Raw genomic sequence first — 66182 nt, forward strand, 5'->3', positions numbered from 1 at the left:
AAGATGATAACTGGCGCATTATCCTTCGTTTGAATGGCGAAAAAGTGATTTTCACTTTTAAACAACAAGTCCACAACATGGACAGCAGTACATATATAAAGTAAAGTTCCACACGTGTTTTTCCTCCGTCCACCACAACGTGTGGAAATTTCCGGGTATGGCGTTGCCAAAATAAAAGTCCCGCCGCTTTTTTGTGACTCGAAGGTTATTTAGCGCATATATGTTCTACTGCTAATTATGCGAAGTTGCTTGTTTTCCGAAAGTGTAAATATTCATAATAATTTTTGTTTACACTATAATATGAAATCCCTTGTGTTGAGGAGAAATTTTTGGTTTTATTCTTTACATTTGAATTAAGTCGAATTATTTTTATATAACTTAATTTCAATTATTTAGTGAAGTTTGCTGAGGCCTCTTGCTGCTAAAAATTAAAATATTCGTTGCCAAGTTTTTGAATGTTTCTGAAGAAGTTTCTAATGCTCATCAAGGCTGCATTCATTTGATAAAAATCCAGAAAAAACGGTAATATTGTAAAATAGAATTTTAAAGTAAAATAACTGTTTTCTATGTGAATATTTTTTTAAATGTCATTTACTCCTGTTACAAAAGCTGAATTTTCAGCATCATTACTCCAGTCTTTAGTGTCACATGATCATTCAGAAGTATTTTTATTATGTTGATTTATTATCAATGTTGAAAACAGTTGTGCTGCTTAACATTTTGTCAGAAGCTGTGCTACTTTTTTCAATATTCTTTAATAAATAAAACATTAAAAAGAACAGGATTTATTTCAAATAGAAATATTTTGTAACAAAATAAAATACTTTCAGATAAATCTCAATTTGAACAAAATGACCCTTATAGCTGGTTTGTAGTCCAGGGTCACAAATGTACGGAGCCCCTTACATCACCTGTAGAAGAAAAATAATTAATCCGTGGGGACGGTTTTGCAATTCGTTCCCTCAGTTTATAAACCGTTCTCACGAATTCTTAAACTGTTCCCTCAGTTTAACAATTCGTGCCCACGGATTAACAAACCGTGCCCACGAATTTCCAATCCGTGCGCTCAGATTTTGTAAACCGTACCCTCGGATTTTGAATCCGTACCCACAAATTCATAATCCGTGCGCACGCTTTCGCAATCCGTTCCCACAGTTTGTAAACTGCTCTCACGGATTTGTGGCCCCGCCCCCAAATTCAACCAGGACACCTGTTTATATGCTGGCAGTGGCGCCTCCAGGATTTTTTTCATAGGGTGGCCGAAAGGGGCCAGTAAAAATGTTAGGGTGGCACAATACAATACAAAAAATTGAAAGCCTAAATCTGATTGAAGACAATAATTTTTGGCATTATTTCTGGTAGCATATAAAGTTATAGGCTTCAAAACTTAAGTATTACTATGCTCTGTACAGAGCAAAATAGAAAAAGTCTGCAAATAACCTCGTCTTTATTTGGAGTGCAAATTAATTTAAAATGAGATTAATAATAAACAAGAAAGCATAGATATTTAATCGGCATATTCATCAAAATAGACACAAGCTTAATACAAGTGCAGCCCGAGCCCGATGGGCAGCATCGAGCGTGCCTGCAGCGCAGTTTGAAGAGTTGCGCGATCATGCGCATGCAATAGCCTAAAGCTTGCCACTAAGCACAGGCAGAGGTAATTACCATGAATGTGTCGGGGGAAATAGTAAGGTAATATTAAAAAAAAAAAAAAAAAAATTAAGCTGACGATCCTGACACGCCATTTCCTCATTGGACGCGTCTTTAGAGAGAACTGCATTTTTAAGGATTTCATAGCCTAATAAAAGATTTTGCTTTCGGTTTCGGTTAATTATTGTAAAACGCTTCTGTTCAAGACCAAGACGACAGAATCAAGGCCGTAACCAGGGTTTGAAAATTAGTGAGGTCCGAAGTAAGGTGTTAAGAATTCTGCTATCATAACACCCACAAATGCACTACATATAGTCTATAGTCTAGCGTCAGAAAAAAAAAAGAATTACGTTTGTTGTTTCTTTGACTGCACACTCCGCGACCCACCAGTTGAGAAGCACTGCTTTAATTAATGTTTTTTGATGACTTAAGGTTAACTAAAGAGCACGAGACGTCTTCCTGCTGGCCAGTAGCCTATTTCATTCTGTAGCAAACAGATTTGTATTATGCTATTGTTTTTGATAGTGTTATACATTTCTTTCAGGTAATAACGATGATCACTGCGTTTGTCTTATCGATTGTAGTATCTTCCTGTCAGCAATTAAGTTAGTACGGAGCCCCTTACGTCACCTGTAGAAGAAAAATAATTAATCCGTGGGGACGGTTTTGCAATTCGTTCCCTCAGTTTATAAACCGTACTCACGAATTCTTAAACTGTTCCCTCGGTTTAACAATTCATGCCCACGGATTAACAAACCGTGCCCACGAATTTCCAATCCGTGCGCTCAGATTTTGTAAACCGTAGCCTCGGATTTTGAATCCGTACCCACAAAATCATAATCCGTGCGCACGCTTTCGCAATCCGTTCCCACAGTTTGTAAACTGCTCGCACGGATTTGTGGCCCCGCCCCCAAATTCAACCAGGACACCTGTTTATATGCTGGATGCATTGTTTTGCATTTATTAAACTTTATTTCTCAATAGGCTATATGAGACTATGCAACACTGACAAAACAGAGTTTTTAGCTTTATTTTATATTAATCACCAATAGATTAGCTGCCAAAACATCATGTGTTTTAACCTATTGGTTATTAATGTAAAATAAACGATAAAAAGACGCCTGTTTTGTAAGTGCGGTCATGGTACCAAAATAAAATAATAAGTGAAGAGCGCTGTTCAAACGGCTTTGTTTTATATAATATTTTTCAAAATATAAAATTACCTGAATTAAAAAAAACGAGTTTTGGAGAGGAGAAGGTAAAAAGCAATACAAAACAAATAATGTACAGGTAATGTTGCCATTCCTTTGCTCTCAAACTAAATGCAATGTAATAATAGGCCTTATTTAATAATAACATTAATAGTGCAGCATGCATCTAACTCTGGGTGAAAAGCTTATCATAATCACAAATCCGTGCGAGCAGTTTACAAACTGTGAGAACGGATTGCGAAAGCGTGCGCACGGATTATGAATTTGTGGGTACGGATTCAAAATCCGAGGGTACGGTTTACAAAATCTGAGCGCACGGATTGGAAATTCGTGGGCACGGTTTGTTAATCCGTGGGCTCGAATTGTTAAACTGAGGGAACAGTTTAAGAATTCGTGAGAACGGTTTATAAACTGAGGGAACGAATTGCAAAACCGTCCCCACGGATTAATTATTTTTCTTCTACGGGTGACGTAAGGGGCTCCGTAAATTACAGATAGTCTATAAGCTTTTTTTATGAATGTACAATGTTGCCAGATATTGCTACGAAAAACAAGCAATTACAAAAAAAGAAAAAGAAAAAGATATCCGAAATAAGTTCAAAGCTTGTGTTTTGTAAATATGATTAATATATCACTAACACTAACGTTCAACTTTCCACTTTATAAACGTCCCAAAGTGTCACACTAAATTGGAAAAACGAGTCAAAATACACGTGGATCTGGCAACAAGCAGAGGCTGCACCCGCGCCCTTACTCAACGCGCTCTCAAGCCCCGTTCACTGCGCTGGCTTCTCGCAGCAAGATGAATTGCAAACACTCATGTGATATGAGGTGGCTAAATAATCGGCTAAATTAAACGGCTAAATAATCATTCAGAGAGCTTGACATTTTATTTTTGAATATAAAAAAATGACCGAGGTCCGGACCTCGGTGACCTCATTACTGGCTATGGCCGTGGAGAGAAGCGCATCTTCTATGCAGGGGCGTCGGACAGGGGGTAATAGTGGAACAGAGTAACAGGGGCCCTTGGCGAGTGGGAGCCCATCGCGAACCCCTCCCCTCCCACTGAACGTGGTCTTCTATGTTTTCTTTTTTTATAAAGTCACAAAGTTTAAAGCCCAGAATTAGCTTTCACTTTCCGCATGCACAAACGATTGGATATGGGTCTATCAGCGTACATTTATATAGGTTAAATGTTTAAACTAACATATATAATATGATTGAACAGTTTAATATCCAGAGATTTTATTTTAGGCAAGTCGTGATTATTTGAGAAGGCTAAATTGATCAAACATAGGCTATGATCGACTCGCTGGTCGTTTTGAAAATCAAAAACTAACATTTAACGAACAAAAAAAAATGCTCCAAACGCTTTTCTAAATTAACTTAAAATAATAACGAAACGAAATTATAATATAATCTCTTTGTCATTGCATACAAAACTATTTATGCATGCTTCGCGGTGCGGCTGCGCTTGCGAGACTCCTTGAAGTCGCCGCAACTCAAGAGGTGGAGGGGTTGAGAGCGTATTCTACATTATACATCATAGAAGTTTATTATATTTATTTCTAATATTGTGTTTTGTCAATGTCCGTGTTAATTTATAAAATAAAATTATTATTCTAAAAAACTCCACTCTTGCTGGTTGGGGGGGCCAATGGGGTGGCCAGTGTCATTTTAGGGGTGGCCGCGGCCCCCCCTGGCCCCCCCTTGGAGGCGCCACTGTATGCTGGATGCATTGTTTTGCATTTATTAAACTTTATTTCTCAGTAGGCTATATGAGACTATGCAACACTGACAAAACAGAGTTTTTAGCTTTATTTTATATTAATCACCAATAGATTAGCTGCCAAAACATCATGTGTTTTAACCTATGGTTATTAATGTAAAATAAACGATAAAAAGAAGCCTGTTTTGTAAGTGCGGTCATGGTACCAAAATAAAATAATAAGTGAAGAGCGCTGTTCAAACGGCTTTGTTTTATATAATATTTTTCAAAATATAAAATTACCTGAATTTAAAAAAAAATTTTGGAGAGGAGAAGGTAAAAAGCAATACAAAACAAATAATGTACAGGTTATGTTGCCATTCCTTTGCTCTCAAACTAAATGCAATGTAATAATAGGCCTTATTTAATAATAACATTAATAGTGCAGCATGCATCTAACTCTGGGCGAAAAGCTTATCATAATCACAAATCCGTGAGAGCAGTTTACAAACTGTGGGAACGGATTGCGAAAGCGTGCGCACGGATTATGATTTTGTGGGTACGGATTCAAAATCCGAGGGTACGGTTTACAAAATCTGAGCGCACGGATTGGAAATTCGTGGGTACGGTTTGTTAATCCGTGGGCACAAATTGTTAAACCGAGGGAACAGTTTAAGAATTCGTGAGTACGGTTTATAAACTGAGGGAACGAATTGCAAAACCGTCCCCACGGATTAATTATTTTTCTTCTACAGGTGACGTAAGGGGCTCCGTACTACGGGGTTATAGTGTATACCATTTTATGAGAGCTTTTAAAGAGATAGTCTACCCAAAAATGAAAATTTCGCCATCATTTATTCATGTCATCCCAAACATGTATGATTGACTTTCTGTGGAACACAAATAAAACATTTTGAAGAAATGCTGGTAACCAAACAGTTTTGGGTCCCTTTGACTTCCATTGTATTTTTGTCCATACAATGGAAGTCAACGGGAACCAAAACTGTTTGTTTACCAACATTCTGTATTCTAGAGAATAAAGAAAGTCATAAAGGTTTTGAATGACATGAGGGTGTGCGAATGATGACAGGGTTATCATCTTTAGGTGAACTATCCCTTTAAGCACCTTTTCCCTGCACACTGTACTGTATAAAGCCTAAATATGAATCCTTCTAACATTTTTTCCTACATAGTACAGATTTAAAATAAAACCTTTGTTGAAAATCAGTCTTTGTTCAGAGTATAAACAGATTAGAGTGCTACAGAACCAGGGGGAGCTCAGGGAATACTTCCTCATCCAGACGCATTTCATTTTTGTAGCCTGCTCTCCCTTTGGATATACGCTGGCCCTCGTGTTTACATATTCAGAGGAGATGCATATTCTGGACCTCATCTGCTGTAATTAAGTCAGTGTCTGCCTGTCATAGCACACTATCTGAGGGGAATTTAAAAATCAGCCTGTTAACATGTTCTTCTAACCAGTGTACTTAACTCCTTTCCCCCCAGTGGGAGTCAGCCAGTGACCTCAAAGAAAAGAAGAGAGAAGGAGAGTGAATTTAATAATCAAAGCAGCATCGACTGGTTTCCTTAGCATGAGACCACTGAAGCGGGACTAATACTGCCCAGCACAAAGGGTCCGGCCAGTCTGCTATTTCTCGCTATGTTAATTAAACATACGTTGAATTAGCAGGTGCCATGCACTCCCATGAGTTCACACACGGTCAGATGGCAAGAATGACTACATCGTTGTGTAATGTATTTTTCCCTTGATGAATTTAGAGATGTGGGAGTGTTGATTAAAATGTAAGAGAAATACGACCAAGAAAAGGTTATCAAAGTCAAATTTATAAGCAGTTTATTAAGACTTGTGAACAATGGAGAAAAACAGAGAAATCTAAAATTTAAAATCTAAAATCTAATTTTTTTGTCATGCCATCCCAGATGTGTATGGCTTTCTTTCTTTTGTGAAACAGTCCGTCTCTTTGAGTTATACATATACATATAATGCAAATGGATGGGACCATCAAAGTTGATGCAATTTCCGTGAAACAAACACGTCAAAGTCTTCTGAAGCAAAATGATAGATGTGTGTGAGAAAAACTAAGATTTTACAAACATTAAACTATAAAACATTGCTTCCAGCCAAGTAATCTCATGAATCTGCATTTGACAGTTGTCTAAAGTGGCCAGAAGTGATGGTTTATAGTGTAAAAATTTGAAAATATCAGTATTCTTCTTACACACACCTTTCATTTCAGAAGACATTCAAAGGGTCATATAGGTTACCGTCAAGTTCATTTTGTGTGGTTTTTGAAGCGTCCAATTTTAGGGCCCCATTCACTTGCATTATATGGATTCACGGAACAAAGAAAGCCAAGTGTGGTGGCATTAGAGTAAGGTAAAAGATTAGAGATATTGTTTTTGCATAGAGTATAACAATAAGCCCACATATGTTTCTCAGTTAGACAAGACTTTGGGTAGTTGGCCTACTAGCCTACTCTCCAGTGACTCAAACACGTTGTGTGGGTCCTGGTCAGCGTTGATGTACACGGCCTGTGGGTAGAAGGCCTGCAGATCCGCTACATGCTTCCAGTACTCCTTAAGCCTCTTTAGCAGCTGTGCCTCTGAATGCCGTGGGTTAAATCGAAGCCGAGCCTGCACTTCTGGACCAGGGGCAGGTTTATATATGCTGTGATACCTGCAGAGTTCAAACAACATACAGAATGCAGATATGCGTTAAGTGGAACCTAGAGGAATCAATTCTTTACATATAAATTTACAGTGTGCTAAGCACAATTGTTCTCACCATTCTCCAGTCACAGGATCCACACCCCTAAGTGTTACCCTCTCGATAGCAATGTCATCAGTCATCTCCAAGAAGAAGACCCTAGAGGGGAAAGGGGGAGAAAGGCAGAGATCATGTGGAAGTCTGTTATAATACCTGTGATCCTCACAAATCGCATGAGAAAAAAGCTGATGGTAAAGATATTAAAGAAGACCTATTATGCTTCTTTGTACAATATGTAATATAAGTCTCAGGTGTCCCCAGAATGGGTCTGTGAGGTTTCAGCTCAAAATACCCCACAGATCTTTTATTATATGATTTTGAAAATGCCTATTTTAAGCGTAAGCAGAAACACACTGTTTTCGTGCATGGCTCTTTAAATGCAAATGAGCTGCTGCTCTCCGCCCCCTTTTCCAAAGTAAGGCTGTGCCTTTACAGCTTGTGCCCCAGATACTCAAATGCTGAAATCATGTTTTTTAAAGCCATATCAGTTTAAACTTCTGATATAGGGTTTTCTGAGCGCACACATCCGAAGCATGCGCAAAGAAAGCGGCTGTCACATGGCATGTGAGTACTAAACTAATGTCTCTTTCATGTCTTATTGCGTTTAAACTGTCAAATACACACAAGTTTATGTTAAAAACACAGATGAGTTACAAAAACAGTTGGTTATGTCTGTGAAGGTAATCAGCTGGGAAAGAAATTGCATGTTTATATTAGATCTGTGTGGCAGCAGCGTAATATACAGTAAATAAATCAATAAATTACACACATACAGTAGTCATACATACCACTAGTAAGCTACTAAATATATTGTAGGAACCTAAATTTTCTGTACAGCTGCAGTGCTATACAAATAAACTTGAATTGAATTGAATTGAATAAATTATAGCATGTAAACACTGAAAAGTCAGATTTTCGTGATATTTCCCCTTTAAATGTCAAAGACATAGGACAATAAAATCATCATTTAAAAACAATTACTGTATTTTAGGTCAAATAAATGCAGCCTTGGGGGACATAAGAGGCTTCTTTCAAAAACATGAACAAATCTTACTGACCTAAAACTGAAGTGTACCTTTTGCGAAACCAGAACTGGAACCATTAAATACCTTACAATTCCTACATACAACTGTCAAACAGCCTGCAAAAATCATAACATGTCAAGCGAAAATCAATCCATTATTCCATTATATAAAGACTTCATCTAGCATTCAAAGAGAAATAATCATAATGCGCTGGTATTAGAGCTAAATAAATTATGAATAAAATAATGGAAAACAGGGACACTCTCCTGGGCCACGAGGGGACTTCAACAGAGGAATGTTGGGGTCTCTACCCAGGGGTCATTATGCTTTGACATTGTCCAGACACAAAAGTGGGCCTAATGGTGTGGTCAGGTGGGGGGGTTTACATGTCGGCCTTTTCCCAAATGATTTCACCCAGGCCTCCAGAGGACATGAACCTAACAGCCTCTTGCACACTATTTAATTTTTAGCCACTAAAACATTTTACGTAGGCTGAGATTGTGAAATGCAATTCTGGACCTATAGATAAAGACCGGTAGGAATTGTACAATACATCATGAGGTCTTTTCCACAAAAAAGGGTTGAGAAAAGTAAGGAAAATGGGAGAAAGAGATCTAAGTTGGTGCTTTTGATAAAATATTTAAATGTCTTTGTGTTCCTGGCTCTCAGTACCACTGTGAACCACAGAGCCCTCTGAAATGGACAAAGGAGACATGGTGCTTTAACTGACTATTAGTCTAGAGTGAAAATGCAAGATATTTGATGTGTTTAAAAGGCATGATAATGTGTGTGCGTGCTTGTGTGTGTGTGTAGGTTTAATTATTTCAGAAAAAGGCTTCTCTCAATTTTTAATGAATATTTGTCTTAAAAAAGAAATAATAACTACTCTGCAAAGCTATTAGAATTAATATTTATGCTTCCTCATGAAATATTTATAAACGTGGAGGAGCAAAAGGATTGTGCGTTGTGTCTGAGGCTGGAGGATGGGAGGGTGGGGGCTTGTGTTCGTCTTTCTTCTCATTCCCCCACTTTTTATGTGGGGGGAGCAGTACAAGATGAATTGATTTACATTAGATGTTTCTTACATGACAGCTTGAGATCCTCTAACAAATGACTGACTAAAACAAGGCAGATAACAAGAGCCTGACAGTCCTCAGCTGCTACAAATGATCACGAACCACAGTCTTAGCACATCCTGCCACCAGTATATGTGTGTGTGGGCATTTCTGTTCTTTCACTGGTATACGGTATACATTAAGTAGATGGTAACCTTTGACCCTTTTGTTCTTCAGTTTACTCGCTGAGCTGAAGTGATCCAAGAAGGTCTCGGTCTATCCGATCTCTCGGAGCGCTGCCGCTCCCGTCAGCCCCTTTGCCTCCCTTTCTATCTCTCCAAATTAAGAAATTAATGAGGGAAAGATTCTTTACAGGTGGCCACGGCAATGTTTACCACTGATTAAATTGTAATGCTGCCCCTGCTGTATAATTGATAAGCCAATCAGAGGAAGTGTTGCTTGATTTGATGGGGAGCGGACACATGAAATTCATTTAAGTAATAGAGAGCAAGAGCGCAGTGCAGGTGGAAACAGAGAGGGAGAGAGAGAGAGCAGGTAATTGGGCCAGACTCTTAGATTACATGGCTAATTGCTCTTCTTTATCTACCTGTCACAGGTAGCCATGCATATTTTAAAGCTCCCAAAGACTCTGATTGTTTGCAAGCGTGTCAATGCTGTAAGAGGCTGATGACTAGCCAAACTGGAGAGTAGTTAAAGACTGAGGGGTGGGAGCGAGACCAGCGAAACTGAAGTAGTAAGAATGACCTTCTGTACGATCCGAGAATGATCACGCAAGAGGGATTTGGACATGGGTCTTTACAGAAGCTCTTTTATTTTGTGCCACCTTTCATTTAAAGGTGACATATAATGAAAATCTGACTCTGTGTTTAAGTGGTATAATCGGGTCCCCAGTACATCTACCAACCCAGAAAACATGAAAAAGGACAACCCAGTAACTTAGTTTTGGTAAGCCTTTTTCTGCAAGCATATGAAAAAAGTGCTTATTATAATATTACCGCCCCTTAATCTGCACGTTTTCACCCACAATGCTGTCATTTTGTTTTCGCAGGTTCGCAAAAGTTTGAGCAAAGCATGGTAACTGTTCTGTCTTTGGCTGCACAGACGAGCACAGAGCACTATTTAGAGTCTCAGCCTCAGAGGAGACAAGAGAGCAGTGGATATATTGATTTATTGACTGTATATTATGCTGCTGCCACACATATCTAATATAAACGTGATTTTCTTCCCAGCTGTTTACTTTCACAGACATAACTGACTGTTTTTGTAACTCCTGTGTGTTTTTAACATAAACATGTGTGTATTTGACAGTTTAAGCGCAATAAGACATGAAAGTGAACTTAGGCCCCGTTTACACTGTCAGTTAAATGCGACCCAATTCTGATTTTTTGCTCATTTGTAACACAGATCGGATCTGTTCTATGACAGTGTAAACAGGTAAAAAACGCATGCATTCGGATATTTCGAGATCGGTTTCAGGCCCCATTCATGGCAAAAAAATCAGATATAAATCGGATATGTGCCAATGCGACTGTCATGTAAACAGACAGATCGGATTTTCTGAGGCATTGCATTCTGTACGTCATTAAAATTGCTACAGTTTGTACTCCTCCGCATTTTAAATGGCGTCTTATGTTACGCTTGCTGGCAAAATGAGTGTAAATGTGCACAGGATATTTTTAGGTACAGGCAAAATGGTGAAAAAGTGAAAAATGTCGGTTGAGGTTTTCACAAAAATTTGTTTATTAAGCCCTGTCTAGCAATTTCAAATGCTCCAAATAGTGATTAGACATCTAAAAGTTTCTTTATTTGTACATTTACTGAGAGGATTACCTTTTCTCTGCTCACTTCTCACGCTGACTGTCATCTAAAGTGTGCGCATAACACGCTTTCGATGGTGCGCAAACCCAATAAATACACATATACACAGAATTACAGTATTTCAGTATTCACGCAAACATAATCTGTTTTGTCTTAAGTGAACGCTTGGGGAATTGTTGGGGAAAAACATCTGATGTGTAACATTATATGTGATTCGTGCATTACAGTATATCTGTACAGTAGTCTGTCTCATTAATGTTAACCTAAACATAAAAGAAAAGAGGGAATCACTCGCTGCACTTCTTTAAACTGCTTTTGTAGTTTTAATAATCAATTTACTTCCAATAAACACATTTAAGTATTTGTTTTTCACACATGAATGCTTTTGTTTAATGTAAAATGATAAAGGTAATGCATTATTTCTTTCTTTCTAGGCTATTTGTTATACAGTTTTTTTCGCATCTGTTCTTATTTATAATAGCAAAGATAAAATAAAAAATAGCTGTATTGTGATGTTTAATATAGTAATTATTAATAAGAAAAGAACTGGAGGAAAACTTGAATCTTTCTCATTATCAACTTTGCTGACTCTATCCACTTCAAATGGGTGTAGCGTAGTTCAACAAATCATGCATCATATTTTTTAAAAATTTGTTAATTGTGACTCGTTTGATCAGCACTGTTCACATATTATTCTCAGGAGGAAGCACATGTAAAGGAGGTAAACGACAACGCATGCGCAATGTTTAAGATGGTATGGCAAGTGTAAACGCATGAATCAGATATTGGTCACCACTGAAAGAATGTGTAAATGGACAGCCAAAAAAATCGGATATAGGCAACAAATCAGAATTGGGCATCAAGACCTGCAGTGTAAACGAGGCCTTAGTTTAGTACTCACATGCTGTGTGACAGCCGCTTTCTGTTTGCGTGCTTCGGATTTGTGCACTCAGAAAACTGTAAATCAGACATTAAACTAATATGGTTTAAAATGCATGAGTTTAGTGTGACAGACATGATAATCAAAACCAAACAGATGTTTTTTGGCAGAGTATCTGAGCTACGAGCTGTAAAGGCACAGTCCTATTCTGGAAAAGGGGGTGGGAAGCAGCAGCTCATTTGCATTTAAAGAAACATGCATGAAAACACTGTGTTTCTGCTTTCTTTCAAAATAGGCATTAAAAATGATATAATTAATGATCGGTGGGGTATTGTGAGCTGAAATATTACATATTGTAAAAAGGGGCATAATATTAATTTAAAAAGGATAGTTCACCTGAAAATTAAAATTCTTTAATCATTTGCTCACCATCGTGTTGTTCCAAACCTTCATGACCTTCTGTATTTGGTAGAGCACAACAGATGAATATTTAAAGAATATCATGGCCTTTGTTTTCCATATAATGAAAATGAATGAGAGCTGCCAAACTATAAAACCGAAAAAGCACCATAAATGTTTCATAAAAGTGGTCCATATGACTTGTGATATATATTTCAAGTCTTTTGAAGTCAAACAATAGTTTTATGTAAGAAAACAGACCAAAGAGAATTTGAGAACTGGATCAGTTTGATTTATGAATGAATCGCTGAAACCTGTTCATGAGCCAGGGCAGATGTCAAGATTTAAAAAAGATAATACATTTCTGTTTCACAAATCTATAACACAGCTTCAGTGATTTTGAAATTTAGACCACAAGCTGTAAGGACGACTTTTATAATACTTTCATGGTACCTTCATGTTCATTACATGGAAAAGAGCAGCCAGGATATGTAATGATGACAGAATTCTACTTTTGAGCATTTTTAAGTATTTCTTAAACCAGTGGTTCTCAACCAGAGGGCCTCAACAAAAAAAAAAGAACTCAAGATGACTTAAATGATTTAAAATGAGACATTACAAGCATTAAAATATGCTAAACTTTTAAGAACTAAACTTAAAAGCTAAACTATTAGATATTTCACATAAAATATGTTTACATATAGTCCACAAGAGAAAATAAATGAATTTATTTAAAAAAATGACTCCGTTCAAAAGTTTACATCCACTTGATTCCTAATACTGCGTTCTTACCTGAATAATGCACAGCAGGCAGTTTAACTGTTCAGGACAAACAAGGGACTCATAAACAACTATAACTAAAAATAAAATAAAATAAAAAAACACAGCTGTGGAGCACTCAGGTAAGAACACAGTATTAAGAATCAAGTGTATGTAAACTTTTGAATGAGACACAAAATTCAACTATTATTTTCTCTTGTGGATTACATGTAAACATCTTTTATGTGAAATAGCTAATTCAGGTCAGTACTAAATAACATTTAGCAGATTCTGAAAGGGGGTGTAAACTTTTGACCTCAACTGTAAATTTTATTACTTTAATAATGAATATTAGGGCTGTCCCCGAATAGTCGAAGATTCGATGCATCGATATGCGGAGCCTGATTCGACCACCGATCTCACAGTCGAATCTTCGCGGGTGAAACGAGCATCATACCATTTTGCCAATATGGGGGTGCTCAATGTCTAATTGCACACAGAACTACTGGTTTTGTACGGTTATATTAAGTTATATACAGCCTTTGATTATGATAATGCAGTAAAAACAAAAGTGAAAAGAAAGAAGCGTTCAGTAAATATTTTTAACGTGTTTGTGAATAATTCCAACCTTTATGCGCCCCCGGCTGCTGCGCCTCGCGTTTTGCAGGAGCGCTCTGAGCGCCTGAAGTTGAAAAAAAAAAAAAAATCAACTCTGAGCGGAAAAACACCCAACGTCATTCGCGTTCTTTTCCATTGTCCAATCGAATGAATGGAGATGCGGGTCTTCTGTTGTGATGGCGAAAGTTTACCGTTGCTTAAAAAGTCCGGAGACTGCAAGAAATGGAGGAGAAACCTTTGGTGTCTATCGTGGGTAACCCGGAGCTGTATTATTTAGGGTTTCTGCTAATATGACAGTTTACTTAACAGCAAAAAACTAAGTTAGAGCGCTCGCGCTATAATCCTTTGAATTGACTGACAGGACAGCTGTTTTGGTCGTTGCTTAGCAACATAAAAAAACCGCAGCACACTGCTCTTTCATTAAAAGTCACCAAAAAAGGCAGTGCTGTGCGCCTCGCGTTTTTAGAACTAAAAGACGCGTTCTGTGTTTTTATTTAAACCTAAATAAGTTTGTCTGTCAGTTGGCAGGCAGTTTTGGTCGCTTATAAAATAAAATAAAAATAGTTTTACCCTCCTGCTGACTATAGTGTCGTGCCCCTCCCAACCCATTCACACACGCACATAAGATGATTCGACTATCGGTCGACTATAGAAAGATTCGAAAATTCTGATTCGACTATGAAAATTCATAGTCGGGGACAGCCCTAATGAATATATATTTTTATAGTTATGCAAAGATCTAAAATTACTTATCATTAGAAATCGAGAGTTAAAAAATCCTTTTCTAGTAAATCAGAAATGACTGAAAAAATCATGGGACCTTCAAATATGGTTGTAGTTAATGTGGGGCCTTAAAACCATTGCCTTCCACATTGCTCTGGGGTTCATACTGTACATAATAATAGATAATTACTTTAGATTTCCTTCTAAATGAAAGTGTCACACATCCAGCACTAACTGTGACTGATCAGCGTTTGAAAGAGGATCAGATGATTGCACCATCAGAAACCAGAGCAAAGGCATCTTCATTTATCTGATGAGGGAACTTCATTAGCGAGCGTCCTTTTTCCTTTTCTTCCTCTTTCGTCTTTCATGGATCAGGTAACTTCCTTTACATGACAAAAGATGGAGCGCTAACTGGAACAGACAGCCATTACTTGAATCACCTGCCACTACAAAATCTTCAGCAAGGCAAATAGGTCATGTAGGCATATCTGAACAACACAAAGCCAAAGTACACTCTCAGAAAAAAGGTACAAAAGCTTTTCAAAGTGTCCATATATTAGTACCTAATGTGTACATATATAAGTACCAGCTTTTGTACCTTTTTTCTGAGAATGTACAATAAAAATGTGTCTATTAAAAATTCAAGAATTTAAAAAATGAAGAATGCTATCATCGCTTTTTAAAACAAAGCTCTTAAAATAAGACTAACCACTGGGGTTTTAATCTACATTAGCATAAAATTAACAACACAAAGTAACTAAGTTTGTCAAGCTAAAGACTCTGGTGCCCTGCAAAAAACATCATCTTGGCACTTATCGCAGGCAATGGCTCTCTGTTAATGGAGCGCTTTCAGGAAATGGGTAAAGGGATCCCTCCAATCTAACCATTATGCCAACACTGCTGCACTCTGTCCCTCTCCCTTCTGCCAGTGACACCTATTAAATGCCCATGCCCTGGCATGGCTCCAGGAGGAGCTGACTTATTTATCCTCACTAAAGCCTGGTAACCAGAGAGCTGTTAATTAATAAAGCTGTCAGGTACAGCGCCGCCATCGGGCCATCATCGGCCCATCGGAAACATTATCTCCCCATTGTTTCAGGGCCAGGCTAACCACGGGCCTTCGAATCAATTACGCTAATGCTATGTAAATGAGGTCTCCTGCCATTAGCCCAAACAACATGGGCTGTTAATGGAGGAAATAAGGCCATGCTACACAGAAGCAGCGAGGGAAGTGGACACCATGGCTGCTTGCTGATCTCTGGGATCCAGTCTTAATAGCAGAGAGCACATAAAATGGATAATATGATGAGAAATCATGATGAGTAACAACAGAATACGAAAAGGAGGCCCGACGGTGATCATGTACATTTTTCCTAATGTTATTGCACAGATTTGTGCTCCTGCTCTTGTTTCTGTGTCAAAGGAGACAGAATTGGGACACGGTTATTTTCACTGATGACCTAACCTCAAAGTGAGCTCTCTGATGAGGGGACACACACAGAGGACAGGTTGTATAATCTAAGTGCCATCAGATCCTCCAGGGCAGCTGAGTTAAGGGTAATCTGAGAGGGCAATCTGAGCCCTGCGGTTACACTCACTATTTAGGATAACTGAGGAGACGCAAATCACAAATACTGTAATAACGTGAAAGATTCAGTGCAGTTTATACACTCCTCTGTTTGTTTTTGTTCTCTGAACACCTACTGTATGTTTACATCTCTGTCTGTCACTGTGAAGGTCCTATACAGTGGATAGATAATCCCAGGTTGAAATTGATACAAGACAGAACTGAATGTAAACCAGTGGTTTTCAAAGTGTGGCGAACCCATAGCTCTTATATTTAGTGCACTTTCTTACATGCAAATGCACCATGCTTGCGTAGTTGAAAAAGTTCCTTGTCAAAAACACTTTTTGAAAGAAATTAATATGTTTATTGAGCAAGGATGCATATGTCATGGTTTGCGCAAAAATATTAAGCAGCACAGCGTTTTTTCAACAGTGCTAAACTGAAAACTGATTAATAGCTATTGAAAATTCAGCTTTATCATAAATTCAATAAATTACATTTAAAAAAATATTAAATATTAAAATGAAAAACAATTATATTAAATTATTATAATATTTCACAATATTACTTTTTCTGCTGTATTTCTGATTAAATAAATGCAGCATAAGAGATTTCAAAAACAAAGACATTCTCACATGTGTAATTGATGTGGCAAAAAATTATATTTTTCAAAATATCTTCTTTTAGAACAACATGAGAATTAGTAACTTACTATACAATTAACAGAACTGGGTAAACTATCCCTTTAAAGGATTTTTTTTTTTTTTTCCAGAATAAGATTTTTCTTAGAATATACTTACCCCCATGTCATCCAAAATATTCATGTCTTTCTTTCTTCAGTCGCAAAGAAATTACGTTTTTTTTTTTTTTTTTGAGGTAAACATTCCAGGACTGTTCTCCATATAGTGGACTTCAATGATGCTCAATGGATTGAAGGTTAAAAATGCAGTTTCAGTGCAACTTCAAAGGGCTCAACCTTTGAAGTTGAAGTTAAACAACCCCAGCCGAGGAATAAGGGTCTTATCTAACGAAACGATTGGTCATTTTCTTAAAACAAATTAATATTTATACACTTTTTAACCACAAATGCGGGCCTTGTCTAGCTCTGCAAAGCAGATGTGTACTCTGTGCACTAGACAGTTAGACAGTCTAGACAGTTAGGGTAGGTCGAAAAACTCCCATCTCATTTTCTTCTCCAACTTTAAAATCTCCCGACATACCTTAACTGTCTTGAACCGGATTGCACAGAGTACGCATGCACATCGCAGAGCTAGACAAGACGAGCATTTGTGGTTAAAAAGTATAGAAATTGTCATTTTTTTTATTAGAAAATAACTGATTGTTTTGCTAGATAAAACTCTTGTTCCTCGGCTGGGATTGTGTAGAGCCGTATGAAGCTGCATTGAAACCTTCAATCTATTGAGCACCACTGAAGTCCACTATATGGAGAAAAATCCTGAAATATATTCCTCAAAAAACTGAAGAAAGAAAGACATGAACATCTTGGATGACATGGGGGTGAGTAAATTATCAGAAAATTTTTATTTTGGAAGTGGAGTAATCCTTTAATGTCTTTTCCATGACTTTTCCAACATGATTATGTAATGCGTGGCGTTGCGGACTCACGACGCAGAGCTAGTGTAAGACAAGTATTTGTGGTTAAAATGTATATACATTTAAATTTCTTTTAGAAAATGACAGATTGTTTCGCTAGATAAGATCCTTATTCCTCAGCTGGAACCGTGTAGAGCCCTTTGAAGCTGCATTGAAATGACAATTTCAACTCAGTTTTACAACCCTTTGGGTCCCATTGAAGTCCACTATATGGAGAAAAATCCTTAATTTCTTTCTGACTGAAGGAAGAAAGACATCTAACTTCTTGGATGACATGGGGGTGAGTAAATTATCAGAACATTTTTATTCTGGAAGTGAACTAATCCTTTAAGTGTCAAAAATACTAAAAGTTAATCAAATTGTGGTGGTGTTGGTGTAGATGTTGTTTTCTACATTCAAAGGGAGAAGGGAATGAGAAACAAACTGAGATCCATTGGTACAAATCACTGTGATAACAGTTTAGATCCCTGTACGGTCATTTGCCTTCCACAGTTATGGAATAGCAGTTAACATGCTGAGTTTCAACATTTATAGCCACTTAAATCAGTTTATAGTGACTTGTATACCTGTTTGGTATGAAATTAGACTCTTGGAGTTCTTCTGCCTGTTCCACATCTTGAGGAAAGCCATGGAGCACCCAGCCTCGTGTGGTACAGTCCATCCTACTCAGTCTCTCTGTAAGGATCCGCAGGACTATACTGGATGGCACTGTACATATCAAACCACAAATACAGCAATAATACGATAAGGTTATTGCCTATTTATACCTTCTTCCTAATTACATGACAGAAGCACAACAATACCAAGAGTGGGAGAGAAATCACATTAAGACAAACTTCGAAAACCTCAAAAATGGTGACACAAGAGGTTCAGACTCCTGAGAATCAACTCGCTGTGTCCTTTGAATGACACTAGCCCTATATACTGTAAATATGTTGTTCAGAGGGGGTTTACCCCATGAGATGCACACACAAACACACCTGCTTAGCATTTGTTTGAAATACTGTATACGTTTCTCCCTGTAGGACGTCAGATCACAGTGTTATAGATCTAACGGACGTGAGAAAGGCCTTTCATTTGTTTACTTTCTTCCAGGTACTGGAAGAAGACTTTATAGAACGAAGAAAAAACAGCATGAGAACTTTTAGAAATATGAAAGATGCAGATGTAGGATGGAGTTTTAGGGTGTAAAGTAGCAAATAAACAGTTAATTGAAGCAGATTCAAAAACAAACGGGCACAAGCGGACAGAAAACTAAATGAATGTTTCACTTAAACTGAGGTGCGGGGCATCTAGAGAGCTGGAGTGCCCCATTAAGATGATTAAATTAAGGAGATGGTCTGAGGAAAACTGAAACAACATCATCTCTATGCTAAGCATCAGTGATCTAATCATCAAGTGGTGTTGTCAAGGACGTGGCTTTTGTTTGTATCCCTATCAAATCAAGGCGGTTTATTCAGATGTGAGGTGATAAATAATTAGCAGACACGCTGTCATTTAAATTCATGTATGTACATTTTGTCTTTTGAAGATATTTCACGGGTCCCTCTCAGAGTACAAAAGCCGTCGACGGCCGGCTGACAGGCAACATAAGCGAATTGTTTAAGGGGATGATGGCACCTCTTAAAACTGACGGAAAGCGCAGTAGAGGAGGGTAGCGCTCGTGATGCTGCGGGAAAATTAACAAGAGCGGCGGAGGACAAACAAATAATGAGGGTGAAGAGAAAATAGAACAGCATTCTTTAAGGAACGCAAGCTGGCACCCAGGGGGGTCCCCGCAGCTGGTGAAAAATTAAAGTCGACGGTTTCAAACTGTCCAATTTCCACATCAAACGCGCACAGCCTCTTGCCTATCTCTGCAGCCCTGCTTCAAACATCAGGCAGCCTGGAGAGGCTTCCTCTTCTTTCTTTCTTTCCTCTCCTTCTTCACTTCTGCTAAGACTATTTTTTGGTTTGCTTAATAATCCGGCTTCTCAAATCCCAGAAGCACTGTACTGGTTACACTAGCCACCATCTCTCCATCGCCTAATTATACCCCTGTGAGGCCATTAATCAACTTGTAAATTATTTAGGCAAGCTCCCTGCCTCAAATCCTCACTGTCACAGGAAAAGGGGGGAGAGTGCCAAAAGAGAGAGAGAGAAGGCACAAAAATCCCTCTCTCCCAGGATACCGCAACCCTGTTCAACAAGGCAATGGAATACGAGCTAACAAAACATTTACATAGCATTTCTTATGCACACATTGCTACTTCAACAAACACGCAACATGAATTTATGAACATATGTTGCACGTGACACATACTGCTAGAGCTGAAAAGATACTTAACATGCTCTGACAAATCTGACAGTCATATTTAGTCAACTCTCAAGACTTCTGTAGGAACCACAATATGTTTATTTCTACAGTATTCCATATATATTAAAATAAATATGATCTGGTAGCACTTTATAATAACTTTCATTAATAAATCACAACCTTTGTATCATTCTATCAAACAAAAGAAAATTCTTTGAGTTTTTTCGTACAATAAAAGTTTAATGTTGTTTGGACTTTAAACATCTTCTTTTGTGTTACACAGAAGAAGGAAGGTGAGGTTTGGACTGACATGAGTGCAGAGTGAGTAAATAATGACAGAATGTTCTTTTTTGGTTGAACTATTTGATTTAATGCTAAGAATGTGAATCGTAAAACGATGACGATGACAAGCGATGCAAGTTTGAATCTGGCTTGCGTCATTCCTAGTTCTGTTCTTTCTCTTGTTCTAATTTTTTGTCTTCTCTTTACTATCTTATCAATGAAAGTGTCAAAAAGTAAAGATAAAAAAAAAAACACAGAAATGCAAGCTTACGTTCTGTGCTTTGCATCCCTTAAGAATCTTTATTAAATTAATGAAACTTGCTCAAGGCAAGTGGCTCGGGCCGGAGCTGTGATAAAGGCAATGATTGGCAGTCCCAGCGGCTGAATGCATTCTCTGGGGGGCGGGACTATAGATATATATATTTGCTTATGGTCTCTGAGGGATTTCCAACAGAAAGGTGTTGGACAGACACAGAGGGTGTGAGATGGGAAGGAAATGATGAGGATGAATGAAAGGTCACAGATTATCAAGACATGGTGTGTTCAAAATATAAAAGTAGAAACCTGCAGAGTAAGAAGTCAGCAATTATTGTGATTTTGTTTAAAAGTAGGAAAACATGTCAACTGAATTATATACAGCAAATTATATGATTATCATTTACAATGCATTTACCATAAACTAATGTCATACATGCGAATATAGCACAACATGTTCACCGACCAGACTATTCTGGCTGTAGGGGGTCCAATTATCTGGTCAAAAGCAGGAAACAGAACTCTGCAGCTTACAGACTGGGGTTGCACTTGTTCTGTATGATTGACCCATTTGGCAGTAGGTATAGTGGAGGTGAGGAGGCATACCTTGCTGTTCTGACTCCAGGTAGGGTTTAATGAGCTCCCCCATATGGCTCTCATCAGCTGACACAGCCTTCAGAAGCTCACCACAACAAACTCCAGTGACAGAGACATAAGAGATAAAAGAAGAAAGTTAGTAGAATAATTTGAAATAAACAACATTAAACTATGGACACTGTACAATAGGTTACTCATTAGCAGGGCTGGGTAGATTACTTACAAATTATAATCCATTACTGATTCTAAATTACATGACAAAAATTGTAGCCAGTAATGTATTCCATTACATTATACATTTTAGGTAATATAATCAGACTACTTCTAGATTACTTCTGAACTCGTTGATCACATTGATTTAAACAATATAAATAAAAATATATTCTATTTGTTGTTATTAACAACATGAAGTGTATTCATGCAAAGAAGGTCAAACGCCCTTTACAAAAAAAAAGGTAAAACAGCAATGTAGGATGATTTTGAAGCTGTGGGAAAAAAATGAGCCCTTTGAAGCTGCATTTAAATTGCATTTTGGACGTTCAAACTCACGTGCACCACTAAAGTCCACTAAAGAAAGGCATGAAGAAAGGCATGAACATCTTGGATGACAAGGGGGTAAGTACATTCTCTATATAATTTTTTGCTCAGGAAGTGAGCTAATCCTTTAAATCTGAAATGATTTTTGTAAATCCAGTGGTCAAATACTGTGTCTGACTAATGACTGACCTCTATGTAAAGATCTACAAGACTTTTTGAGTGTATATGAGATGTAGGCTGTTTTAGAAAGGAAAATTTAAGATGACAAGGAGGAATTAGGGAGAATCAATAAATTCTGAATCATTTATTGCTATTGTGTAAATAATGTAATCATGTACTCCATAACAAAGTAACTGTAGTCTAATTACGAGTATTTTAAAATGTAATTTGATCTAATTGCAAGTACTTCATTTTTGGAATCTGATAACGTAAATTAGATTACATGCGTGTAATCTGTTAATATCCAGCTCTGCTCATTGGTCATTATTTACTCTTTCCCATGTTGTTCTGAACCCTTGTGACTTGCCAAATCAATGACCTGAAGTCAAGAGCTGTGTAATGATTCTTTGAAAATTTCTACTTTTGTGTTCCACAGGAAGAAAACAACAGCATAATTGTTTGAAACTACAAGAGGATGAGTAAATAATGACAACATATCACATTTTGACTAAACTACTCTTTTAACAACGTTGAAGCTTGTAGATAAGAAAAAGTACAGATGAAAAGTGACAGCAGAACTTGAGGAGGAGCTTACTGTTGACAACGCCATATTTCCGAGCAATTAGTTTTGCCTGAAGACTCTTTCCTGAACTTGGGGGTCCAAACAGTAGGATTCTGGGAGTGTAGGGTGAGAGAGAGTGACGTGGAGTACAGACGTATTTCAGCACTAAAACATAAATACAAAATAATCAAATGAATGTGACATAATATGTAACAGTGCAAAATGTGTGACCAAAATGTTTAGATAAACACATTTTCAATCAATATCTATTTTTCAAGCTAAAATTTAAATTAGCTCTCAGTGGCACTACAAATGCATTCAAGATACACATCTTGTATCTTGTCTCTTATGCTCATTACAGCTCTTTTCATACAGTGAGCTCTATTAATATTTAAAAAAACAGTAATATTGTGAAATATTATTACAATTTCAAATAGCTGTATTAAAGAATTAGTTCATTTCCAGAACAAAAATGTACAGATAATTTACTCACCCCCTTGTCATCCAAGATGTTCACGTCTTTCTTTCTTCAGTCGTAAAGAAATGATCCTTATAGAGGACTTCTATGGTTCCCACAAGTTTGAACTTCTCAAATGCAGTTTAAATGCAGCTTAAAAGGGCTCTTGATCCCAGTCGAGAAAGAAGGGTCTTATCTACAGAAACGATCGGTTATTTAAAAAATAAAAAAAGCGCCATACATCGCTGCAGAAGTACTGACCCAGTACTTTTCAAAGTGAACATGCAAAAGAGGTCAAATGTCCTTTAAAAAAAGGTAAAACATATGAGCATTTGTGGTTAAAAAGTGTATAAATTGTAAACAATTGTTTCACTAGATAAGACCCTTCTTCCTCAGATGGGATCGTTTAGAGCCCTTTAAAGCTGCATTTAGACTGCATTTTGGAAGTTCAAACTCGTAGGCACTATAGAAGTCCACTATATGGAGAAAATTCCTGAAATGTTTTCCTCAAAAAACATAATTTCTTTATGACTGAAGAAAGAAAGACAAGAACATTTTGGATGACAAGGAGATGAGCAAATTTTCTGTAAATTTTTGTTCTGGAAGTGATTTAATCCTTTAACTATAATATATTTTAAAAATGTAATTTAGTCTTCCATAATCATTCAGAAATAATATGCTGATTTTGCACTCAGGAAACACGTCTTAATACTGAGTATTAAGTAATAGTGCTTAATAGTGCTAAATATTTTAGTGGAAATCTTTTTTCAGGATTAATTTTTCAGTATTTATTTAAAATGACCCCAAACTTTTGAATGACATGCATTACAAAACATTTTGTGCAACCAAACACAGATTAAACAGAATTTTCTCTAACCCTATAGTGATTGTTTAGTACCGTATCGTACTTCAATACAAAACAACACAATGCGGGCACAGATAGATTCTATTGAATGTTTAATGGAGTAAGATAATAGAGCACATTTGTGTGGCTGGTGACAGCCCATTCGCTCAGATCATAAACAGAGATTGCCACTAAACCGAATATAAAGCCACTCGATTAATTAATCATTAGAGTCTTCCTTTCATGTCCACGGGGGCATTTGCTTGTAGTGTGACATCCACGTCGTAGCCATCTGTTTGCAGTTGGGTCTTACTCACAACAATGCTGTTTGTCTGGAACCTGCGCCGAGCCGCCATTCTAATGTGCCATGATTAACAACAGCCTAATCATAACTAATGAGTCCCTCTCATCCAGCCCTTTATGCTGCTAATTGTTATACAACAACATGATAAATGCTTAATATGCAAAACATGTTAATGCGCTAAAAGGCTAAGTCAGGGGGAAACTAGCAACGCTACAATCAAACCGCATGCTGAATTAGCGCTAATCAAGAATTAAGATGACAGCCTTATTGCTGTTTGCTCCTCAGTATGGGTTTATGAATGTTTTATGGCAGAGTTTATCTCAAATATTTATTTAATGCCCTCCATTTAGACGTATCAAGAAAATCAGGTGCAGTTAAGTCAAGATTAAGGCATAATGGCATGCTGTCCTAAATCTACAATTTACAAACCAAGCCCACAGCACAAAACCATTAGGCTGGAGGGCCGCTTCCTTGATAGGTACTCAATGGAGCATTTTGGATTTAATACTAATGTGCCATGAGACTAAATGAGCTTTTATTTCCCCCCAGATACGCCTCACTTCTATGAAAAAGCGAAAGAAACCAATCCAAAATTGGATTTGAATTTCTCCCAGCTCATGTTTATGTAGCTTGAGCTGGCAAAATATTGTAAAAGTGATAGACAGAGGTTGCTTTATGACAAATCTCTCTAAAAATGCTGCCCTTAATATAGAATGACTGGCTATCAGTATTCATGCATACTCATTCGTATGATAAATATGCATCTTTATTATTAAAAAACTGTGGTATGAATTTCACAAAATGCTGCTAACCTGCCTAATGCCACAGTCAAAGTGATGTATGCAAAGAGTGGTTTAAATATTCACCGCCTAGCTCTACCTCACAACTAAAGGAAGGGAAGTGACAAAATTATTTTGTCAAGTTGAGCGATATAATATTTAGACAGGTTGTATTCAGATGGTTTTAATGTAATTGGCGAGGACCGCTCATCCCTGCCCAGGTTCTCATGGGATAGTCTGTGCCTGCAGAGCTGCCTGAGGCAACCTCCTCGACTGGCAGAGTGCCTGACAAGCAGGTCAATCACTGCCTCTGAATGCAGCCGCCGTGCTTCTGACCTCCGACCAATAGGGGCGGTAGATCTTGGCTCATCACAGTTAGGTGATTAGGGCTGTCCCCGACTATGAATTTTCATAGTCGAATCAGAATTTTCGAATCTTTCTATAGTCGACCGATAGTCGAATCATCTTATGTGCGTGTGTGAATGGGTTGGGAGGGGCACGACACTATAGTCAGCAGGAGGGTAAAACTATTTTTATTTTATTTTATAAGCGACCAAAACTGCCTGCCAACTGACAGACAAACTTATTTAGGTTTAAATAAAAACACAGAACGCGTCTTTTAGTTCTAAAAACGCGAGGCGCACAGCACTGCCTTTTTTGGTGACTTTTAATGAAAGAGCAGTGTGCTGCGGTTTTTTTATGTTGCTAAGCAACGACCAAAACAGCTGTCCTGTCAGTCAATTCAAAGGATTATAGCGCGAGCGCTCTAACTTAGTTTTTTGCTGTTAAGTAAACTGTCATATTAGCAGAAACCCTAAATAATACAGCTCCGGGTTACCCACGATAGACACCAAAGGTTTCTCCTCCATTTCTTGCAGTCTCCGGACTTTTTAAGCAACGGTAAACTTTCGCCATCACAACAGAAGACCCGCATCTCCATTCATTCGATTGGACAATGGAAAAGAACGCGAATGACGTTGGGTGTTTTTCCGCTCAGAGTTGATTTTTTTTTTTTTTCAACTTCAGGCGCTCAGAGCGCTCCTGCAAAACGCGAGGCGCAGCAGCCGGGGGCGCATAAAGGTTGGAATTATTCACAAACACGTTAAAAATATTTACTGAACGCTTCTTTCTTTTCACTTTTGTTTTTACTGCATTATCATAATCAAAGGCTGTATATAACTTAATATAACCGTACAAAACCAGTAGTTCTGTGTGCAATTAGACATTGAGCACCCCCATATTGGCAAAATGGTATGATGCTCGTTTCACCCGCGAAGATTCGACTGTGAGATCGGTGGTCGAATCAGGCTCCGCATATCGATGCATCGAATCTTCGACTATTCGGGGACAGCCCTACATTAGGAGAAATGTTTATAAAGCTCTAAATGTAACTCAGTGACCTACCTAAGCCTGATCTGCAGACATTTTTAGAGATACAGTCTATGTTTTGAATTCAAATTGCTTGATTAAATTAGCAACCAATGGAAAATACCACCTAATATCAATTTTTTACCTCAAAGTCAGCGATAGCCAGTAGCTTGACAAGAAGATCTATCTAGGGATAGCAAAAATGCTGCCAAAAATTTAAATTTGATCACCATTTACTCACCTATATATAATTTCCAACCTGTATGACTTTAACTGAAGGGTTGGTTCACCCAAAAATAAAAATTATGTTATTAATTATGACCCTGGACCACAAAACCAGTCTTAAAGGAGTTACAGATAATTTACTCAGCCTCTTGTCATCCAAGATGTTCATGTCTATCTTTTTTCAGTTGTAAAGAAATTCTCTCTCTATAGTGGACTTCTATGGAGCCTGCGAGTTTGAACTTCAAAATGCTGTTTAAATGCAGCTTCAAATGGCTCTAAACGATTCCAGATGAGGAAGGAGAATCTTTTCTAGCAAAACAATCTTATTTTCTAAAAAAAAAATACAATTTGTATGCTTTTTAACCTCAAATGCTCGTCTTGTCTAGCTCTGCGTGTACTCTGTGTATTCCAGTTCAAGACAGTTAGGGTAGGTCAAAAAACTCCCATCTCATTTTCTCCTCCAACTTCAAAACCATCCTGCATCACTGTTTTACCTTTTTTTTGTAATGCGTTTGATCCTCTTTGCACGTTCACCACGTAAAAACTTGGTGAGTGAATTATCTGTAAATTTTTGTTCTGGAAGTGAACTTCTCCTTTAAGTAGCATGGGTATATTTGTAGCAATAGCCAAAAATACACTGTATGGGTCAAAATGATCAATATTTCTTTTATGCCAAAAATCATTAGGATATTAAGTAAAGATCATGTTTCATGAAGATATTTTGTCCTACCATAAATATATCAAAACGTAATTTTTTATTAGTAATATGCATTGCTAAGAACTTCATTTGGACAATTTTAAAGGCGATTTTCTCAGTATTTAGATTTTTTTTTTTTTTTTTATTAATCTCTCAGATTACAGATATTCAAATAGTTGTATCTCAGCCAAATATTGCCCTATCCTAACAAACCATACATCACTGGTAAGCCTATTTATTCAGATTTTCTATTCAGGTTGATGTATAAACCTCAATTTCAAAAAATTGGTCCAGGGCCACAATTACTCATGTCATTACCTCATGTCGTTCTAAACTCGTAAGACCTTTGTTCATCTTCAGAACACAAAATACAATATTTTTTGATGAAATCCGAGAGCTTTTTGATCCTCCACAGACAGCAACTTAACTACCATGTTCAAGGCCCAGAAACGTAGTGAGGACATCGTTAAAATATAAGCTGTGCAACTTCAAATTTATGAAGGTATGAGAATATTTTTTGTGCGTTGTATACTCTCGTGAACACGCTGCGGAGACACGAAAGAGAAGAATTTGTTAAATAAAGTTGTTATTCTTGTTTTCTTTGCACACAAAAAGTATTCTCGTAGCTTCATAACATTACGGTTGAACCACTGATGTCACATGGACTATTTTAACAATTCTTATTAACTTTCTAGGCCTTAGTTTTTATGAAGGGTCAGAAAGCTTTCGGTTTTCATAAAAAAATTCTTAATTTGTGTTCCAAAGAGATTTATTTAAAAAAAGAAGATATTTTTCAGATGGATGTCACTGGTACCAGACCAGGTGAAGGTGGTGATGTTTACCCTGTGAGAAGACGTCTACATGGGGCTGGTCAGCATTGATGGTCTTCAGGCAGCTGTGGTATGTGCGCTTCAGAGCATGAGCTTCTGTGTGGAACTTCTGCAGCTTTTTGGCCATAAGATCAGCTGGCATCAGTGTACTGTGTGTTTCTAAACGCTGTGCAACCTCTTCACTTTCAGGCCACATGAAGGTGATGTGATATACATCTGAAACGTAGACAGAAATCATGTGGCTAAGGTCATGTTTTATACACCATATGTGCTGAGGTGGAATTATTTTGTGTAAAATACAAAAAACTTTAGCATCGCATTTATTTTGACATGAATGTCCTAAAAAAGATTCATAAACAGAGATAATAAATAAACAAAAGGGAAAATGGCAATTATGTAGAAATGGTGCATTCGCACCATCACAAATCTACAGGGAGCTCTGGCTTTTGTTCATTACAGCTGGGCTTTCTGAAACCCTGAGGACACACTGGGCCCGTTTGGGATTTGGCAAACAGGTTGAGCGCTGTCAAGGTCCACAGATAATGAAATGCATTTTAACAAGAGTGCATGTTGGCTGCCTGTCTCGCAGTCCAACTCTCTGAACTAAGAAAAGTGTAATGATCATACAGACATTACCTCCTGTGACAGGGTCTATCCTCTTGCCCGAGCTCCTTTCAATCAGGACGACATCAGGAGCTTCCAGCATCACTGCGAGGAAAGAGTTAAAAGAAAGCGCTAGAGTTTGACACATACTCTGGGGAGTGATAGCGAGTCCGAGAGGGATATTTGGCCGGCCTCATTATCGAGTCCTGATTCAAACCTCTTGTTTTTCAGTTGGGAACAACAAAGTGTTTGGACAACATGCCACTAACCAACATGATCTGGGGTGATGCCTGCTTCTTGTAGACATAGCGCCTCTTCTTGCGTCTTGGGAATGGCTTCCAAAACCCAGCCCTGGAAATACAATGCATGTTATTCACATACTTCTCTTGAGAAGGAACAAACAATCTGCTTTAAACAATAATCCAACTCTCTGGTGACAGAGTCCAACTCTGCTGGTGACACAGACGATGCTGACACTATTCTGCTATTAACACAGCTGAAACCTTGCATTTTGTCTTAAACAAACACACACACACACACACACACACACACACACACACACACACACACACACACACACACACACACACACACACAGCTTTTCTGTTTACATTTCTATAAATGCACTTGCTTTTCCCCAGGGTCAGCTACTGTGCTTAAATTGTTGTTTAAAATTGTTTTCATATAAGCAAAACAATATCCTGCCTGGAAAAATACTTTAAAAAACAGTAATAGGCTTTGAATGAATAATTTTATATGAATAATTCATATAAATTGCTGCCCTGTACCAGTCTAAATAATGAATGTATAAATTGTTGTATGAATAAGGAGTAAAACTGGCCCATATGGGGTCTCATGCAGGGAGGCAAATGGAGGGTTAAATCCATAAAAACCTTGAAAATGCGCCTAATTCTCCAGCTCCTTTCCACACTTCTCACTTAGCAATAAAAATAACATAAGAAGAAAGGAAACCGCATGCATATCATTCATTAGCTACAAATCCATATAAAAAAAATCCTCCTCTCTAATAGTCTCCTAAATCCCAAGGCTTGCTGTGCAATGGTGCGGTAAAATAAAGAACAGTCAAAGAACCATCTCCCAAAAGTGCTTGTTAGGGGCCAACTTATTACTGCAGCGAATAATCTTAAAATAAATAAATATATGCAACAAACATTTATAGATCTAAGTATTATCAGAGGAGCTGTGGGTTTTTGCTGCCGAGTTTCGAGTGTCTGTTTGATATCAGCCTTTGTTTTTTCAGGCTTTGATCTTTAACGGCAAACCTATCCTTTGCTTCACCTGATCTCAGCGCGCAAGTTTCCTCCCACTTACTTTCCCATTAAGCATTTGATTGCCTCTGTGGCTGGGAAGCCCATGAGCAGGGCCTGACTCACAGATTGCTTGAGAGCCTACACAATCTAACTGCCATCAATATAGGAAAAATACAGGGTAGATGTATGTAACTACAGCCTCCTGAATTACAAATGTCAGTACACTCTTAAAAATGAAGGTTCTTTATTGGCATATATGGTTCCATGAGAAACCTTTAAAATCCATGGAAACTTTTTTTTACACAAAAGGTTCTGTGGATTTTTTAAAAAGTCTTCACACTAAGAAAAAATGGTTCAAGGTTCTTTGAGGAACCAAAAATTTTCCCTGTTAAAGGGATAGTTCACCCCAAAATAAAAATTCTGTCAGTAATTACTCACCCTCATGTCATTGCAAACCGTAAGATCTTCAATCATCTTCGGAACACAAATGAAGATATTTCGGATAAAATCCAAGAGCTTTCTGACCCTGCATAGACAGCAACACAACTGACACATTAACGCCCAGAAAGGTAGTAATGACATTGTTGAAACATCAGTGGTTAAACCATAATTTTATGAAGCTATGAGAATCTTCAGACATGTTTATGTACTCATGTGAACGCGCAACACTGACAAGGAAGAGAAGATATTGTTGAATAAAGACATTATTTTTGTTTTCTATGCGCACAGAAAGTATTTCTCGCAACTTCATAACATTATGGTTGAACCACTAATGTCACATGGATTATTTTAACAATGACCTTACCTTTCTGAGCCCTGAAAGTGTTGGTTGTGTTACTGTCTATGCAGGGTTTAGAAAGCTTTCGGATGTTATCAAAAATATTTTAATTTGTGTTCTGAAGATGAACAAAGGTTTTACATGTTTGAAACGACAAAGGGTGAGTAATAAATGATAGGATTTTCATTTTTAGGTGAACTATCTTTTCAAGAATGCAGTGAGTTTTCTGTTTAGTTTATTGACATGTAGCATTTTTAGAAGAGCATGGTAAACTAATATTTATTACAGAAAACACAGACATCAGGTGAAGAGCGGATTATATACAAATATGCAACTGTAAACTTTCAGAGGTTTGACGAGGAGACTGATAGAGTCCAAACTTGCTTCAGTCAAACTTCCGTACACACATACACGCTCTCTGCACACATTAACTCCTGCACACACATACATCCGAACACAGAGCCCCACTGCGACTTGTTTCATTCCGTTTCATCCCCACTTCAAAAGAGGCCGTGGTGCTGTAGCAGTGGGCTCAGACAGAGACCCCAGGACTGGAACATCTGCAGTGAGGCCAGCTATCACAGGAGGGACATGCGTGGAGCAGATGTCACCAGCCAGCCCAACAGCAGGCAAGGCAGGGGAGCAGAAGCGGCGCCCCGACATGTCACTCACAGACCCCGACACGTAGATCCCCCACACAATAGAACGACAACATGGCAGCGTGAACGGCTGCAAAACACTCCACTTGACTTTTGCAATTAGATCTTAATTAGTTGTTCACTTAGGTGTTAACTACAGATTATGTGGTTAATTGATTTTTTTGCTCTATTTTGTAATATAAAAAAAAAACATGCAAAAGAACAGAACAGTCTCATAACATTTTTTAAATACTGAAATTCATTTGATATGGCGTCTTAAAAGCAGTGTTCAGTGCAAAACACTGAAAAAAAAACACGTCAAGTCAAAATCCTCATGGATTTATTTTGTTTGAAGTTAATTAGTTACTCTATGTCTATTATCATTCAAAAGTTTGGGTCAGTAATATTTTTTTTTAAAGAACTTAATAATTATATTCAACAAGAATGCATTAAATGTAATGACAGAGTAAATATACATATGTGACCCTGGACCACAAAACCAGTCGTAAGTAGCACGGGTATATTTGTTGCAATAGCCAACAATTCATTGTATAGGTCAAAATGATCAAATTTTCTTTTATGCCAAAAATCATTAAGATATTAAGTAAAGATCATGTTCCACGAAGATAATTTGTCAATTTCCTACCGTAAATATATCAAATCTTAATTTTTGATTAGTTATATGCTTGCTAAAAACTTGGACATCTTTAAAGGCTTTAAATTTCTCAATATGTTTATTTTTTATTTATTCTTATTTTTTTGCACCCTTAAATTCCAGATTTTCAAATAGTTGTATCTTGGCCAAATATTGTCCTATCCTAACAAACATCAATGGAAAGCTTATTTATTCAGCTTTCAGATTATGTATAAATCTCAATTTTGAAAAATTGACCCTTATGACTGGTTTTGTGGTCCAGGGTCACACATATATTATTATAATAGTAATAATAAGTGTGGTGTTCTTTTCAATGTTCAATTCATAATAGCTTAATTCATTATAGAATCCTGAAAAGAAGGTATTATGCTTTCCATAAAAATATTAGACAACAAAATGGTTTTAAACTTAATAATATTAATGTTTATGCATTATTAGAATGATTTCTGAAGGATCATATGACACTGAAGTCATATGAAAATTCAGCTTTGCATCACAGGAATAAATTGCATTTTAAAATATATTAAAACAGAAAACAGTTCTTTTAAGTTATAATAATATTTTACAACATTACTGTTTCCATTGTGTTTTTAAAATCTTTCCGACCTCAAACTTTCGAAAGGTAGTGATTGCCTTTAGCTGTTCAACTAAATCATATATATGTCAGGTAAAACATTTTCTGCATTGTGTGTTCTCAAAAAGTTTCAATATCATTTCATTTGCAAACTTTCCTTTAGATTCCTCTTTTCTCCCTCAAAATAGAATTACAGACACTATGCAAATTCAAACAGCATAACTTTATTTGGAAGCCTCATTAGGGATCCAGATGACTGTGACACGCGCCCCATGATCTTTCTCTTTCTTTCTTTCTTTCGTTCCTTCCTTCCTTCTTTTTTCTCATTCACGTTAGGGTCCAATTTTTTTTCCAGGACTGAAAGGCACTCATTAAATTGACATTTTACTTTAAATCGCTATTCATTACCTATGCTCCCTCTCTTCATTTTCCACAAGAGCACAAGTCTAAAGTTTTACAAACAGCGGCCTCATGAGAGAACGAGAGAGCGAGGGAGAAAGAATTAAGACAGCTTGAGAAGCAGTGACAGGCGGAGATGAACTAGATGACCTAGATTAGGCATGATTAACATTCATTGTTGCTTAATTTGGAAAAACAGGTAGACAAGCACACACACACACACACACACACATAGGCATCAGTGGCAGAGCAATTAAGCTTAGCTGTCTAGGCTGCAGTGGTGATGTGACATGTCAATCATTCCATTCTTTGGCCCATTTAAACATGTGCGAAGCAAGAAACCATGAGATGAAGGCTCCTCATGGTAAGCCAGAGATGCTTTGTCAGGTGTCTAAATCTACAGAGGAAAAACTCTACCTCAATCCTCCGCTCATATGCAGATCAGTCGGGAAGGAAAATAATTAAATAACCTGATAAATACTATCAGACAGTTTGCCTGAAGGGATAAACATCCATTACTAGATTCAAAGCAGTCGCTAATCACAAACTACTGAGATTAAAAGGTGAAAGTTAAAGGATGCCAAGTGAAAAAAGTTTCGCGATGGGATTCTTGGCTGAGTAAAGCCATTTGCGGAATTTAGCGAGGAATAAAAGGCGATGCTGTTTGGAGTCGGACGATTTACATATTCCTCCGTGCGGCCGCACAGAAGAAACTGACACTTCAGAGAAAGACACGATCAGGGAGACTGTGATTGATTGTGTGATTTGATGGAGAGATGAAAGGAGGAATCAAAAGGGTGCGAGATCTGAGAGTGTACGTGAACGGACACCTCAGCGGTGAGGCTCTTAAGTGGCATTAGTACTGAGATCACATGTAACTGGCAGCCGGTGAGGGGCCTGCTGGTGATGAAAGCTTTTCTCAGAGAACTCTCACCAGCAGTCTTGCATTCCCCGAGACCCATCTCAGCAGTCCTCAAGGGAGGCGGAGAAACACATGTCTAATTATTTATCATAGAAGGTTGAGTGTAAATAAAGAAAAACTACAACAAATTATTTGGGCATCACGCTTGTAAAAATATACGCAGTTCAAAACGCGAAGGTTGCGTGCAAGTTCAAAATCAAAATTTGTTTCTCTCGCTTTCTTTTTTCACATTTTAGACAAGTTGAGTCAAATGCTTAGTGTTAATATTTCTAGATTAAATGCAAAAGAAATGAAAGTAATTGAAAAAACAAGTCCTTACCCGTCGAACACAGTCTGGTTTTGATAGGCGTTGCTGAATCAACTGGCTCCAGAGGTCTTTGGGGATCTTCTATCAGATCAACATTAAAAAACAATTTAAAAAAAAGAGAGAGTAAATGTTTTATTCAAATTGAGTAATTAAGAAAAATGTGTCAACTTATTTAAATCTGATCTCATATATTGATATATTTTAATAATAACATTTTTGAAAACATTTGAAATTGTTATGCACCGATGGCTGACCAATCAAATAAAAATTTGACTCCTTATATTGTGTTGATTAGACTAACATCATATCATAAAATATACAACAAATCACAGAAAGTAAATATTAAAAATTACAACTTAATAATTAATAGTAATTTACTTAAAATAGCAAAATAACTGCTTTCTATTTGAATATTTTTTTAAATCTAATTTCTTCCTGTGATCAAAGCTAAATTTTCATCATTACTCCAGTCTTCTGAGTTACAAGATCCTTCAGAAATATTCTAATATGCTGATTTGCTGTTTAAGAAACATTTACTTTAATATTATTATTATTATCATCAATATTTAAAACAGTTTGAATATTTTTTTCAGGATTCTTTGATGAATAGAAAGATCCAAAGATCAGCATTTTTCTGAAATAAAAAGCTTTTGTAACATTATACACTACCATTTAAAAGCTTGGAGTCAGTATAATTATTTATTATTAAATTTTTTGGAAAGAAATTATAGAAATTAATACTTTTATTATCAAGGATGCTTTAAATTGATCAAAAGTGATGATAAAGACATTTATAATTTTACAAAAGATTTCTATTTCAGATAAATGCTGTTCTTCTGAACTTTCTATTAATCAAAGAAACTTAAAAAAAATCAGCTTCAACATAATAATAATTTTTAATAAAGTTTTTGAGCAGCAAATCTGAATATTAGAATGATTTCTGAAGAATCATGTGAATGGAGTAATTATGCAAAAAAATCAGCTTTGAAATCACAGGAATAAATTACATTTTAAAATATATTCAAATAGAAACTGTTATTTGAAATAGTAAAAATATTTCAAAATTTTACAGTTTTTGCTGTACTTTGGATCAAATAAAAGCTGGCTGGGTGAGCAGAAGAGACTTCTTTAAAAAACATTAAAAATCTTACTGTTCAAAAACTTTTGACTGTTAGTGTACCTGGGATATATCTGTTCTACAGCAAATGATTGTCCACTAAAAACAATCCAATTGTTATTAAACAAATACATTCAAATATGCTGTTGAATCTCTAATTATTTATGACATCCTCAGCTGCTTTCATCTCACTCTCCTTTGTGAATTTTGTGAAAATGATAATAATTGGAATCTTTTGGATCGTTCTATTTTAAACTCAAGGCCACGGCGAGTTTAAGTGAGAGGATAATTAGAATAATTAAACCATTGGGAGGCACTTTTCCTAAGCACATCTCTCTCTTTTCTTCTAATTCTATTCAACTCTCCTGATTTATCGACTAACTAGCCTGCATTGCATTTGCATGATCAGACTTCAGACAAAATCAGTTCTATGTCTTTACAATACCACAGAGACAGCAATTACCGGCATCCAGAGAGTGTAGCAAATGCTGACAACATTACCTTTCCTACTTATACATCTAAAATGAATATCATGATCAAGGCATTCCAGACTACTTTTCCTTGAAGATACTTTGCAATTAAGTAGTAACATGTTGTACACACAAGCTTCCCTATTCCCTCTTTTAGGCCTCCTGAAAAGGCAAAATTATTCATAACAATCTATAGCAAACGTTACAGAAGCATATGTGTTTTCAAAAGAAAGGACAAAGAACGAGAAACCCCACCTGTTTTTTGTCTTGGTACTGCTGTGCAGCTCTGCTTAGGTCACTGTCATCCTTCAAAACATCGCTAAAAGTTACGTGAATAGCCTGCGTGTGCTCACACAACTTTTTAGCCTGCGACAAGACAAAAGAGAAGCAACATGAATGAGAGAAATGAACATACTCTGAAACAGGTAAGGCTGTACAGATGACTGAAGCAGTATTGAGGCTTAACACTGTCACTATGACGAATATATGATTGAAATGTAATTCTGATTGACATGACAGGTGTATTTATAAATAAATGTCAAAAATGTAAAGTACCAAATTAAGGACAAAGAAACAAATACATGCAGTTATTTAGAGGAATCACAACACTAACAATGCTGGATGACATTTTAAAAGTCATAACCAAGATAATATAGACATAAACAAGTTTAAATGACAAAAAGTACTCAGTACTCAGTTTGGCACTTAAAATGATGCACTTACTATGGTTCTTTTCCCAGACGCTGGAGGACCCAACAATATGATTCTTGGCACTGGAATAAATATATTTGTTACTGATGCAAGGCAACATTACAGTTAATTCAGTCTAGTATGTATTTCTAGCTGATATCAAACAGGTTGCAGTTAGTATCATTCTATAAAGATGTTAAACTGCCTTTTATTCTGAACAATGTTAAATAATTTGGATATTTACAGCTCCTCCAACTTCACATTACTATTCTTATTTGATATTATGTACGACTACGCCATCGTGTGGTAAGAAATGTATTATTACAAGAATGTATTACCTTGATACTACCTAATTTAAAAAATCAATAAAACAAAATGAGGATTTATCAATTGTATAAATACAGAAAAAGGGACAAAATTAAATCTTACCATCAACGCTGTCCCTTTTCAGGAAGTTAATCAGGTACTGAATGGGGTCCTCTGGTTTGTCCACCATCAAATTTCTCACTAGTGTCTGCAAATGTATCATTTATTTGATTAAAATTGTCTTAAAAATCATGACCTTTTTAAACAGTGTCTAGTCAACTGTCTATACCTGGACCAGGTGAAATATGTCATGTTTCTCTGCATAAATGCCCATCTCAGGTGGGATTCTAAGGGGCCGGACATTCGCATCCATCATTGCAGTAAACCACACGACAGAGAGCTCACCTAACACTTGGAAATCTGTAAATAACTGTAAAAATGTCAATTAGCTCACAAAAAGAGAACTTCAAATCAATTAAAATAGTCTAAACGTGTACAAAGCGGGAAAAGGCACTTGAACTCGTGTAAACTGAAGGAAGATGTTTCTGAGGCAAGGACAAGACGTGTTTTAGTCAGTACAAAATGCCAGTAAACAAACTAAGTTTTCGGATTTAACGTTACCCTTCAAACAGAACAAATAAAGAAATTAACGTTACATTGGTTTTCAGATGCAGCATTGACTTGCAAGCTGACAGCCTTTTACTCTTTGCTTTAACAAAAGGGAAATTTGAGGAATGTAACGGAAACCACGTAGTTACTTGATTAAAAAGGTTAATATGAAAAAAATATATTTAATGTTACCTTGGCTTGAAACGTTGTTGTTAGTTTGCTGTGCGCATGCGTTTGTTACTGTATGTTGCCATTGGTAACTTGGTCAGCCAGTCATTACAATCACCGCCACCAGAGGGCGCACGAGTATCATACTCTTGTTGCTGAGCAACGCTAATTCAATGAAACAGAAAGAAACAGTAGACTGCAGGAATTTAATATGCCGTTGTAATACGTACTAATACAGGTAAGTTCGAATACAGGTGAATATGCTAATTGTTATCATGTTATGACCTTATGTTACCTTATGTTCATCTTTCTAATCAAATACCATTTTCTTAAGTCGAAATGTACCACAATAAGTTTTTTTCAAGCTGTAGTCTTTAACTTTACATCATATCACTAAACAGTATAACGTTAATTGTTACTCTGCACTTTAACATTGCTCTGTCCATTTTAAACAGGTAAATACTTAAACTGAGATGACTGACGTCAGAGAGCAGCTACTTTCCATTGAGCAGAAGTATAAACGTTTCAAAGAGCAACAGTTTATATTTATAACGGCTCTTGAGCGCTCGAGGGAGCATGCCAGGGACAAAACTGAGCCTGTCTCCACCGTGACACAGGTGATGATTTATTCACAGTTTCCAAAGTAATTACACGTTACAGTATTATGGTGAAAAATTCTTATAATTACACTACCGTTCAAATAGTTATGGCATATATGGCAGGCCGTTTTAGCCTAAAACGTTCCCAGCGTTACTCGTCATCACTGTATTTTTGCTAGCAACAATTCAACTAGAGAGCTTTACAATTAAATTATTAGTAAAAATTACAATTAGAGAGCTCTCTAATTCAATTATTACTAGCAATAATTCCTACAGAGCTTTCTAATTCAGTTCACACTAGTAACATTTTTACTAGTTATATTCCACTGAGTTTCATTAATTTTTACATAGCTCTACAATTGCATTTTACTAGTTACAATTACAATTAGAAGGCTCTCTAGTCAAATTTATAAACTATGATTAAAATATCCAAAAACCACTAGAACAATGTTATATATTTTGCTGACTTGTGTACTTGCGCTGCGTTCACGCTATCTTGTAATTACTCATGGCTTTTCTTGTTGTTGGATTCAGAAGTAGCGCCTATGTAGTGCCAAAATTAACCTGGCAGCGCTTGTGTGGTACAACTGTCACTGGTCCAAGTCATAACTCTCAGAACATTTTGTCTTTACAAGTTGTAATTACAAGTCTAGGAGCATGTGAGGGCTTTGGTGTTGATAGTGTTGCCATAGAAACACATGACTCATAATAGAATGTCCCGTATTGTCATATCAGAATTACAACATGGCGTGAATGCAGCATTACATTATCCCAAATGTTTCCAAGAATGTTGAGAAATGAGCAATTTTAACTAGTGACATGGACCATGTCCTCCTTGCGTTGCCTGCCCATGATGTCATACACCCTCGATTTTCCAGTTTTGTTTTGTACAAAACATGGAAACCCCAAAGACACTTTAATATGTTATGCATTTTATTAGACAGATGGCTAATGCACAGAGTAGCATTATAACATTATATAGCATTACAACTTTCAACACACTCAGATGTATCTAGTATGAAATAACAGCAATGCTTTCTAATTGTTATTTGTAACTAGTAAAAATGTAATTAGAGAGCATTCTAACTGACATTGTTGCTAGTAAGGGTTTATTTGTAGAGCTTTCTAATTAAATTAGAATAAAAATGGCATTACAATGAGTAATGGCTGGGAATATTTTAAGCTAAAATTGCTTGCCATAGTAGGATTTTTTTGGAAAAATGTCTCTTATGCTCAATAGAGCTGCTTTTATTTGATGAAAAATACAGTAAACAGTAATGTAATATTATTAAAATAACTTTTTAATTCATCCCTGGCTGTAAATTCCTGACAAGGCTCTATTTTCAGCAGCCATTTAGTCTTCCACATCACAAGATTCCTAATAAATCATTTTTAAATGCTAATATGGTGCTTAAGAAACATTTTGCATTATTAATGTAGAAGCAGCTATGTAATGTAGCTAAATACAAGCATTATTAAAAATATATGTGTACTTACAATCAGTTTCACATAATATTATTATTAGTTGCACTAAATGCAAACTAATAACCGTAACACTATGATCGTAAGTTAAATGACCTTATCAGTAAATAATGATGTTCCTCTATAGGTCCAACGGTACATGAACCACCACTGCAGCAATTCTACAGACAGACGCATCTTCTCGCTCTTCTTGGAAATTATTTCTGATCTTGACAGTGTTTTAAAACATCTGGAGTCTTTGCTGTCCAGCAGAAACACTTCCAATGAGGGCCTGAATACTTGCAGGGAGCTCCTCAGCCCAAACAACAACATCAGTCAGCTAAGAGCACAGTTAAGTGACAGGGAAAATAAATTGCAATATTTATTTACATTTATATTTAAATTATTCAGCATAAGGATGCTATAGTCTTTTTTGTTCATTGATCGCATGGTAACAATCCTGACTCAAAGAGTCAGAATAGCTTACTTACTATTTTTCCTATTTCACAGCTACCCACACAATGAGATCAACCGGCTGAGCTGTGATGAAGCAAGAAATTTCTATGGTGGGATTGTGAGTGTGATTCCACTGGCTCTAGACCTCCTCACCACCTACAGCAGAGGAGGTGCTGCTCAACGTGTCACTCCAACAGCTATAGAAACCTCACAAAACGTGGAGACGGTTGCAGACCTTGATAAAGACACCAGTAACAACCCGGGTAGATATAAAAAAGGCGCAGGTGGCTGGCATGCTGGAAAACCAGCCTGGAAGCCACCGGGAAATACAAGGAGATAAAACACTTCTTCTTGAGTTGTCACACAAAGTATTAGACAACTGCTATTTGAAAATGGATGACAATGACAAAAAATATGCAAAACATATATATTTTTATTTTTTGTTGATCTTAGCAAGTAGGAGAACACAAATCTGGTTTCTCAAATTCAAAATAGAGTCTCTGGTTACCTGTTACACCCATCACTGTCTGATTGTACCATAGTTCAGATAACTCAACAAACGACTTCAGGTGGCAGACAGGCTTCCTACTTTTTTCAGTAAGGCATTTCGTGAAACAACAAAATGTTTGACAGGGCTTTTGGTATAAAAACAAAGCAAAGTCTGAGCGACAGGGAAACAAAGCACAAGCTGTGAGATCACACTCGTGGTGAACTGTGATAAGAACAGTCAGAACAGAAAGAAAAACAGCAGTGATTTCCATAGATTTCAATTCTCATTGTAAACTCTCCGAGCCATTTCCCCAGCTGGCAGGCCGAAGCCAGAATTTTATTTTCTTCGCAACAGCACTTCACATATTCCAACTATATCCCGCACTGAAAACAAACCCCCGGGGCAAGTTTTTTAGAAAGAGACAAGTATATTGCTCTGCTAAGGTTCAGCAATCTGAATTAAAACGAAAAGTGCTTTTACTTCAGCCAGCTGCAGCCCATTATATGAAGCCTTTTCTCCGCAGATGGGGTCTGACCTGTGTAAGACAGAAATGAAAGAACATAATAGAGGGACATAAGCCTTCTGGCTTATAGCGAGCAGCTTCCTTTCAGAGTTTAGTGTGTCAAAGTATTGCAGTGGCCGCTATTAACACGAGAGCATTCACCCGTCAGACACATCTTAGACCACGAAGATATTCTCGTTTCACAACGGCTCTCAACTGGACAAATGACCTATAGGAGCCTGGCTTGTGTTCTGTAAGGCTCTGACGGTCCTGCAAAGCAGCAATCTAAATCGGTTTATTTTTTCCCATCATCACTCATACCTTCGAGCTGGCATGAAGTGTTAGCTAAGAAGTATTGCACTGGTGACTGGGCGCTACAATCCCAGTGGAGAACTTAATGCATAAAAATAAAATCTATTACTAGAAACACAACACAAGACTTGCTTATTCTATAGGCGAAGCGCACAAACCACTGCTACGGCTCGCCTCAGCAATGAAATGTGATTTCTTTTTCTACTTTCCCCTATTTCACATAGCTTCTTTTTTTGTTTTTCACATTTTTATCAGACTGACTGGTTGGTTGGCAGGATCTATTTACAGTGATCACACTCCGTATTGTGCAATTTCGGAGTCATATCAGCGGAAATGAACAAAGCTCGTTGCAGCGACTCAAGGGGGCATTTTGTGCGGCCAAATTAGGGAGGATTGGAAACCGAACGGTACTATTACAAGAGCAAATACAGTGTTTAAGTCAATACATTTGCTGAAAAGTACAGTGAGGCCCGAATAACATCCAACCACCACGCAATATAATCACCACATTCGCTCACTAAATGGCGACTATAAAAAACGAAACAAAAATATACTGAATTACAATGAATTCGTGTTAGACGTGAAGCTTTTTTGAAGACAAGATATTCTCTTGCCATTGTGGTGACTGCATGGCAACTGCCAAGCAACAACCTTTTTCTTTTTTTGGCGTTTTGTAGTAGAGCTTTTAAAATGAACTAAAACTTTGCAAACCACTCTAACAAAAAGAGCAGTGCATTCTAATACTGGGTCCAAAATGATCTCTTCTAACTGCGGGCAATCATGTCAGCAGTGTACAATCAATGCTCATGGTGGGTCTCATTGTAGTCCATGATCCTCAGATCCTGCTGCCTCCTCCGGTGAATGTTATACGCCCGGGGTCTGTCCATGGGCTGCAGGTCAGCCTGCTCAGTAGCCTCTTCAAACTCCACGGTTTCTGTGGGGTCTGTGATTGGCTCAACCTTAAGATCCTTAGAGAGGCAGGTGAAGGTAGTTGGCTCACCCTCGTAGTGGCTCTCGCTTTTATTTCGGAACATCTCTCTGGCTCTCTTACCCAAAAAGCTTCCTGTACTGGGGTAAGAGCCAACAGCCAGCGGGGAGTTGCAGGGGAGGGCGGGAAATGAACGGGTTAGGGCGGAAAGATCTTCTTCCTGACTGCCATTAATGAGTGCTGTGGGTGTTGGAGGAGACCCGGCAGATATTACACCATTGACACACACGTGCATGCCTTCCTCTTTTTTCATTGGGTCGGCTGATAAAGACTGAGCAGATGGGCCTGTGCTGTTGCCATTTGGCCTGAAACACAAACGGAAATAGAATCTGCTACACTTTCAACAACCCATCATTTTTCGATCTTGTATTTTGCGCTGTAAATTCTAGAATGCATTACAGAACACACTGTTTGTATTTGTGGAGGAGAAACATGTGCATGACAATATGGAACACACCTCTGGTTGGTGGGACTGCTAGGCTCGGAAGTGGGCTCTGCTGGTGATTTAGTGTTTAGGTTTTTGAGCTCTATCTGGCTATAGAGCTCTATCTGGCTATAGAGCTCCAGTAGCTCAGATTGTAATGCCTGAGTGATGTGCTTCTGGGCCAGATACCTGTTCTCTGAAGCCTGCAGCTGCTCCCTACAGGAAACAAACAAACAAAAGAAACTGATTAAATTAGCAAATCTTACAGCAAAATGCTGTTGAAGAGATAAACAGAACTTGATCCATATTCTACAGATCAGTACAGCATCACTTTATGAGATCTATCATTTGCACCACCAGCAAATACAGTTCAGGTCAAAAGTTTACATGCACCTTGCAGAATCTGCAAAATCTTAATTATTTTACCAAAATAGGAGAGATCATACAAAATGCATATTATTTTTTACTTAGTACTGACCTGAATAAGATATTTCACATTAAAGTCCACCAGAAAAACAAGAGTTGAATTTATAAAAATTACCCTGTTTAAAAGTTTACATACGCTTGATTCCTTATACTGTGTTGTTACCTGAATGATACACAGCTGTTTTTTTTGTTTAGTGATATTTGTTCATGAGTCCCTTGTTTGTTCTGAACAGTTAAACTGCCTGCTGTTCTTCAAACAAATCTTTTAGGTCCCACAAATACTTTGGTTTTTCAGCATTTTTGTGTATTTGAACCCTTTTCAACAATGACTGTATTCTTTTAAGACCCATCTTTTCACACTGAGGACAACTGAGGGACTCATATGCAACAATTACAGAAGGTTCAAATGCTCACTAATGCTCCAGAGCGAAAAACAATGCATTAAGAACAGAATGAAGATGTGTACATATTTCTTATTTTGCCTAAATTTTCATTTTTTGTTTTTTATTTAGTACTGTCCTTTAGAAGCTACAGGAGATACATGTTTCCCAGAAGACAAAATAAGTTCAATTTTCCCTGATCTTCAAGCTGAAAAAGTTTTCACCCCTGGCTCTTAATGCATTGTTTTTTGTTTTTTACTTCTGAAGCATTGTGAGCATTTGACCCTTCTGTAATAGTTGCATATGACTCCCTCAGTGCGAAAAAAAATGGTTCAAATACACAAAAATGCTAAAAAAAAAAATAAAAAAAAAATAAAAAAATAAGAATTTGTGGAACCTGAAGTATTTTTCTGAAGGACAGTGAGCAGTTTAACTGTTCACAACAAACAGAGGACTCATTAACAACTATCACTAAACAAGAAAAAACAGATGTTGATCATTCAGGTATTAAGAATTAAGTGTATATAAACTTTTGAACAGGGTAATTTTTATAAAGTCAGCTATTATTTTCTCTTGTGGACTATATGTAAACATATTTTATGTGAAATATCTTATTCAGGTCAGTACTTCATAAATCATGCATTTTGTATGATCCCTCTTATTTTAGTAACAATTAACATTTTTTCAGATTCTGCAAAGTATATGTAAACCTTTGACTTAAACTGTATATAATGCTAAATATATTAAAACAGTTGGGTTATATAAAAAAAATTGGGCTCAAATGGAAAATGCAGGAGGTTCACGAGTTGTTACATAATAATTAAATCATAAAAATGTTAAATTAAAATGAGCATTAATTGATTTAAAAATAAACAAAATCAAACTAAAATAATCTTTTATTTCTTTGCCGGCATTAAACTTTTGTCAGAGACCCATGAACATGCAAATGCATTGAATTATTGAAATATTAAAATAAAATCTCAGGGGGTTCAAGTAAATATTTTAAGTCAAAGGTGTTCAGCTGGCAAAAAGTTCTGAAAAGCCTGTAATATAATATAATATAATATAATACAAAATGTTTGGACAGAGAAATAAGACTCGGGAGCAAACCAGTATCAGAAAATGAATTTAAACTTTCAACAACACAATAAAGAGGTAAGCTCATACGTGGACTGGCTTTTGACATTCTCCAGCAGTTTCTTTTGCTCTCGGATGACTTGCTCTTTCTTAGTGAGTTGGGTCTCCAGATCTGTGATGCGCTGTTGGGCAGCTTCAAGTCTCTGACTCTGCTGAAGAGAGCTCTGCTTCAAACGCTCAGCCTCACGCAGTGAAGATGCCTGCAGCATATTCAGTTCCTAACAGTAACAAAAATGATCCAAGTCAACTATCAACATATTATTCTGGTATAAGATTTATTCACATTAGTCACTATTTCATAGAGTGCTTGGTTTTACACAATGATGCGAGTCATAAGTCATCAGTAGTTAATAATCATTGCCTACCTTGCTAGCCTCTGGCCCCAAGCGGTCGATTTCCTCCACACATAACTTGTTGGCTTCACCCAAAAGTAGCAGCTGCTTGTTGAGGAAAGCCATCTGTTGCTCCATGTTTTCACTATTATTCAGCTGAGGTTGGACAAATCAAAATTAAACAATAATTTGTCCTTCTACAATTTCGGTTTCAAATTATTCGTACAGTGTGATAGTGTTTTATGTAACATGTCTTTGTCATAAGTCTTACCTTGATGGACAGCTGGCTAAGCATGTGTCCCATATTACACACTTTGTTATTGGCTTTCTGGAGCTCCGCCTCCATTTCTCCAACCTTCTTCTGATTCTCTTGCAAATCACTCTGTATATGATGCCACATAAAACATAAGTATTTAACACAGACACCTTCTCTTCTACATTCCAGCAACAGAGTGGCAAATGCTGACCATTTCTGTTACTGTATTGTGAGTGAATAAGAATAACCATTTCATTTTTAATGTTATATAGCCCTATGATCACCTTCAGCTCCTGCATCTTTGAGTAGTAGTCATTCCTCTCCTTCTTTAGCTGCTGGATTTGAGTCTGCAGTTGGTTGACAAGAGCATTTCTGTCTTCTTGTATATGCTTGGAGCGCCGCTGTTCCTCTTTCAGGCTTACCTGCACAGTCTGGATTTCAATGTCCTGAAGCTTGAGTTGGGTTTTCTGCCACACACACAACAACCACACAACAAATCAAGTAACTTACAAAAAACAACAACTTAAATAGTTAAACCTAAAAATGAAAATTAGCCCATGATTTACTCACCCTCAAGGCATGCTAGGTGTATATGGCTTTCTTCTTTCAGTCAAATCCAATCGGGGTTATATTAAAAATTGTCCTGAGCTGAGTTTCCCAAAAGCATTGTAAGTCTAAGTACACTGTAGTCCCATTGAAACCAATGGAGCTATTATCAACTTAGTCTTACAAGGCTTTTGGGAAAGGCAGCACTCTGCCATTACAAAGCTTGGAAGAGCCAGGACAATTTTTTGAGTAAATCATGGGGTTTTATTTGTGGGTGAACTAAAAGAATACCTCTTTGTTAAAAGAAGGCCTTTGTGTTAAAAGGCTCCTTCTTAATAAAGGCCTCCTGAAGTGAATCGTTGTGTTAGAGTAAGAAAAATATTCATATTTAAAACTTATATTAACCATAATCTCTAGCTTCCGCTTACTATCACATGTGCGTTGGACAGAGATGTAAGGTAGGCTATGATAAGAAGTGACGAACACGGAAGCACAAAACACATCCTTAATTTAGAGTACAAAATTTGCCAAGAAACATTTCAGAGAAGTTTAATACAAGCCAAGAGGAGATGGGTTTTCCTTTGCTACACAAAGGAAACTTTGCTTCCTTTGCTCCTGTAAACAAAACATGGTTCTCATGAGACCAGCATATTCTCACCAGAGCTTACACTACACCTATGTCCGACATCATCTGCTGGAATGTCACTCTCTCATGAACATGCGTACGACAGTTAAAGGTTGTATCAGCGATTTTTCGGCACTACCAACCTTTCCACAGATAAACAAACAGTGTTCCAACCAATCAGCGTCAGGGGTTTGGTGTTGTGGACTTTCCTACTGGTGCACCCCTGACGCTGATTGGTTGGAACACTGTTTGTTTATCTGTGGAAAGGTTGGTAGTGCCGATTGTTTTTTTGGCATATCTCGGACCCTAGGCTGACCAGAGAGACGCGGTTTTTTCACAGACAATTTATGGGGCAGGCAGCGAGCGGATCGTGAAGAAAGCTCAGCTGAATTTGACACTTTATGTTTCAGGCTAGAAATCGCTGATACAACCTTTAAAGATTACGGTTTATAGAGTTGTAAATTTTGTCACATTCTTTACTTGCACAATAAAAAAAAGGATATTCTTCTTACACAAATGCATTGATTCGCTTTAGGAGGCTTTATTAAACCCACCTGAGCCATTTATAGCACTTTTTTATGATGGAGGAATCCCCTTTATAGGACTCCAAAATCTCAACAATGTAAAGCTTGGAAAAGCCAAATCATTTTTTAATACAACTATTTGTCTGAAAGAAAATAGTCATATACATCTAGGATTGACAGTTTTGGGTGAACTATCCCTTAAAGCCTGACTTTTGAGGGGTTTTGACAGGTTAATGTCATCAGTCATCCAAGACCTGAACATTTCTTGCACTGACTTTCAAAATTCCTTTAGAATGGATTTGGTCAATGTAATACATGGAGCTGAAAGTACTATTGTTAATTAGGTGGTTAAAGTGTGATCAAACTAAAATATTTAATGATTGTGCAAAGAACGGGACATGCGCAGAACTTAATGACTGACAAGCTTTTCAATTATACGCATAATTTTGGATAATTCTTCTAGTTTCATTTACAGTATTACCATGGAGTTGTTTTGCTCTTCCAGTGCGGTTGTGTTGACGATACGTCCGAACAGACGGCGGTTGCGAAGTGCATGTTGTTCTCTCTTATGTCTCTCATACAGAAGCTGGCTATGCAGCAACAGTAACTGACTGCGTAACATCCCCAGCTCATCCGACGCTGCCGACACAGCACCTGGAATAATACATTGCAGTCAATTCAGATGCACCAGAACAGTGCTGTATTGTGTAATAATGATAAAAAAAAATCATAGAATTAAGGCTGCAGGATACTGGGGGAAAAAAACATGATAGTTTAAGGGAAATACAATAAAATAATACCAATAAAGCAACATGTAATTTAAATAACACTAAACCATTTTACAATATCGCTTTTTTGACATACAGTATATACTACCAGTCAAAAGTTTCTGAACAGTAAGATTTTTAATGTTTTTTTAAGAAGTTTCTTCTGCTCACCAAGCCTGGTGAGCATATTCAATAGAAAACAGTTATTTTAAATAGTAAAAATATTAAAGTTTTTGTTGTACTTTGAACTAAAATGCAGGTTTGGTGCAGAAGAGACTTCTTAAAAAAATGGTAGTGTATCATGCAGCTCAACTGAGAATCTACAGGGATTCTGGTTATTCATCTGATCAGGACCAACACAATACAAGTACCTGAAAGAAAAAAGTATATAGAGGAAAGCGACAGGAAAAAGGGAAAAACAAACACAGGGCAGTTGCAGGAGAAAAGTTGGAGGACACAGTCGTCTTGAGCACGGAGAGCCTATGAATTAGTAAAATTACTAAATACCTTTTCCTTTATTGCTATGCTGTTTACCTCCAGAGTGTGTGTCTGATGATTGACTTTGAGAGGATAGAGTTCTGCAAAGGAACAAACAGACACTTCTGTCACATCTCCTCTATAACACTTTCAGCAGTCATATTAGACATAAGAAGTAGAGGTCGACCGATATTGGTTTTTACTGATACCGATAGCTAGGTTGGACCACACTGGCCGATACCGATTAATTAACCGATTTTTGAAAATAGATACTGAACGGCAACTAAAATACTGCTCTGCTAGTTTTAAAAAAGTAATAAACCATACTTTGTAAATTAATAAAAATATTAATTTTAATTATATATATTGATCATTAAAGTTATTTCACAGTTCATTAATGTTAAGAAAATAACACCCTAATAACAAGGAACAATTCTATTCTACAGCTTTCATCAATCTTAGTTGATGTTACAAATGGGCTCATTGTAAAGTGTTATTTCATATTAACAGTAGGGATGGGAATCTTTACATTTTAACAATATGTAAAATTGCAGTTTCTATGCTTTTTGTTTATATTTGGAATCTCTGTATGTTAGTACTGCCTTATTAAAATTAAGATTCAATTTAATTACGATTTTCAATAACAACTAAATATAACCATGCATCACATTCTCAGTTTTCAATATTACTGCACGTGGCTACATTTTCATATACATTTTATATAATTTATTTTGAGCAAAATTTACTTAATTTTTTTATTATATAAGCAGGCTACTTTTAAACCAATTACTTATTTAAAATAAGTGTTCTTGAAGTATCCAAAAGTTAACAGACAATAGTTATTTTTTCCTTTCGTTTGATTATTACTGATGAGATCATAGACATTGGCTGCTGTAACAGGCTGCATTCAAGAGAATGCACAGATCTATTTCGATATATCAGACGCCCTGCTCTGAAAACATAACTGACTGTGTGTACATCAGTTTCGTATAAAAGTATTCAAAATGGCAAGTGCATTTAACCTCATCTGCAATCCAGCTTTTTAGGACGAACAAACACAAATTGCAAGTGAAAGTCTGTCAGCGCGCGAGTTTTGTGCATCTAATATACTGCATTACAAACGGTAGAAATGAAGGCACATGTAAAGTAAAAAAACTGCGGGTGGAAGCACGCACTGTCAAGCAATGCACACGAGTCTCACAGTGCAAATTCTGTGCAATGAAGCCAGCCGCGTTTCAGGCGCTCACGCGTGCCATATGCGGGGAAAAACACAAGCTCCTTGAAGAGAGGGTTGCGATGCATTGGATGCAGCGCTGCGTTGCGCGGACAACTCGCAGGTATCTAACACACACAGGATGGATGCGTCGTGTAGTTCAAGCAGAAATCTAAAACAGTTTATTTAATCGCCAAATGGGCAAATGTTTACTTCAAGAATGATCAAAAAAGCGGCAAAGATTAGTTTAAACAACAGATCAAACGGAAAGAGAAAGTACGATCTATATTGTTGTAGCCATTTAAGAAAGTGTGTTATCTGTTTTACATTTATGTTTAAATATTATATGTTTGTGTTTTGTTTCAGTTTAATCTGTTAATTACGAAAGAAGTGTGTGTAATTTGTAAATGTCATAAAGGACGTGGTATGAATTGGACGGTAATAAGCCGGGAGAATTGGAGAGGGTCAGACACAATTGTTGACCACTTCCACCTTTTTATTTGTGGAAAATCCCTTTTTAAACGAATTTCGTTTTGTATAATTTTTATCTTAATTTTGAATACATATTTTTGTTGATCAGTTATTAAAATCAAGTAAGAACAAGGCAAATTGCATTGTGAAATAAAGTGCATAACAAGATGCAAACCTACCATGCTTCGGCGGCCTGAAGAAAAGGCTAAAACATAAAGTCTGTATGCTTCATATAGAGCTATAATTTATTAGAGCTACAGAAATACGAATTTATCACTTAAATGCACAATCTTCCAGCAGGGTCAAGCCTTTATAAACATTAACAACAATTTGGGACAGATTCTGTAGGCTGAATGAACACGGTTTGCTTTCTCACATCAAGTCTTTAAATCTGCAATTTTGCTGGCTACGAATATGACCAACTGGATATAAATCAATGCAAATATATGGTAACAATCCTGACATTTAATAGGGATGCACCGATACGAATCGGCCGATAATGCTTGCGCGTTTTGTCAGTAAAGCCGGTTCTGTAATCAGCGGTAAATGCCATCAGGTGCGTGATTTCACGTTGAGCCGTATATACTACACACAGCCGTTGTTTACCTATGAGCTGCGCAAATCAATGTTCATTATCAGTGTGAATGTGCACAGCTCGTCAGTGAACAACGGCTGTGTGTAGTATATAAGGCTCAACGTGAAATCACGCACCTGATGGCATTTACCGCTGATTACAGAACCGGCTTTACTGACAAAACGCTCAAGTGATCGGCCGATAAGGATCGGTGCATCCCTAACATTTAACATTGGTGTCTGACTTAACCTCTCATACTCTATGACAGCGGAGCGGAGCGTGAGCCGCTTCAGCAAAGAACGCAATCCGAAAAAACTATGGGCATGGATTTTTGCCAATAACCGATAGTTCAGCCAATCAACTATCGGTGCAGATTAATCGGCAAAACCAATACATCGGTCGACCTCTAATAAGAAGAACAGAATATACCTCTTCAGCACTTTCTCATGGGTTTCATGGCCCTGCTGAATAACACGGTCCAACACTTCCAGAGGGGAGGTGGCAGAAAGATCCTCCCCTTCTAGCTCCTCTCTGTGCCCGCTTTCTTCCTCAGCCCTCCGGATTGCCTCTGCAGTCTTCCTCTCCAAAAACAGAGATGCCACTTTGGGCAGAGCAAGGTCAAACAATGGCTCATACGGCATGGACTCCTTCGTCAGGTCAGACAGAGAACATTTACTGCTCTTCCCGTTCTCGATGGGGGTGAAAGCGGGCCAGAGAAACCAGGTTTGCTGCTCTCCTCCTTTGGCAGATAATTCAACCCTGTCGGGAGTGGACACTAAATTCTGCTCATGGCTGGGGTGAGATGAGAGGAGGGTGTCTAAGGAGCCGGAAAATGAGGAATCCATGCCCGGCCTTGTTCCAAAATCCAGTTTCCCATGGGTCAGACTCAAAATTTCCTCATTGATGGTATCTTGAAAGAAAACATTGGAGAAATTTTTTAAAATAGACGCATGATTAAACACTTTTAATCTGTGGGATGCATCGTTTTGAATGATGTCACTGCTCTCACCATCTTCTCTCTCTCCATCTGTCCTTTTGACAATGTCAGAGAGCTGTGCCAACGATACCGGAGTCTTGGCATCACTTGCGCCTCCTAAAAGTAGCCAAAGTAAAGCATATTAATCCTGTGTCAGTTGCTAAATGAAATGAGACTTCATAAATCTCAGCAGATATTCTCACCGTTGTTATTAATACTTCTAGGTGTGACTTTCCTCAGCTCTTTGCCCGACTGAATCACCTGAATAGTTTTAGACAGAATTGCATTTTCAAAACACGCTCACAGAATATTTATCAGGATACGTTTAATAAGTAATGAAGCAAATGCTTTATACGTCCATGTACCTTAGCCTGAGTACTGCTGGTGTTTTGGGCAGGCTGCCCTATTTCCTCTGAGAGTGATGGGAGAGGAGATGACCCTGAGGGCGTGGAGGGAGATAGGGGCCATTTTCCATCCCCTGTAACAAAAATAACCCCTGAAGCCATCTGAGGGACCAAACAAACAAACAGAATCTTTTTGCATTCTATACCAGAATGCACTTGGCTGACCTGAAATGCTGGGGATCCGTCCTGAGAGGTGGGAGGCACTATGTGAGATGTCAGACACTGTGGTGGGGGACATTCCTCTAGAGCTGGGAGGGGTCGTCATCCCACACATTGAGGAAGGACTCCACATCTCCTCCTTTGTTCCTGAGGAGTTCATCCCATCACTCTATCGATGAACCAAACATAAATTCATTGAGTTAGGGGTCACAGACATGCTAATCCAAATTTAGACGGCTGCTCTGATTTTCGGAATAATTTGGATAATGGAAATACTTTAGTATAGGGACCAATTCTCACTATTAACTAGTTGTTTATTAGCATGTCTATAACATATTGGCTGTTTATTAGTACTTATAAAGTATATTCTGCATGACCATATTCTACATCCCTGATCCTACCTAATACCTAGTTCATCCAAAAATGAAAATTCTGTTATTAATTATTCACCCTCATGTCGTTCCAAACCCGTAAGACCTTCATTCATTTTCAAAACACAAATTAAGATATTTTTGAGCTTTCTGACCCTCTACAGACAGCAAGGGTTCTACAACAGTCAAGGAACTGAAACGCAGTAAAGACATCATTAAAATGGTCCATGTGATATCAGTGGTTCAACAGTAATTTTACAAAGCTATGAGAATACTTTTTGTGCAAAGAAAACAAAAATAACATGATATTCTCCATAATAGCGCTAGGGTGATGTGGAGAAGAATTGTTTAATAATCGTTTTCTTTGTGCACAAAAAGTATTATTGTAACTTCATAAAATTATGGTTGAACCACTGATGTCACACAGACTATTTTAACAATGTACTTACTACTTTTCTGTGCCTTGATTGTGGTATGACCCTTACTGGAGGGTCAGAAAGCTCTCAGATTTATCTTAAATATCTTCATTTGTGTTCTGAAGATGAACAAAGGTCTTACAGGTTTGGAGGGTGACTAATTAATGACAGAATTTAATTTTTTGTGTCCTGTCCCTTTAACAACTTTCTTATTAACTATTAATAAGCAGCAAATTAGGAGTTTAAGGCAAAATATGTATTTATGGTTATACCAGCAATAGACATGATAAAATTTATATTTCAGTTATTTGTCACATATTTAGGGCTGAAACAATTCCTTGAGTAACTCAAAAAAAATAAAAGGCTAAATATGTGCCTTGAGGCTTCATTTAGTCTATTTACTGTAACTACACACAAAACACTGTTTCCCCACAGACCAATATTACTGACAAACAACCCGATAAACACTGGACATATTTAAGACTGTAAATCACATTGGTGGTTAGTTATGATGTTCCTACGTTAGCTATGTTTTGTGAAAGACTAAGTGCCCTTCATGTTAATTGTCTCATTCTCTCTCTCTGTGACACACACAGAGACACACTCCCCATATAGTTATTCATAAATATACCACAGAAAGAAAGTTAGGTAATATCACACGAAGAGTGCTAGTTTTCACCTCTAAAAATCAGCATGATTACAAATGTGATACTGATTTTATGCAACATTTCAATAAACATGAAGTTAATATTAAGAGACTTATGTTTTAGAAACCATATTGCCTGTTTTTGCTCTATTTAGCAAAAAAAAAAAAAAAAAAAAATCATTCCAAATACAGCCACAGCACTGTTTTGCAACTCTATGCAACATGACGGTGTTTCATTCCTGAATGAATCAACCATTTAAATGATTGGGCTCAACAGCAATGACTCACTTAACAGTGACTTGCTGTCACCTACTAACTGTTTTAATTTTAATTTTAAAGTTTCTTTTAATTTTTAAAACAATTGTAAATATCAGTATTTAATGTTTTAATGTTTAAAATAACAAAATACTATTTATGCATTTGTAACTGCAGGTTTAATGCATTCATGTCCCTCTGAGCTGAATTAAACAGTGTTAAATAGGCCTACATCTAAATGCAGCTTCTGTGCTTCCTCTGCAGTGCAAAAATGAATTTACTTAATTCTGATTTCATTTGTTTGGTAACAGCCCAAATGTCTTATTATTCTGACATGATGCATTTTTATTGTCTCTTTTCTTTCTCTTTCTTATAAAAAGTCTCAGAGGGGAAACAACCTTGACTGCAAATAATGTTTTGAAAAAAAAATTAAAGTAAATAAAAAGTGTTCAGTCGGAGTCACTGCTGTCTCCGGCTTTATAAAGGTGAAAAGGCCCATAAAATGTAAAAATCAATTTAAACTTATTGTAAAAGATTATTTCTATCACTGCTGTGTACTGACCAGCACACAGAATATAAAGGAATATATCAAAAACAAGTTTTACACACACATATACGTAGAGACTATGAATGGACTCTTGTTCTTGTTGCAAGTTAGCTTCCTGTACACTGATTTTGCCTCTTATAAAGGCCACAAAGCGTTCCAAGAACACAGTGAAGGCAAAAGGATTATGTCATGTTTGAGCTCTAGTTAGGCAGAAACTTGAAAGTTAAGTTGCACACAGAGCAACATAAATGCAATATTTTGGTATTCTTGATTTTATTAGTACTATTTTGATTTATGCCTTAGTTTTAGTTTGTACTGTTTACCTTTTATAAATTAATGTACAATTGCTATTATATTTCTTGATTTATGCCTTAGTTTTAGGTTGTAATGTTTACCTTTTTTAAAGTAATGTGAATATTTATTGATATATTTGTATTTGCATATTGTAAACTGGCAATTAAATGCATTAAATGGGTTTAGTTTTCAGTTAAAATATATATGTGATTTCAGCAATAAATCATTCATTTTTCTAAAAAGGAAACAAATTAGTTGTTTTATTTTAAGAGAACTATCTTATTTTTTGTGTATATTTAGTATTGCTCTTTAATAGCTTCTTATCCAATTACTTGATGGAATAATCAGTTAAATACTCGATTACTAAAATAATTGATAGCTGTAGCCCTACTTGTATTTAAAGTCTTTGTGCTCATTTTATTACTGACTGTTTACTTGTTGTCATTAGGCTTGAGAATTTTTACATTTTACGCTACTTTAGTTACTAGTGTTAATTTCGTCAGACGAGACGAGACGAAATATGTTCGTCAACGACCTTTTTTTTCATGACTAAGACGAGACGATGACAAGACTGCATCACTGTCCAAAAACGCTGACTAAGACTAAATTAACATGCATTATTGTTGACGAAAAAAGACTAGACGAAAATGTTTTGCATAAAATAAAAACTAAGATAAAATCTCTCTTCATTTTCGTCTACAATCGTCTCTGCTTTTTCATCAGCTGTTACGGCTTTAAAATATTCAAACTGCGCTTTGACGCGCTGGCTGGCGCTGAGCCAGAGACGGACGAGCTCTGCTGTTGTCATATAATCACAACTATGCAGTGTTTTTAACCACATAACGCTTATTTTAGGTTTCAGACATTTAAATACACATAAGTACTAGTAAAAGGAGACATTTAGAGTTTGTAAAATACACACATCGGTCTATGGAAGCAGCAAATAACAATCTATTCAAATATAATTTGCCGATGTGTTTTATTCATATCACATACACATAGGCTTAGTAACTAAAAAGTTCACTCTATTCCTCTTCTAGTTCACCAGCCACTTACTTGCATGTATTTTGGGAGAAACGGATGAATGTATATGTGCTGTAAATACGGCTGACAGGACTCTCTGAGTCTGAACGGCAGCGCGAACAAACATGGCCGCGCTGATCTGGATCGTACAGATTACGATCCAGATCATTTATATAGGGTTTTAAACGACGAAACATACTAATTCACACATATTTGTGAATCGGAATATTAGATAGTTCATGGCATGGTAAGCAAGTGTGTGAGTATTCTGGATAAAAAAGGAAAAACGAAATAAAAGCGATCTATCTGTCATACAGTGTTATTGTGTCTGTGTTGTGTCATGTGACAAGCTTGATGCGTCGCCATGGAAACAATAAGGAGGAACGTTCTAAAATAACGGTCGCTTAAAAAAAACTCACTCTCAGGGGTCCGCTAGAATATTTTAAACTCACCACTGAAAGGGTGTCTCCTAATTCAGAAATTGAAAACCAGACACGTTTAACATTTGCATTCAACAAAAATCATTCAACAAGTGTATTTTGTCAGGTAATTATGACATTTAACCAATGTTTGAGATATGTGAAACACTTTTTTTTACTGAAATGTGTATCAGTAATAAACTCAGTAATAATGTGTTATTTTAAAAAAAGACTACAATTTTTTGACTAAACCTAGACTAAAATATATTGAGTTCTTTTTTGACTAAAACTAGACTAAAATTAAAAGACTTTTAGTCGACTAAAACTTGACTAAGATACCTTGAGTTTTCTTTTGACTAAAACTAGACTAAAATGACGAGACTTTTAGTCGACTAAAACTTGACTAACAAAAAAAGATATGTGAATGACTAAATATGACTAAAACTAACAAGGACATTTGGCACAAGACTAAGACTAAGACTAAATTAAAAATAGGTGACGAAATTAACACTATTAGTTACTGTACATTGTCAGAAAATAAAATTACTCAATTTTGGTCATTTCACCCACTTATTTGATGGATTCTTACCTGATGATTGGGGGTCTGTGCGCTGGAACCTGAGTCTTGGGTTACAGTGAGATAAGGTAATGACAGAGAAAGAGACTGACGAACAACGGCCATTTGTGTGACAGATGTGGCTTCTGTTAGGAGAAAAAGATTCACAATGAGAACTCAATGCTTAAACCTTAATGTTATGAAGCTACAAGAATACTTTTTGAGCGCAAAGAAAACAAAAAGGTTTTAGATTTAGTCTTAGTCTTTTGGACTAAAATGCTTATTAGTTTTAGTCAAATTTTAGTCACTTCTATATGTGTTAGTTTTAGTTCAATTTTAGTCAACGAAAAGTCATAAAGGTTTTAGTCTAGTTTTAGTCAAAAAAAGGGGAAAAATTAGTCTTTTAACAAATTAATGTAGGTCAGTAAGTATTTTGCTGTTGGGTAGTGTCACTTATAAGTTGTGAAAATAGCAGCTCTATAGTTCAACACATTGTGAGCTTCCGGATCGACTATTTTCACCAATAATTACAATAATGAAGGAATGGTTTTAGACATAAAAGACATATATTTGAAATGCACTCATAGGTCCTCGCGCCGTTTGCAACCACCCTGTGTGCAAACTCCCGCCATCATGGTTAATCGTCTGTCTGTCTGAGTGACAACAATGTGACATGTTGAGCACATTGTGCGCTGCACGCCAGGTGATGGGCGTAACCAAACAAGGATAGAATGCTAAAACGGCTTGCCATACTAGTATGGCAAAGAGTATTTAATGCTAAAACGGCTTGCCATAGCGGCAGATACTTTTTAGGTTTTAATTGGCATGCACAATAAGCAGAAATGTTGTGCATTTTAAACGTCTGCCGGACCACCCACTAACATTTTCGTCTATTCTCGTCTCGTCAACGAAAACTCACACACGTCTCGTCATGTTTTAGTCATCAAAGAGCCATTTTTATCTCGTCATCGTCTCGTTATCGTCATGAAAAAAAGTGGCGTCAACGAAATGATTTTGTCATCGTTGACGAAAATAACACTGCTTTTTACCATGGATGCTGAGCTCTGAGCATGAACGACTATGGTCTACAGGACGCCGTGGTATGTGATCTGACAGAGAGGAATATCCTTCTTCAGACGATGCCTCTTTAGAATCCAGTGAAATTTTGGCACATTCAATCACAATATCATGAGGCTCAAATCTCTTCCATCTACACACAAAAAAACAGTTAAGTATGTAAAATCATGTTCACTGGATCATGTTATGATATAACAGAAATCATAATAATTCATTGTACATACCTAATTGGATCAACCTCATAGTCTTTGGTTCCAGTGATGAGCTCAGGATGTATCCGTACATACTCTAACATGGGCTGATATAAAAGGAGGAAATTGCAGAGCAGGTGTTAAAAGAGTAATAATATTTTTGCCACTTATATGGAGTGACAATTCTTAAAATGGCATGGCATGAAAGATAAAATCTCACCTTAACCACTTCCTCAAATGTGTCAACATTTTCTTTCATACTGTAGTGGGCACGCAAGTAAGAAATGAAATTACAGGGATACATGCCATATAGACGATGAAAAAGCGAGTATACGCTGGCATGTAGATGGACTGCAAACACTCCGTGAGCATGACCTAAAAGACACATTCATATAATGAGCACCTTTAGATTAGCTTTAGATTTAGATAGCACTTCCAAGAACTGAAGCTTAAAACACCATTTCATTTACAAAAGACAAATATTTGCAGTGCTCATGCCTGAGTACCTGGGTGACGTTGGTTCCAGGCAGCAAGCCTTCCAAAGATATCAAAGTACTCGCACAGAAGTTGTTTGTTGGTTTGAGGAATCATGGGAAGCAGAGCAATCAACACCAGCACACCAGTTATGAGAACTACAACATCAGAGTCAGTCTGGAAGTAAAAATGGAAAAATAAAAATTCAGAAGTTTAAAAAAAAAAAAAAACTTATTCAGCAAGGATGGATTAAATGTATTAAAAATTACAGTAAAAACATTATTGAGGGTACAAAAGATTTCTATTCCAAATAAATACTGTTCTTTTAAACTTTCTATAAAAAAACCCCAGCAAAATTATTTTCCAGATTGACAATAACAACATCAGCATAGTAGAATGACTTCTAAAACAATCAATTGGATGAATACTAATTGAATGGACATTTTAAAACATTAATATAGAAAACGGTCATTTTCAAACTGTAATATTATTTCATAATATTACTGTTTATAAAAAGTTAAACATAAGAGACTTAAAAATCAATTTAAAAATCTAAAAACTTTTGAAGGATAGTTTATGTAGACATACATACATACATATGCACCTATATATAGACTCCCGCTCAAAAGTTTGGGATCAGTAAGACTTGTAATGTTTTTTAAAGAAGTCTCTTATGCTGATCAAGGCTGCATTTATTTGATAAAAAAAAACTGAAATATTGCAAAATGTTATTACAATATAAAATAATGGTTTTTATTTTAATAAAAAAATAGTAATTTTAGTAATTTAAAATATAATTTATTCTTGTGAAGCAAAGCTGAATTTTAACTCCAGTCCAATTACCAATGTTAGAAACAGTTGTGTGGCCAAATATTTTTTTTGGAACCTGTGATTTCTTTTTTTAGGATTCTTTGATGAATAGCAAGTTAAAAAGAACAGCATTTATTCAAAATATATTTTTTTCTAACAATGTAAATCTATTCAATGACTTTTTTATTATTTTAACACATCCTTGGTGAATAAAAGTATTAATTTCTTAAAAAAAAAAAAAAAAAAAAAAAAAATCGCTGACCGCAAACTTTTGAACGGTAGTGTATATTGTTTTTTTTTTTTAAATAAACGTTCTTTTTAACCTTTTATTGATCAAAAAATTATTTAAAAAAAAGAAGTATCACAGGTTCCAAAAAAATATTAAGCAGCACAACTGTTTTCAGCATCGATAATAAATCAGCATATTAGAATGCTTTCTGAGGATCATGTGACGCTGAAGACTGGAGTAATGATGCTGAAAACTTAGCTTTTTATCACAGGAATAAGTAACATTTTAAAATATATTCACATAGAAAACAGTTGTTTCAAATTAATATAATATTTCACAATATTATTTTTTTCATGTATTTTTGGTCAAATAAATGCAACTTTGATGAGCATAAGGAACGTCTTTAAAAACCATTAAAAATCATACTGATTCCAAAATTTTGAGCAGCAGTGTATGTATACAAGACAATTTAGGGACAAAAAGAGGGCGAATAAACGACAATCTTAATTTTTGATGTTATATTCCTTTAAAAAACTTCCACTGTAGAATTCCATTTCTCAGTTTTCTCAAGTCAGAACAAACTGCATGCAAGTCATTATCCAAGCTCAAAGTCCCATTTGTAACCCCATCACACTTGACTGGCTTTAGATTTTTGGTACCTTGAGGCATTTGAGCAGCGAGGCAAGCAAAGGGAAGCGAGCGATCTTGTGGATCCATGGTGGCTGCTTGCGAACAATATGGCCAAGGAGGGTGATGGTGGAGAGACGGCAGCTCTGCTTGCCCATGCATTCATTCATCTTATCTAAAAGATACTACAAAGAAATATATCCAGATGAGGCTGTTATTCATTAATCAGTGAAGTTCTGAAATCCATGATGAATCAATCACTATTCACCAGTGTTTTTACCTTATCATGGGGCTCCCTGACAGAAGACAGGATGTCCACAGCTTGAGATGAGCTTGTCTCCTGGAAATACTCCACAAGGCTATTCAGCAACATGGTCCCTTTATCTACGAGTTAAAAAATGACTATGATCTATTGATGCCAGCAACATGTTACACGCATATCAAGCAGTACAAGTTCAAACACAGGTTGGACAATACATAATGGTATTATTTTCTCAATTTGACCAATGTACTTGAGAAATTATGTAAACACAAGAGCCGACTAACCTGCGCTGAGTGTTTCCTGCAGCAGGTTTTTGACCTGCTCCAGCTCTTGTAGGTCAGTGGAGCCCAGAAGAGGGACGAGGTCGAACACATTTGGCTGGTCTTTGGCCATAGCTGTGCAGGACAGTGGGCAGGACTGATGCCTTTGTCACAGCATAAACCGATGCCCTGTGGTGTCAGCATGGGGTGTGTATGCATGAACTAGTGACAAAAATTACAAAAAAGAAAAAAAAAAGCAATAATGTTACTAAAGTCAACTTGCTACTAAAAAACATTGGTTGAGTCTAGCAAGGTGCCTACATAGACAGTGTTTTGGACAAGTGTACTTTGAGTCCGCAGGTCAAAGCTTGGAACTACAACTAAAATACTGCACTAACAAAAAGTACCAAAGTGTACCAGTACTATATTAATACCTTATTTTATATATAATACGGAAATACCACGTTATAGGACAAGAGCCATAGTTTTTTTGACATCAACCATTGATTTGAAAATGTGATATGGCAATACCATGTTAGCCCGAAATTATTCATACCCCTGGCAAATTCTGACTTAAAGTTACTTTTATTCAACCAGCAAGTTTTTTTTTTATTAGAAATGACATATCTCCCAGAAGATAATAAGACAATGTACAAGAGGCATCATTGTGGAAAAAAATATTACTCATCTTTCATTTACATTTGAACAAAAAGTGGCATGTCCAAAATTATTCATACCCTTCTCAATAATCAATAGAAAAGCCTTTATTGGCTATTACAGCAATCAAACAATGAGGTCCAACTCTTTTAGTTTGCAGATTCTCCTTGCCATCACCCTGATCTTTAGCAGTTAGGACTGTCTGCCTTGAGATGCTGCCACCAGCAGAGCCCAGATTCATCAGGATGGCCTTGGTGGTGATCCTTGGATTCTTTTTTTTTTTTTTTATCATTATCCTCCTGGCCAGCACAGGTGTCACTTTTGGCTTCCGACCACGTTCTCTGGGATTTTTCACAGTGCAGAACGTCTTGTATTTTTTAATAATACTTTGCACTGTAGCCACTGAAACTTCAAAACATTTAGATATGGTCTTATAGCCCTTTCCTGACATGTGAGCAGCCACATTACGCAGCCGCAGATCCTCAGTGAGCTCCTTTGTCTTACGCCGGTTTCACACTGCACGCGTAACGCCGGTTTCACACTGCACGCGTAAGCAGGGCGTGCGCAGCACGTAAGCAGAGCAGAAGCGGCGCGCATCCATTTTCCTTTCACACTGGAAGCGTTTGTCGCGCGCAGCTGAACTGCAGCTTGTGTACTTCCAATATAGACAAGTATTGTTAATTCAGTCACGCATTTCAGGTGTTCTCCAAGAACTGTCTGTCATGTGCTTTGATTTGTGATACGTTGTATGTTGTAGATTTAAGTAGCAAATTAGAAACGCTAAAATATTGAATATATTTTTAGACAAAGATCGTCTTAATGATTACCAGTTAGGTTTATGATAATTATAGCAACAGTTTTTCAATAACGAAAAGAATATGTAAAATTATGGTATTTTGGTATTTGTTTTACATTTGTTGCCATGGCATGGTTAGATTAATATATTTTCATATTTTTTTATGGTGGTTGTCCAACTTTGAGATAATCACCACGTTTATAATGAACCATTATATTTAAAAACATGTTAAAACATATCATATAAAAATATAATTTGTTGTTACTACTGTAAATCTATATTAAATAATTATAGGATCTCCTTCAGTACTTTCAGAATCTTCTCTTTTAAAAATTATTTTATTTCTGTATTTTAAAAAGTTTTATAATAACATTTTAATGGCAGTAGTATGTTTATTTAGTCTTGTATACATCAAAACAAGCAGAAAATAGTACAAACTTTGCTTACGTGATTGTTTTGAACAAGTAGGCTAATTTATAGATATTATTTACAAACAAATGCATTATTTTTGCAGGTGAGCCTTTTACCGTGATTGTGATACATGATTTTATGGATAACTTGATATTTTTCGTGTGAATCAGGTCAGATTTGATCAAGAACGATGCACTGTGGCTTTAACCCAGCGTAAGCGTCGCAGCAAAAATAGACTCGGCGCCAAAACGATCGCGGCACTGACGCTTCTGCTCTGCTCTTGCTACGCGCTGCCGCGCCGTCCCTGCGTGCGGTGTGAATGCTCTAATCTGTTAATATGGGCGCCGAAAAAAATACGCGCTGCTTACGCCCTGCTTACGCGTGCAGTGTGAAACCGGCGTAAGCAGGGCGTAAGCAGCGCGTATTTTTTTCGGCGCCCATGTTAACAGATTAGAGCATTCACACCGCACGCAGGGACGGCGCGGCAGCGCGTAGCAAGAGCAGAGCAGAAGCGTCAGTGCTGCGATCGTTTTGGCGCCGAGTCTATTTTTGCTGCGCCGCTTACGCTGGGTTAAAGCCACAGTGCATCGATCTTGATCAAAACTGGCCTGATTAACAAGAAAAATAACAATTTCACCATAAAATCATGTATCACATGTAACACAATCACGGTTTAAATGGCTCACCAGTAAAAATAATGTTTTTTGTTTTTTTTTTGTAAATAATGTCTAGTTAGCCTACTTGTTCAAAACAATCACTTTAGCAAAGTTTGTACTATTTTCTGCTTGTTTTGATATATACAAGAATAAATAAACATACTACTGCCATTAAAATGTTATTATAAAACATTTTAAAATACAGAAATAAAATAATTTTTAAAAGAGAAGATTCTGAAAGTACTGAAGGAGATCCTATAATTATTTAATATAGATTTACAGTAGTACCAACAAATTATATTTTTATATGATATGTTTTAGGCTAACATGTTTTTAAATATAATGGTTTCATTATAAACGTGGTGATTATCTCAAAGTTGGACAACCACCATAAAAAAATATGAAAATATCATATGAATCTAACCATGTCATGGCAACAAATGTAAAACAAATACCAAAATACCATAATTTTACATATTCTTTTCGTTATTGAAAAACTGTTGCTATAATTATCATAAACCTAACTGGTAATCATTAAGACGATCTTTGTCTAAAAATATATTCAATATTTTAGCGTTTCTAATTTGCTACTTAAATCTACAACATACAACATACCATAAATCAAAGCACATGACAGACAGTTCTTGGAGAACACCTGAAATGCGTGACTGAATGAACAATACTTGTCTATATTGGAAGTACACAAGCTGCGGTTCAGCTGCGCGCGACAAACGCTTCCAGTGTGAAAGGAAAATGGATGCGCGCCGCTTCTGCTCTGCTTACGTGCTGCGCACGCCCTGCTTACGTGCTGCGCACGCCCTGCTTACGCTCTGCTTACGCGTGCAGTGTGAAACAGGCGTTAGCCATGACTGTCCACAAACCAACAGCAGAGAGCTTCTGTTTTTCACCGGTTGAGTTGATTAAAACAGCTGTTCCCAATGAATCAGGGTCATTAGTAGGGCTGGGGGTAAACGATTATTTTTAAAACGATTATTCAGGTGATTATTTTATCGAATAGTCGACTATTCTAATGACTAATTAGATGATTTATCTTTTTTTTTTTTTTTTTTTACATAGTTAGCAGTTTCCTCCTAAAAGATGCTCCCACATGGAAGTCGTGCTGGTGTGGTATGCTAGCTCCATCTTGCAAAGACTGCATATAACTATACCGTTACGTTTCTGGCTGTGTTTAAAATATTCCCACACCTTTGAGGTAGGACGTTGAGTTGTTTTCTGATGACAGGGCTTGACATTAAGCTTTGACATGTGCTTGTCCTTCGGACAAGTAAATCAGACATTCACTTGTCCGAGTAAAAAATTTACTTGTCCAAGTCAAAAAAAAGAGCCTTTTTTTGCCGTAAATGAATCTTTTCTGAAGCAATAGTCTCATCACTGCTCTATAAGGTCTTACTTTAATCAGAATATTTGTGATATTTGCCTTAAATTGATTCTAGGACACTTAACTTTATTTTCCTAACCTTACTAAATGTGTCATCATTTATATTAAATTCTGAAATTTTATCAATATTAAATTAGAATAACTAGACTCTGTATGGTTACCATTCAGATTAAATCAGTATCAACAAACTCCATCTTTCTACTGCACAGGAAAAACCCAGTCTGCATCGAAAATGCTATTTAAATGTATTTACTCAGACTGTTTAATGGAGATAAGATGTTCCAAAAAATGCATTTACACAGTAAAATTGCAAATACATAAATAATGTTATGAGATTAATGTTGTACTTTTTTTTAACATATAAATCTAAAATGTTGAAAAAATGCATTACTTTTAAATATGAAACCGAACCACCAATAGGTGGCAGTAAGTCACTGTCTTAATGAGTGAGTCACGGATTCAACCAGTTCGTTCACTGACTCACCCGCTTCATTAAATTAAATGCTAAATCATTCAGTATTGAAACACCGCTGTGTGTTTGTCAGATTTGCGACTGTTCTGCTGTTTATTTCGTTAACAAAAACAGTCAGTGATGTGTCTAAAAATGAAAGTCAGTTAATATTATATACTAGTTTATTGAACTACTGTTGTATAAAATCAATGCCACGTTTGCTATCGTAATGTTGCTTACCTATATAATGTTATACAATATTTATCTTTTTTTTCTACCGCAGTATGTTTGTTTCTTTGTGTATGCTGTTGCGCCTATTAGTTTTAAAATTTCCATGATTCAGATAGGCTGCACGAGCTTGATACTTGATACTGTCCGTTTTCAGTCACCGTTTACACTGTAAGTAATACACTCAGAATCATTCTCACCAAAGTTTCGGTGCTACGCTAGTTATTGTTTGTTATTGATGTATCAGGGTACTTGTCCGGTCGGACAAGTAAAATTCTCCTTCACTTGCCCATTCACAAAATACACTTGTCGCGGACAAGCGTGAATGTCGAGCCCTGTTTCTGATGACATGTATTGCTTGGGAGTGCAGGCTGCTGAACCTGAGAAGTGGACGGAGTTTCGTTATCCATGCTGCTTTGTTTTGGTCGCCCACATGTGTCTGGTGAGTGGTCATGATATGTCGACTACTGGATTTGACGTCAACGTTTTTTTTAGGGATGCACCGATCCGTATCGGCCGATCACTTGCGCGTTTTGTCAGTAAAGCCGGTTCTGTAATCAGCGGTAAATGCCATCAGGTGCGTGATTTCACGTTGAGCCGTATATACTACACACAGCCATTGTTCACTGACGAGCTGCGCACATTCACACTGATAATGAACATTGATTTGCGCAGCTCGTCGGTAAACAACGGCTGTGTGTAGTATATACGGCTCAACGTGAAATCACGCACCTGATGGCATTTACCGCTGATTACAGATTTACCGCGACGCGTTAAGGCGACGTGGCCACTCTATGCGTGTGTTTATACCGCGGCAAGTTTCTGAAGCATCCTAGAACCGACTCTCTGCACTGCATCGCTAAAGTTAGGCACCTTTTTGACGGATAATAATAATAATCGTCTTGCTATTGTCAAAGGCATCAGCAACTGGCGATATCTCTAACTATCGTTGATACACGATACTATCGTCTACAACCCTAACTTGATGGTTCTTCAAGATCTTGACTGTAGCCTATTTCTACAGGGTTTTTTTCAATATAGTTAATTTAGAGTTAGTTTCATTTCTACAAATAGTGCAAACTCTGCT

General features: G+C 36.8%; 4 protein-coding genes across 5 annotated transcripts in view; 1 reads left to right on the forward strand and 3 right to left on the reverse strand.

Moving 5' to 3' along the window:
• ddx31 (DEAD (Asp-Glu-Ala-Asp) box polypeptide 31) overlaps positions 1–125 on the reverse strand; it is a 29012-nt gene extending 28887 nt beyond the window's left edge. The window contains exon 1 of the mRNA XM_073840608.1: positions 1–125. This exon is cut by the window's left edge and continues 207 nt beyond it. The gene's annotated coding sequence lies outside the window, so the exon portion shown is untranslated.
• A 6332-nt stretch (positions 126–6457) lies between these two features.
• Positions 6458–37137, reverse strand: ak8 (adenylate kinase 8). Its single transcript, XM_073841298.1, has 13 exons — positions 37054–37137; positions 36888–36972; positions 36492–36541; positions 36024–36134; positions 34194–34262; positions 28907–28988; positions 28671–28742; positions 28047–28250; positions 22564–22695; positions 21282–21371; positions 18409–18550; positions 7379–7459; positions 6458–7270 (listed from the first exon to the last, which is right to left on the reverse strand). Exons 1-13 carry the CDS (start codon positions 37135–37137, stop codon positions 7030–7032), a joined length of 1443 nt encoding a protein of 480 aa, XP_073697399.1. The 3' UTR covers positions 6458–7029.
• An 877-nt stretch (positions 37138–38014) lies between these two features.
• spaca9 (sperm acrosome associated 9) lies at positions 38015–40397 on the forward strand. Its single transcript, XM_073839456.1, has 3 exons — positions 38015–38158; positions 39750–39952; positions 40112–40397. Exons 1-3 carry the CDS (start codon positions 38015–38017, stop codon positions 40395–40397), a joined length of 633 nt encoding a protein of 210 aa, XP_073695557.1.
• A 75-nt stretch (positions 40398–40472) lies between these two features.
• tsc1a (TSC complex subunit 1a) lies at positions 40473–60714 on the reverse strand. Of its 2 annotated transcripts, none has more exons than XM_073839908.1 (21): positions 60522–60714; positions 60256–60359; positions 60008–60160; positions 58342–58486; positions 58056–58210; positions 57869–57942; positions 57617–57777; positions 56601–56713; positions 52047–52209; positions 51843–51955; positions 51681–51738; positions 51511–51594; positions 50931–51411; positions 48301–48344; positions 47481–47653; positions 45589–45771; positions 45320–45430; positions 45082–45204; positions 44747–44934; positions 42807–42989; positions 40473–42654 (listed from the first exon to the last, which is right to left on the reverse strand). In XM_073839908.1, exons 1-21 carry the CDS (start codon positions 60628–60630, stop codon positions 42159–42161), a joined length of 3414 nt encoding a protein of 1137 aa, XP_073696009.1. In that variant the 5' UTR covers positions 60631–60714; the 3' UTR covers positions 40473–42158. The 2 variants fall into 2 exon arrangements, with proteins under 2 accessions (XP_073696009.1, XP_073696008.1); XM_073839907.1 differs by having other exon boundaries at positions 48274–48344.
• Positions 60715–66182: the final 5468 nt, after the last annotated feature.

Source organism: Garra rufa, chromosome 5 (assembly GCF_049309525.1).
Source record: "Garra rufa chromosome 5, GarRuf1.0, whole genome shotgun sequence".
Lineage (NCBI taxonomy): Eukaryota > Metazoa > Chordata > Actinopteri > Cypriniformes > Cyprinidae > Garra > Garra rufa.

Excerpts from the sequence above, each read along its gene's own strand:
- ak8 (XM_073841298.1), bottom strand. The coding sequence starts at position 37,137 with ATGGATGCGAATGTCCGGCCCCTTAGAATCCCACCTGAGATGGGCATT. Across the intron at positions 34,263-36,023 it reads AGTACCAAGACAAAAAACAG|AAGATCCCCAAAGACCTCTG; the intron begins GTGGGGTTTCTC and ends TTGATCTGATAG. Across the intron at positions 7,271-7,378 it reads GATCCTGTGACTGGAGAATG|GTATCACAGCATATATAAAC; the intron begins GTGAGAACAATT and ends TGAACTCTGCAG.
- tsc1a (XM_073839907.1), bottom strand. The coding sequence starts at position 60,630 with ATGGCCAAAGACCAGCCAAATGTGTTCGACCTCGTCCCTCTTCTGGGC. Across the intron at positions 60,360-60,521 it reads GCAGGAAACACTCAGCGCAG|ATAAAGGGACCATGTTGCTG; the intron begins GTTAGTCGGCTC and ends TTTAACTCGTAG. Across the intron at positions 57,943-58,055 it reads CATTTGAGGAAGTGGTTAAG|CCCATGTTAGAGTATGTACG; the intron begins GTGAGATTTTAT and ends CTTTTATATCAG.
- spaca9 (XM_073839456.1), top strand. The coding sequence starts at position 38,015 with ATGACTGACGTCAGAGAGCAGCTACTTTCCATTGAGCAGAAGTATAAA. Across the intron at positions 38,159-39,749 it reads CTGTCTCCACCGTGACACAG|GTCCAACGGTACATGAACCA; the intron begins GTGATGATTTAT and ends GTTCCTCTATAG. Across the intron at positions 39,953-40,111 it reads ATCAGTCAGCTAAGAGCACA|CTACCCACACAATGAGATCA; the intron begins GTTAAGTGACAG and ends CCTATTTCACAG.